General features: G+C 41.7%; 1 protein-coding gene across 7 annotated transcripts; it reads left to right on the forward strand.

The window, feature by feature from the left end:
* The first annotated feature begins 2,876 nt into the window (after nt 1-2,876).
* LOC142579551 (uncharacterized) lies at nt 2,877-35,097 on the forward strand. Of its 7 annotated transcripts, XR_012827403.1 has the most exons (5): nt 9,228-9,305; nt 10,645-10,779; nt 21,707-21,756; nt 26,007-26,173; nt 30,207-30,269. XR_012827403.1 is itself a non-coding variant. In XM_075689886.1 (3 exons), the coding sequence occupies exons 1-3, from the start codon at nt 9,284-9,286 to the stop codon at nt 30,689-30,691; spliced, it is 642 nt and encodes a 213-aa protein (XP_075546001.1). In that variant the 5' UTR covers nt 9,228-9,283; the 3' UTR covers nt 30,692-31,189. The 7 variants fall into 7 exon arrangements, 1 of the variants encoding a protein (XP_075546001.1); XR_012827401.1 differs by lacking the exons at nt 21,707-21,756; nt 26,007-26,173 and adding an exon at nt 33,472-35,097 and having other exon boundaries at nt 30,207-30,762; XR_012827400.1 differs by lacking the exons at nt 21,707-21,756; nt 26,007-26,173 and adding an exon at nt 33,488-35,097 and having other exon boundaries at nt 30,207-30,762.
* The last annotated feature ends 36,992 nt before the right edge of the window (nt 35,098-72,089 follow it).

Here is a 72,089-nt window from a genome sequence, read left to right on the forward strand (position 1 = left end):
TCATCACACACGCGCGTCACAAGCACAACTGCTCACAATGTATTTTGAACGTGGTGCTAGATCACTGGCTACTGTCAAAATACATTGCATAACATCAATTCCCACAATGCACAGGATTTGCATAACTTTTTTTTTTCCCAAACTGCCCGATTTTAGGACATTTTCACAGTGGCCATCATGTGTCATAAATTGTGCTTGTCAGTTTTTTTATTCTGCATTTGTCTGCCTTTATCTTCATTTCCTTGCTTCCCCTAAAATAAGTGTATTCATGTACTTTCAGTCACAGTGTTGAAGAAGTTGGAGTTCTTACGTTGGAGCATTTTTATTCCGATTTCTGTTCTGTTCTGTTCAGCATTACATGTATTTTGGTATTCTGCTTGTTTTATCAGACTTTTATTGTTTTTAACACTTGCTATGACAGCAAAATATTGTTCGATAACCAATTTACTTTTTGTATTACCTTTCGAGTGCTCAAGTTGCAATTGTGAGTTCTCTACCTATGCTGGTGCAAGAGACGGTCAATGTGGCAAAATTTTTCTAATCTTATTTTGTTGTTGTTTTGTGTTTCTTGTGTGGTGATTTCTTTTACTCTATGGTGGTTTGCTGCTCATCAAGAAGCATTTAATACCTGCCCATTTTCATTTTAACACATCTCGGATATTAATCTAGCGTTTATTCATTCTGGGCAGCATTTAATGTTTTGTTTTTGTTATGTAGGTTGTTAAGGTTGCCCTCTCAGTGGCAATTTAAAAGGTTGAAATTTGTAATTATGATAGAATAGGTGGCTCTTACTTCATAATCTTTTTTCGACCAGCTGCTATAAAAGAGGAAGCCGCTGCTACAAATTGCCAGTTTTTCCGCTACAATATAAGCTCGAAAACGCTTTTGGTCAGATCCACTATTCTATCTAGTTTGGCCCCTTCTCAAAGGTGCTGTTGCCTCTTTCTTCATAGTGCACTATTTATCTGTGTATTTGTTATACTTATCAACTTCTCTTATGCATGGCAAAACAAATAATGATGCATGAAAACGGTTTAGAGGAAGATCTGCAATAATGCTGCAGTAGCGTCTGACCACAGTGCATAGACATACTTGACCATTGAACATTGCTGTGTTTTCTAGATTTGATGCTCAAATGTGTACCATCTACTGCAGTACATCAGGGTGCAAATAATGCCCACTAATGTTTTACTTCACGGACTGTTATGCAGTAAATACCTGTGACCATAAATAAGCACCATAACGGCACGAAATATGTATTAATGTAGCATGCTCGATCAAAATTAGGCAGTCTCACTTCAAAACTGCACAATAGTACAAGCACGCTTCCTGTCACCTCGGGAACAGTATAGTGTTGCATGTTGTAGGAGAAAAGGATTCATTCTTGTATGATCCACGTAGAAGGGAGAGCTCATGTTTGTATATCTATGGTGCCAACGACTTTGTGATTAAGGGGCTTGAGCTTGTGCTCCACAGTGCTTGTATTGATATTGTACTGAGAACACCATTTGTGTCCATACTATTTAGATAATGTAAGCTGCACTTGGGTTGCTTTCATCACTGCTGCATAGGCTTTGCTGAAGGGCGTGAAACTTAATGAAACTGTCGACAGGGTCAGAGTGGATGACATTTTTTATAACGAGATACAAACGTTTGCTCTGCCAAATATGACAAAGAAAATCCTATTAAACTGACAGTAATATAATTTTTTTTCACTATGTTATATGTTTCTTCAAAATATTGAAGACTTCATAAAAACATTACTTGCCTGCAGCATGTACAAATGCTGCATTCTATATTCTCTCACGTTTGGATTTTTCTCAAATCAAAATTTTTTTCTTTGTGAAAACATGTGTCAGCTTTGCAAACTTTATCGTTGAGCACTCATAGACACCCCGCAACATGGGTTCTGAGAAGGGCCATCTGCAACACAACTGCTGAAATCCGCCCGCAACATTGCAGCCATATTAGACAAGCAAGGCCAAGTTGACATGATCTTTTTAGACATTGAAAAAAGTTTTGACCACATGTCCCATTCAAAGCTTTTAATTAAACAGACGCCTACACTAGAAAACACTTTACTCAGGTAGATTGAAGCTTACCTTTCCTTTCTAAAACAAAGGGTTACTGTTGATGGTGCTAGCTCTGATTCACAGTAAGTGGTGTCAGGCATCTCGCAGGGATCAGTGACAGCGCCACTTTTTTTCGTAATTTTCATTAAGGACATTGCACTAAGCATTCCAGGAAGCATAAGGTCATTTACAGATGACTGCATCTTGAAGGTGTATCGTGAATTTCATAGTCGCCGTAACAAGGACCTCTTAAATTTGGCATTATTAAAAATATGTTCCTGTTGCACAACAATGCGAATGAAAGTAAATTATGAAAAATCAATGGGCTTTGACTATAATGCGGAAATGGCATCCCCTTTAATCTGTCTACGCATGACCATAAACTCTCTTTTGTAATGTCTTTTAAGTATTTAGGTGTCATATTCAGCTCAGATTTTAAATAGAACAAACATGTCTCCTACGTTGGAAAGAAAGCCTTACTGCAATTGGGCTTCTTAAGAAGGTCTCTGAGAAGGTCCACACCAGAAATAAGGTTACTTTTATACAAAACACTTATTTACCACATCCTCGAATTAGTTCAGTGGTTTGAGATTCCTGTAGTCAAAGTAACGTTAGAAAACTTGAAAGCATCCAAAGAAAGGCAATTATGTTTGTATACAATTTGCATAGCTGTCACATCTTACTGTGCACTTATTTAAAACAGGCAAATATCGAGTTATTACAGACACGACAATGTAATAACAGAGTCAAATAAATGTTTTTTTTATTTACTATGGGAAGCTAGGCATTGACAAAGGTGCTTTTCATCAATCACACAGTGCTCCACACGCTCCCAGCATTCAAAGGAACTGAGGGAATACACTGGTAAAAAGAATGCATTCAAAAACTCATTCTTCCCGGGCACTGTTACAGAATGGAATTGTCTGCCCGCAAAAACAGTTGCGTGTATAGACGTGCAGTCATTCATATCCACACTTAGGGGGCAATCTTAACAGCGCTCATTTTATTTTTTTGTACTATTATCTCATTTCAGGCATTGGCCACTATTTTCAGCCACAACTGATGGTGATTTTTCTTGCAGTTCACTGTTATTGCTCAAATGTACGCACAGTTATTTTTATTACTATATTTTTTAATTGTGTGTTTTTCCGTTGTTTCAGATGTATAGGATCCACTGTTTTCTGTCCACATGATACACTCTTTCATGCCTTATTTTACATTAAGTGTATTGTTTTACATTATTTTTGTTTTCTCACTGTAATGTGTTTGGCGCTCTTTGGCCAGAGGTGGCCCTTGCACCATAAAAACCCATTAATCAGTCTCCTGCTTATGGCCCTATCAGGGCTAGCAGTACTTCTGAAATAAATGAATAAATAAATAAATAAATAAGTAAATAAATAAATAAATAAGTAAATAAACAAATTAATCAGATTATTGACCAAATGACAAAAGTTGGTCAGCCATGCTTTTATTTATTATCTTACCTGAAATCTTCCTCAAGACCACTTGAAAAAAATAAAGAAATAATCCTTGGCATTATTATTTATCTTCTCTTATTTCTTTTGCATTTTGTAATTGTAGTTGGGTTTTTATTGTTTCATTGTGCAGGACCAAGTCATTATTCCTCTCCAACAACTGATGAGGATGAGTAGTCACAGAAAGGACACCTCCACCACTGTGAGTTCTTTGACTACACAACTGAAAAATTGTTATGTCTGAAAGCACACAGAAGGGTCCACACAGGCAAGAATCCATTTAAGTGTCATTTGTACCCTTAGAGCTTCTCGCGAAGGTCTAAGCTCAAAGAACAGCTACACATTAAAATAAAGCGAAGGGGGGGGGGGGGGGTTATGAGGCAAAACCATGATCTAATTATGAGGCACATCATAGCAGAGGACTCGGATTAATTTTGACCATCTGGAGTTCTTTAACGTGAACCTAAATCTAAGTGCATGACCATTCTTGCATTTCGCCCCCATCAAAATGCAGCCGCCACGGCCGTGATTTGATTCCATGACCTCGTGCTTAGCAACACAGCACCATAACCACTAAGAAACCGCAGCAGGCCACATCAACAAAAGCAAGAACAAATTTCAGGGCACTTCATGCTTTCTGAGCTTCTTGCCAGAGTCTGTCTTAAAACTCTAATCTGGCTAAGATTACGCCATCCCATAGAATATGAACTAGTGAAGCTGGAATTCAGTAACTGCTTTCTTGCTCAGGACAACAAGGATTTCATATTTGGCTGCATTTACCGTTCTCCTTCATCATCAGTTAATGATTTCTGTACTAATCTTGATCATATCTTACACACTATATCACTAGAAAATAAGAATGTTGTTATGATGGGTGATATAAATATTAATTTACTAGATGAAACATCACCCATATGTATTCACTATACTAGTTTGTTCCATAGCTACGGATATGATTGTTTAATTGACGTCCCCACACGGGAAGTTTCTAACGGCACTGGTACACTTAGTGATCATGCTCTTTCTAATCTCCTTCATTCACCAGAGGCAAGAGTTTTGCACATCGACATTACTGATCATTATCCCCTGCTCTTACGCTTTAACTCCAACGTACGACCTTGCCCACTTACACATACTAAAGACGTTCTGGACAAAGTCGGCTTCATAACTGCTGTTGCTAATACAAATTGGTCTGAAATTAAATCACTAAACGACCCACAGAAAGCATTTTCCACATTTTTTTCACGTATTATATCATACCTACGGCAGTTCACCTGCAAAAAGAAATGTAAAAAAACTGTAGCATTTTCTCACAATCCATGGATCTCGCAGCAGTTATTAACAGCTTTACGTAAACGGGATAACTTATATAGGAAGACCAAAAGGCAACCGTTTAACATGAACTTACGTGCCCGATATAAAAACTTCTGTAACACTCTTACCTGTAAACTAAAATCAGCTAAGCGACTGTATTTCGAGCAAAAAATTTTACAGGCGGCTAATAACAGTAAAAAAAAAATGGGACATCGTCAACTCTTTCTTAAACAGGAACACACGACTAAACCACGTATCTAGAATTTTAAATAATGGAGTCGAGCTAAATTCCCCTGCAGATATGGCTGAGGCTTTTAGTAGTTTTTTCTTTCCTAACACTTTACCTTCCTCTACACAGACCATCAGCATGAACCGTCTTCCTCATTCATTCTTTTTATTTCCTACAACGCCGGAAGAAATAACTGCAGTTATAAATAATCTAAAAGTGACAAGCGCTGGAATTGATGAAATCCACCCTGCTAACATTAAATTAATTGTGCACTTAATTTCAGATATACTTTCATTTATTGTTAATTTATTTTTCAAGACTGGTTTATTTCCTTCTGAACTTAAGCGTGGCAAAGTCATCCCAGTTTTTAAGAAAGGCGATAGCTCATTAATAAATAATTACCGACCTATTTGCATTCTACCATTCTTTGGGAAAGTTATTGAGAAACTAATTGAAATACGGCTAACGAAATACCTTTCCAAATTTAATATTCTCTCTTCATGCCAGTTTGGTTTTCGCCACGGATATTCCACAGAGATGGCACTTATTCATCTTACTGATCAACTAAAAAAATTAATCGACGAAGGATTTCTCGCCGCTTCAGTTTTTATCGATTTAACGCAAGCATTTGATAGCATAAATCATAATATCCTTTTTTCGAAGCTCGAAGCTATTGGCATTTGTGGGCCTGCCCTCTCACTACTATAAAGCTACTTATATAACAGAGTTCAAGTTGTTTCCATTTCCAACGCTTATTCTAGACAGCGAATTACTAACGTTGGTGTGCCCCAGGGATCTATCCTGGGTCCACTTCTATTCTTGGTTTATATTAATGATTTACCTAACTGTCTCTCTTCCACAAAATGCATTCTGTACGCAGATGACACCACTATATTCACATTTCATAAAGATATCTCATCTCTCGTTAATAAGTTAAATGCTGACTTAGAAAATATCCTAAGGTGGTGTAATGTTAACATGTTATCTATTAATGCAACTAAGACTAAATTTGTTGTATTCTCTTCTCATCAGCGAAACATACCATCCATTCCACCTATCACTTTCGGTTCTCACCGCCTTCCTCCAAGTTCATGTTCATCTTTTCTTGGTATTCTACTTGATTGTAATTTGAAATATCACAATCACATTGCTAACATAAAAAAGAAAATAGCTTATGGTATACGCATCTTAATTAAAACACGCCCTTACTTCTCACGTGCCACATTACTCTCGCTTTACCACTCTTTTGTCCACTCTCACATTACTTATGGCATAATATGTTGGGGTAACACCTATAATACTCATACTGCATCTCTCCAGACAGTTCAGAACCGAGCCATAAGAATAATTACTTACAGCCCACGCTTTTCTAATGCCACTTCCCTACTACGCCAGAATAACATTCTTACCATATCTGGACTCACTAAATACAACCTAGGTATTTTTTTCTACAGATTTGTGAATAATGAGCTACCATCGATCCCATTTTCGCCTTCTAACCTGATGATTCATAGTACCACCAGATTTGCGTTGAATAATAATTTTCTTTTACCAAGAATCCGTACTAACTATGGTAAGCAGTCTGTAGAATTCTCTTCCATATCAATATGGAACACGCTTCCTTTCACAATAAAAAACTCAAGATCTTTATCACATTTTAAAAGAGAACTAAAAATGTATTTTTTATTGTTAGATTAACGACAAGGATTACTGTAGTCGGTCATTGTTCGCTTTTTTCTTCTCTTTTTTGTTTTTCTTTTTTTTTTCCTCTTTTTTTTTTTCCTTTGTTGTTGTAAATAAACTGCTGGTATTTTGTTCGCGCACAATTTTGCTGCTACCATGAGATATGCTAAACCTTGTTATTTTTTTGTAATCAATCATGTATTTTGTTCTGTAACCGTTCTTTTCCTGTTGCTTGTATACTTCCTTATTATATGCTGTTGTTGCCTTTAGATGTTAACTACAATAACCGTTCTTGTACAGGAGGTCCCGATACAGTCTTTGACTATGGGACCTCCTTCTGCATACTAAGTACTTGCAATTGTGACCCAACTTCTAATAATAAATTTTTTGATTCTTTGATTCTTTGATTCTTTGGACTGATATGAAACAATCATTGAATTTCTGGTCCTCAGTATGTTCTATGGTGCATGGTATCCTTGATATCACCATGATGCACCATGATATCTATGGTGCAGATATGATCTTTTTCTTGTAGGCTCATGTTTTTGTTGCATCTTGGTTTTTCTTTATTATATTCTGTTTGAGGAATTTAATTGTTTTCTTGCGCAAAGGTGTTTTGCAGCTATTGAGTATTTAACTTTGACTAAGAATTCGAATGAGTTCTGCAGTTTTGCATGCAAAAACCACAATTTGATTATGAGGTGCACCGTAGTGGCGTACTCCAGAATCATTTTGACCACAGGGGATCTTTAACGTGCCCCCAATGGACTGGACACAAGCGTTTTTGCATTTCGCCTCTTGACTAAGAATTCCATTCACATTGTGTTTCAGAGAGCTAAATAAATTACCATGTGAAATTAAGAATTCGATGTAATCTCGTCTGGTCAGGAAGTAATGGCATAATAGGCTTCCATGTGGAACAGCGCTTCCTGAAGAAGGCTTCCGTGTGGAAGCCGAAACGTTAAACATTTTTTGACAACCCCATTTTGGTCGGCGTTCTGTATTTTTTCCTATTATGAAATTACCGTGTTTACTGAATGTGCATTGTTAATTCTTCTTGATATGTTAATTCTTCACTAACAGCATGTAATCATCTTTTCATGTACTTTTTTTTTACATTTTGTTGCGTTGGATGTTCCATGAGAAGTTAAGTAATGGCACTTGGAAGTGCATTTATTTTTGCCATTGAATGCACTTGTTATTAGATATTCATCAACAATTCAAACTTTTTGTGGAGTGTTACGATTCGTGTTCTTATTTCATTTCTTCATTGGTTCAACTACAGTCATGCTGTTACCAGTGTGGGATATTTCTCCACTTATATCTGCATGAGGTTGTATTTTGACTGAGCTATGCGGTGACATATACACTGTACACATTGCTATTGTACAAGAGGCAAGAGTATGTGCCAGTTTTTGATGAGTGTTTCTGAATACTAAAATCACTTCTCAGCATGTGTCTTTACATTTATAAACTCCAAAAATTAGCTGTGCATTGCTCACTGTGGTTACACAGTGCAGTAATGTACCATCTTGGATAAAACTAAACATATGAGCGCATGAGTGCTATAATCTCAGTGGCCCATTTCAGTATTGCATGGAGTACTAGACAATGCCTCATACAATTTATTTTATGCTGTTCAATGGCTATTGTGTTGTATTCCTTTGTCTGGTAACAACAATGGTGTACTATGGCACATTGTTTTATTCTTAACGCTGGATCTGGCCGTGGAGTGCATTTATGGTGAGCATTGCATGTTCTGAGTTATGCTAGCTCTTGCACAGCGAGACAACATACTTGGCTTACCTTTTTGTGACATGTGCATCATATTATTCTTCACTGTTCATTATTGACATGTGTAGCTTTTTTTTCCCCTTCCTGCTTAGCATTAAAAGGACTCAAATGATGGAAGTGAATGAACAATGCTGTAGCAGCATCTGACGGCACTATGCATACATACAGTCGAACCCGTTTATAACAATATTCAAGTGCCAAGAAAATGACATTGTTATAACTGGTGATTGTTATAACCTGGTTGCGCAAAAAAAAGTGCAGAAGGGACAAACATTGACTTTTGTTAGGAAGAAGTACAGTCGAACCCACTTATGGCATTACAGGTTTTAACAATACTCAGATGTAACAATGAGAAGTGTTGGCACTGTGAACTTTGGTGTGTTCTATGGTAAAACAAGCCACTTACTAGAATGTTCCCATGCTGCATTATGGGCTATAGCAATAAAATCTGGTTACTGGGTGTCTCCCTCAAACAGAAAATTAATGTGAAATCAACAAAAAGAACAAAAAAGAGAAAAGTGAGCTGCTGCATTTGCATGCTCCACACCTGCCTTTGTGCCACACAACCCACATGGCACGCCTGCATCGAATTGCCAGCCTCGAGCATCTCTCGCCTGTTTCTCCTCCGCCTTTCCAATGCACGAGTCGACATTGGAGGGGTGGAAAGGAGACAGGAGAGGGGTTGCACAAGGCCAGCAATGCATTGAAGGCATGTCATGCGGGGTGCGCAGCACAAAGGTAGGTGTGGTGAAGCTGTGGGGCATTCCAGCAAATCCGGCGGCTTGCATCTTCTTTGTTTAAGGATATAGCATTTTTTTTTTCTTTCAGTGCACACACCTAGTAGGCAGACTTAATTGTTATGACCGATAACGAGGCATCGGGGCATTGTAGTGAGCAGTTTATTCACCATAGGACACATACAAAAACAGAGGGTACCTCGACTGCTCAATGTTATAGTTGACATATTGATAAAAGTGGTATTGTTATAAGTGGGTTTTGCTGTACTGATTATTCATCATTGCTGTGTTCTAGATGTGAAGCACAGATTCCTGCCATATACTTTGGAACCCATTTGCAAAATATTAGTTTAGACCAGGCATTACATCTGGGGCACATGTGTTGTGCAGAGAAAGTTATTTCACTGACTGTTTGCAGTAAATAGCGCAGAAGATGAATCAGCCTGAAACCACAAGATGCTTGTAAGAATGAAGCATGCTTGACCAAGAGCATCCGGTCTCCATTCATGGCCTACTTGTGCAAGTGTGCTTGTTGTCGCCTAAGGGACCGGATAGTGGTTCATCCCTTAGAAGAAAAGGGGGATTTCTTTCTTTTTATGGTCAGTGTAAAAGGGAGACCCCACATTTATAAGTTTGCATTGCTATCAACATTGTGATTGAGGAGGTTATGCTTGTCCAAGAAAGTGATTATTTTGGCATCCCAGTGGGAACACCAGATGCTTAGGACTTCTATTATTTTGATAGTGGCACATTCACTTATATAGCTTTCATCATATAAGCATTGGCTGCGACTTAGGGTGCAAAACTAAATGAGAAAGTTCACATTAACACAATGGGTAACATATGCGAATATTGTGTATGGTTGTGTGTGTATCAAGCTTGAAATTTGGGAAGTTGGAAAGAATGTATCCTAAATAGCTGAAAGTGACTTTAGTATTTTTTACGCACTGTGGTGTGCATATTGTTTTTATGTGAATGTTATTAAGCATATCACGAAAGCTTTTGCTGCACCATGACAGCTTAGCATGAAAACATAGTTGTTGTATTTGGCGGAAGAACTGACAGCACATGCTAGTGCCACAGTCCACCTCTCCCACTTTAATCAATATTACAACACAAAACTTTTTTTCACTGAAAGTATGTTTGGATTTCACAAATGTGGTCATTTAGTAATGACATAAGTATTGAGCAAATGAGGAAAGTCAACAAGCTGTGCTTTGTTTGATCTTTCGTGGGGTCATCGTCAAGACCTACTGGATGAACAAAAACTCATGATTAGCACTAGCATCTGTGCGTTTGGATTGTGGCATTTTGTGAGTGGTTTTCTTTTCATTGTGCAGGATCAAGTCATTCTTCCTCTCTAACAACTGCCGAGGATGACAAGTCGCAGCAAGGACTCTTCCACCACTGTGATTTCTGTGACTATGAAACTAAAAGACTGTTTGATCTGAAAAAACATAACAGGGTCCACACAGGTGAGCGTCCATTTCAATGCCATTTGTGCCCTCAGAGTTGCTCACAAAGGTCCAAGCTGAAGGAACACCTGCGCATCCACACAGGCGAGAAGCCATTTCAGTGCCCTTCATGCCCTCTGAGCTTCTCACAAAGGCACATCCTGAATGATCATTTGTGCATCCACTCAGGTGAACGGCAATATCGGTGCCCTTTGTGCCCTCTGACTTTTGTGAATAACAGCCACCTGAAGAGGCACACACGCACCCACACGGGTGAACGACCATACTGCTGCACAGTCTGCTTCAAGTCATTTGTGCAGTCTTTTGACTTAAACAGACACATAAAGAAACACCACCACCACACCAGTCAATAGGCCACCAATCATGTATGTGCGCATTATGTATTAGAGTCTAATTATGAATCTACCTTCCTGCATAATATGCTGCATGGCATTCTAGTGCATCAGGAAGCGAGTGTTGCACCGTGTTCTCATATGTTGAACTGCTAGGCAACTTCACAGGATGTTCCGTCATAGTCTAACAAGTTGTAGGGACATTTATTGTAGTGACATTGCTTGCATTACAGTAGCCATATTCTTATGGTATGCCTTCATGTGAAGGCACAGAAAAATTAGCGTCAGTTGTCTGTAAACTACACCTTCCATGCATTTGTGTGTTCAGTAAAATATTCATGATAAATTACAAATGTTAGGCCAGTGATCAATATTTGTTGTGCCCTCCAAGTATACTACTACCTAAGCGAATACTTCCAAGTTAAAAAGCCCCTCACCAGGTTTGGGCATTGCCAACAGACAAATTTGATGCATAGGTCATGCGATGACATTTATCCAGCTATGAAGCCGTTCCACGGCGTAAAAACATTTGAACACCCTTCTTCTTGAGGGATCCCCACCTCCTGCCCGAGAATCAAGGTCACATGTATAAACGCTTGTGCATAAAACACACTCGATATAGCATCACCAGTTACGGCATTGACTTGAGTAAACCATCAAATGCAGAATGCACTAAACCTATTTCTAGCATCACAAGCTCATGACACAGGCTTGCACTTTATTTATTCTTTAAATTTTTAGGTACGTAGTTCTCTGCTGTGTGACCACCATGAGTCATGGTCATGTGGCTTCCACTCACACCACAATAATGTGAATAGACAATTCACTGCTGTGGTAAAAAAGAGAGAAGTTAAAAAAGAACTTTAAAACTGCAATCAGTTTGTTCGAAACTCTTACAGCGATTACCACTATTGCTCGTGCGTATCAAACGAGCATGGTTGGTGCGAATCATGGCTCCGGTCCGGAGGAGTTCATTTAGCAGTTTTACTTCACATTTGATTGGGGTAACACTCTGTAAGCACAAAGTTGCCATTTATCGTTGCTACAACAGCCACCTTGGCAGTACATGCATGCTCCCTTGCATCGTCAATGCGATCCCCACATTAGGCCGACGTCGAAGAGCGATAACAGTGAGAGTCCGCAGCCACATCAGCCGGGGCAGCCCGTCCGTGACACCCTCGGCACTCCTTTTGTGCCAAGAATGAAGTAAAACGTTCACTTAGGCGGCATCGAGCACGAGGGGCTCAACAGTGCACACAACGTGTGGTACTGCGCGAGTCTCTACACTAGGTATTCGATTCGCAAATCGAATTGTTCAAATGTCCACGATTCGATTCGATTCTGTAATATTCAATATTCTCACTCCCCTAATGTTGAGCGCTGGCAACGATGCATGACATATATATGACAGTGCTGTTGGCGGATGTGGCAAATTAGAGCAGTAAAAATTGTACCATTGTCACCATTTGCCCTGCCCATCCTACATGTTGTGACCCTTGTGACAAACAGCAATGGCTGTGAAATATGGACACTGTAGTTTCACTAGCGACATGCTTTTTTGTATAATACTTCAATAATGACCTGCTCATTCGGACAGAAATTGAGACAGAAATTGTTCATTGAGTAAGTCATGGTTGTTTGATTTGTTTCTCAAAATAAAATCTATCATAAAAAGCCTGTGCACTTGAGGAGTCCCGTCGCAGGGACTGACAAGCAGTGAGCTGTCGTTTCAGTGCATGGAAGTCCAAGCTGCGTCTATATGCAGACATTTGCTGCATCTCTGTGTGGGCAGTGGCTCAATTGAGGCTCAACAAAATAGTGGCAATGGGCCTAGTGTTACACTGCTGCTTGCATCATGCCTCACTGCATAGCAGTTGTTCAAACTACTACAGCCATGTTCATTGCAAACTAATTTAGGGGGGACACAGCAGCAACAAGCTCTTGACAAAGTATAAACTCCACTTTAGTGATAAAATGTGGAACGTTCTGGAGTGTGCAAGACATAGTGGAAGATATTCAGCACTGTGTACGAATCACACACCTCAGCATTTTTTTTTTTTTGATAATGTCACTATACTCCTAATTGACCAATTAGAGCCCATTAAGCAACCTGTGGTGTCTCTTGCAGCCACTGCTGCTGCTCGTCTTTGTTAGAAAAAGTGACTTGCAGTGACCTGTGGCCAGTTAAACAGGGATTTTTGTATTTAGGGGTTGAGAAACTAGTAATTTGCTGAAACCTCACATTTTTCAAAAGGAGTTTCAGTTTCCTTTTAAGCAATATGGCTGCTCTCACAGAACAGCCTATTTCAACATCTTGTTGGGACCTTTTTCTCTGCACTCACCACTCCTTTGCTGCATACAATAATTTGAAAGTGAAAGATAACCAGCAGTCCTGTCTCATCTTTAAGTAATTTTGCCATCTACATATTGTCTCAACAAAAGACACCTTGAAACACTCAATTATCACTTCTGGCTTAACTATGTACTTGTCTTTCTTCCTCTCTTGAAACATAGGGTAATGTATACGATTGCGCCATGCCATAGTGTTCAACTTAGTGGCAATGGACTGATAGAACAATTGAAATTGGGGTACTCAGAACCAGTACCATGTGGCTCCTTGTCCATAGCAATGCTTATTACGTACTTAATTCCAGATAACACCTGTACTGTGGCTTCCACCCTATATTTATCTGTAAAATTGTATTGGCTTCTAACTCTGAAAGCTTATTGTGAGTACCTATTCTCCGCATTACTTAGGGCTAAGGTGAACTTCTTTACTGTGTCACTTTTTCTGCAGGTGCTTCTATGAATCTGCTGTTTAGCTTGAGGGTACATTTATCCATTTAGATATACCGTCATGCTACCTTGTCCTGTCACTTTTTTTTGCTGCTGATTCTATCAGTACATTGTGGTAGCATGTGGAACTTTATTGGGTCATATGAGTGGTGCTATGCAAAGTTTTATAAGGTATTGTATGTACAGCCTTGTCAAAGGAAGTGAAGCCAATAGGAGCACAAGTGCTCCTTTGTCTTTGAGGAATTATTAGTTTTGTAAAGCTGTGATCAAAGGAAGTGAAGCCAATAGGAACACAAATGTTCCTTCATCCTTGAGGAATCCTTAGTGCTGTAAAACTGTGAGGAGTAAATACTCTCTGATGCTTTGACTGATGCCAACACAGCACGAGGCCAACAAGACATTTTATGTTCCGCTGCTGTCAATAACATGGTGATTCTGTTTCTTTCAGCAAGGGCTGTGCATAAGGTATTTTGCCTTGTGGCTGGCATGAGGAGTTTATTCTCGGCCATGCTGTTGTTGTCCACTTTCTCTACCTGCATGTGTATCACCAATAGGTTAACAATGCTATATTCACACTTCCACTATGTAGCAGCATTTAGAATGTGCGATGGCCTTTGTTCGTTGCTGTGTCTTTGTGAATTTTTCTTCATCACTGACTGTGGTTTCAGTACTTTTTCTGGGCATTTGATAATATGTGATCTTTTATATTCATCTCATATTTTTATTGCCTGTTGCCTTTAAGATGTGTACTCTTTCTTGGTGCTTTGTTTCATATTACTCTGTCTGAACCATGTCACATTATTCTTGGATGTAAGCCTTTCTTTACAGTAATTGAAATAATTTGTGTTTAATTAGAATTCATCTCACAGTCTTTTTTTGGAGCATTACAAGATCAGTGTGCTTTGTGAATGCATTGTTAAACATTGTTTATATGTTGTTATTTTTTTACTTGCACCTATGGAAGTGATCTTTGCAATTGTCTGTTTATAAACTTAATTTTTCACTTTCTTACTTCCACTATCCTTAGCATTTTATGCTGTTGGATGCTCCAAGAGAATTTCAGTGCCGACATTAGGAAGTTTAATTTGTTATTGCAATTAAAAACACTTGCTATGGGAGATATTTGTCAGAAAGTTAAATTGTATGCCAGTTTTTAAGACCCATCTGCTTTTTTTATTCCTACATGTTCATGTAAGACATCGACAATTCTGAAGGCACTGGTGTTACATTTTTCTCTAGTGCATAGTTCATACAGATTCTTAAGAAGTTTGAAGATTTTTTAAATTGAAAATCACATCTGCAATGCCTTCAATGGGCTGGAATATTTATGGGTCCTTAAAAAAAAAATTATTAAATTTTATTTTAACAGTAACAGTTGTTGAATGAATGATCAGACTTGCAGAGGGTCACCAAAATTTCAAGAACCAGAAGTCCAGAAAACAATTAGATACTTTATTCTGCAAGTTGGTGGGAAAAATTGTCAGTGCATTATCATATGCACCTGCCCTAATGCATGACACATCAGAATGTATTTTGCCCAATGTCAAGATAAAAATACTTGCAGTTCATGGCAGCAAATTCATAGTCGATGGCAGCGTTTTAAGTGGCATGGCATGCTCACAGCTTGCATGTGATAGCTCTCAAACACTTTGTGGGCAGTCTCCTCGTTGCCAGAGGGGAAAAATTTACAACCGCCAATGATACTCGGCAATCATTCATGACACTCTCACTATTGAATGCATTAAATGTGATCACCAAAGGAACCCTTGGAATAATTAATATGCAGAGTTCTTTTGGAAGTGCAAGTTCAAGGTGGAGTTGTTTGAAAAGAGTTCAGTCAGCGTGGGCTTTTGAAGAACAACACATCATGAACTGAGCTTCTTTCTTTATCCTTAGTAAAGAGCAAACATGCATGAGAGAACTGTTCAATGTTGAGCTCATATTACTATAGAGAACTTGAAAAAGTGTGCTGTGTCTTTGCCACAGTCGAATATTTTGCCCGAATGCTAGCCTGAGAGGTTCATTGTTGATAACACCTTATTTATTTTCATAATATTGTGGACATAAGTCCAAGCATGAGAGAGTTACAACATTGCCAACTCTCCCATATCTTCAAATCTTTCATAAACTTTATGAATTTGGGGTCATTTTAAGACTGTTGCGCCAATTTTTACAAAAATTGCTGTTTGCAAAAACGTTTCCCTTGTCAGTTCCTGAATCTCCGGTTGGGAACTTTTCCATAATAAAGAAGTGCAAGATGGGTGCATGCTTCAATCAAGTACAGTAGCACCTCGTTAATATGATTCTATTAGTATGATTTCCCAGCACCAACGTTCACGATTGAGAACACAAAAATGACCTAATACAGTTACGGTTATTTTTTACTGGTTCATATGTTCCTTAAAAACGCAATCTTGTGGCACCAACGTTCAGTAGATCGCCAAACTGCGATTGTATGATACATCTTCCAGCTGCTATATCTTATGTAAACAGGAAAAGTCGCAAGGCACGTGTGATCGAGAATACTAAGTCACCCACTGCAACAGCTTCTCTACAATACTTGCCCACCCGTCTCATGTGAAAACGCTGGTGGGCAATAATCCCCGTATTCAGAAAGGCATCTTAACTTGAAGGCCATGCTCGACTTGATCTAAATGAAGCCTGTCGTGAACCGGGAAAGAAACACAGTAAGCGTGAAATGCATCTTAACTTGAAGCTTATGCTTGACTTGATTTAAATGACACCTGGTGTGAACATGCCCAAGACGCTCGCTGTGTTTTTTTCTGGGTTCACGACAGGTGTCATTTAGATAAAATCGAGCATGGTCTTCAAGTTAAGATGCATTTCTGAATACGGGGGTAATTTTCTTATTCCAGTATGAGCAAATCTCCACATGGGTCGTTGCACACCAAATTCACAGCTATCACACCCAATCCTATTGCAATAAACATGTTCACTTATATGTCTCGCAGCACATAGGCCATAGTGCCATCTGAAGCGTACTGTACACTTCTAGCAGGTAATACAGTGAAAGCTCGTTAATTCGAACTTCAATAATTTGAATTTATGAATAAGTCGAACTGTGCGATTTCATCTGGCCTAGCTCCACAGAAGTCTATGTATAAAGAAAGCCCGTTAATTCGAACGCAAGAAGGCTCCGCCACAGATAATTCGAACTATGCGCCACCGTGCCGGCGGCTTGGCGCCTGGCACACAGCTAGAGATACACGCCTACTGCGTACACACAAGGCTGCGTCACCTCCGGAACGGAGAGAACGGCGAGAGAAGGCAAAATCGGGAAAAATCTAACTGGCACGGGATCGGCCAGAAGGCAGCAGCTGCCTTCTCTTTGTTCTCCATGACCTCCGAGACTTCTTGCCCATCGTGAATCTCTGAGGCTTTGCAAATCTTGTGTAGGTGCTAATGTTGTGCGGCAAATGACGCGGCAACCACCAAAACACAGTGAATCAAGTGCGTCGCAGGTGCGCTTGCAATCAAGAACCGACGATTCGGGGCCTTCGCCACCTTCACATGTTCAGCGTCTTTGTCTCGGCAGTCTTCATCGGTTGTGCACGTCTCTTTTCAGCTTAGGAAGTACTGGCCGCCGCAATTCTTTTTGATGGCTATCGTTCGTTTCGGTAGACATCGGTGGTGTGGCCCAGTCGGACCCAGAGCTGCAACTTGAAATGGCGTGTGCCCGAGGCACGCGCCATCACTTTGTGATACACCAAATTTCTGACACGCCCTACTGCTTCCAAATCGCAGCATACTGTTGTTCTCCTTCACTTTCGTTAGTTTGAACTTTCGTTAATTCGAACTAAAGCGGCTTCCCCTTGCGGTTCGAATTAACAAGCTTTTACTGTAATCCGAATGCGCTGTGATTCCGTGCTGCATGTAGCACAAAGGGAACATCACATATCGCTCTGGCAGCATCATAGGCATCGTATTTCAGTGTTGCTCACCAGCTCGATTTCGTTTACATTTTCCAGTTTCACTCTCAAAACACTATGCAATAGGAAAACAACAGTGCGCGTCTCGGGTTGCTAGGTCCTACCAACTTGATGCCTGTCCGCGTCTTGTGCCACAACAATTCACGCTGAGTGGGCATGTTAAAGCTTTCCACCAAAATGTCCTGCTCGAAGAAGCTGCTGACCCAGGATGAATTTGAGGAGTACATACTTAAGCTCACCAAAACTGTAAAAAAATATTAACATTTCGGGGCCACTCGAGCCCCACCAGTTTGGATTGCATTTTCGTCTCATGCTGCAACAATTCACACAATGCTTCGCATTATGTAGATGTCAACTATAGTTGAGTCTGCCAATTTTTTAGTGACTTCTGGTTGTACGTTTTCGCGATTAGTAAGTTTTTTTCTCACTTTTTTTTTCTAAAATGTAAGAATGGAGGTTCTGCTGTATATACAGACAAGTTTCTGAACCAGGCAATATCTGCAACAGCAAAGTTCCGGAAAGACTCACTGTCACAAAAAGACAATGTTTATCTTGTCACTCTCAGCTGTTCTAAGATTGCTGCCACTGCTGGTGGTGGTGGTGGGGGCAGGTAGTGGTTGCTCTTGGCCATTGTCTCTTATTTGGTTTCTCCGTGTTCATCTGATTGGCCTAGTCGATCCTTAAGGATTGCTGTGCAATCGAGGTATGCTTTCAGTTTCTTGTGACACTAGGTCTTATGAATTCCAGCTATTATTTCTTGCATATTTTTAAACTGTTCTTGGAATTTTTCTGTTACTTCACGTCGAAGGGTGTGAAGACCTGCCACCAGTCATGGCACACTGCATTCTAGCGCACTGATTTGTCTGTCCTGCCGTTTGAATCTCTGCGCGAGCATCTTCACTCCGCATGTCCTCCTCCAAGCTAGCATCGCTGGTTGGCAACGTGTTTTGGCATGCTCCAGGAGCTGACACTACCATCGCTTGCATCGCATGTTGGTTCACTACTTGAGAGAGTGTTACTGTCGGTTGCACATCTGTCCGGGACGACTGACTTTTTGCAAAACATTCTCTAAGCTCTCCATTTTCTGCTGCGAGCTGCTGTATTAAGGCTTGTTTCATCTGTTTCTGAAATTGTTAGCTGCATTTGCTGTTGTCCTTGCAGTTGTGATTGCTGCTCGGGGTTTTGGTTGTTGCTATGTGTATCTGGTAGTGTGCATGGCAGGTGGTTGTTGAAAAGCTTTGCTGCCCAGCTCACCTGAGGTATTCTCGTTTTTGGGGCCTTCTGGCTGCTCACTGGTAATGGTGGCCAGGAGTCCTGACCTGGGCCCATTTTGGGTGTTGAGCATGACCACGATCTTGATGATAATCTGGGTCTCAATCGCTGCCTTCCCGGGGTGGGTGTCCACCACACCCTGGAGCTGGATCTTCAGTAGGCATACTGTCCACGAATTCAGCTCCTTTTCCTGGATCTATGAGCCAATGCACCCACCACGAACACTCCTTGCTTACCATCAAGTGCGGACCCCACACAGCTGCCACATGGGTGTACAGGTGTGCTCTGATCTTGGGCCCCATTTGCCATAGGCTTGGCGCACTGATTAGTCCAGGTTGGAGAAGATGTCCACGCAGTGCCTCATTAGGCCGCAAGTGTTAGATTTGTGCAGAACGTCTGTAGGGCTTGCATCGCATCTCTCCTACTATTAGACTTTTAGCGCGTCCGCTATACTGGCAAACCGGGGCAGTTTGGGCGGATTACCGGATGGTCGGGGGCATAAACGTGAGCGGCCGGAGCGATGCAGCCGCCTGGTGTTGTAGAGCTCAATCAGACAAACACAGAGCTAAAATTGCAGTAACCTACTTTATTCTGCTTCGCTGCTGGTGCAAACTTTCGGCAGCGGCGTAATTGTGTTCACAATTATGCCACTGTCGAAAACTCACACCTCAGCTAAGAAGAATATAGTAATTGGCTCTGTGTTTAGGTGGTTGAGCTTTGCACCACCAGCTGGCGCCACCAATCTGGCTGCTCAAGTTTACACCCCCGACCGTCCGGTAATCCGCCCAAACCGCCCCAGTTTGCCGGTATAGCGGACACGCTAAAAGTCTCTAGTATCCCGATGTGAAAAGATATTATTTTGCCTTTAAAAGTCGCAATTGCTGATTAAGATTTCCCCATGGTCCTTGCGTGTGGCCATCCAATGCTAAGATTAAGATGCTCATGAGTCTTTTTCTCAGTGATGCCGGTGGGAACCCCGAGAACAACTCCTTTGACTGAGTTAGAGGGTGCCGAAAAGTACATGGTGACCTCGTATCTTTCCGCGCCGAGTTGCAGGGATCTTTCGAAACTGCAGGGCTAAGTCTTTTTTTGTTGTGCTGGCGATGATGATGTTCTGTGACCAGTAGGAGCAGGTAATGACTATTTTTCCGATGACTTCTCCCTTGAGGCTGCATGCTGCAGCAAGCTCTTGCACAATTTGCATGACCGTGAACTTACATATGTTGAGCCCTTGTTGGGGTCGAAATATTATTTTCGAAGCGCTCTCAGGAAGAGGTGGGGTCAGTACTTGAGTGGTTCGAGTTTTGGCCTGGGTGGCAGCTTTGTTGAGTGCCAGCTTGGCAGCGTTACAGCATCTGCGGCATTGTGTTATGGAGCCATTCATTCAGACAATCACTCTCAGACAATGAAAGGTCTGACGGGTAGCCATATTCCATGCTTCCTTTTTTGTAGGTTTTATGGATAGAAGGTGCCCATTCAGGCTGCCCAGCCCCTCGGGGAAGCCAACTGCCATCACACCTCAGCATGGATTAAGTACAACCAAAAATGGCACAGGCCATACTCCTGGTTGGCCTAGCTGGGCAGCCGCTGCTTTTCAACTTTCAGAATGAATAATTACGTGAAAAAAACACTCACGGACTGGCGGGTGGTCTCTTCTCTAGCTGCGACGAATGATATAAATTCTGTGGGATATTGGAGTGAAAATCAGCAGAAATTTAACATTGAAATGGGAGCCTATGTGGAGAACTTCCATTCCTGTCGGCTTCGTTGGCTCCAACCAGATATGAAATTACCTAGTTATTGTAGAGATATTCCGAGAATATTCATTTTAGGTGTTGTCTTCAAAGGGAAATAGCATCAACCTAACCGCCCCTGTTGGTCACTGAAGTGCGCTCATGGGCTGTGAGTACTAACTATGTAGTTATGGAGTACCCCCTCTAAAGCAGCTGTGTGGCACTAAGTATATTGTTTCATCCTAAGAAATCATTAAGTGACTAAGATGTGCTCTAACACTTTGCAACAGCAACTGGTGAATGATATTGACCAGTAATTACTTACAGTTCATCAAAGACTTCTTTTAAATACTGGGGTTACTTGTACCAAGTGCCAGTCATTGGGGACACCATACCTTTGTCTAAAAATTTAGTAAAAATAATAACCGTGAATCAAGGTACTACTTCTGAAGATCTTTTAAGAAATGCCAAGGGAATGTTACCTGGCCCTGAGGCTTTGACCACGTCCTGCCGCAAAGGAAGCTCAATCACATTTTCAGCAGTTGCGCTGATTAAATTTGTACTGCCAAATATGAAAAATTTCATGTTTTCACTGCCACTACATACAACATTTTTACAATTCCAGATATTTTTGTTAGTGGCTGTAGCATTGTAAATTTTCTGGCACCTACATGACTTTTTTTTTTCAGTGTTGTGTGGTGCATGACATGAGGTGATCTTTTTGTGTTTCATGTATTCTTTTTCCCTCTAGGTTCTAGTACTGGTGCTAATTCTTGAAGCTTTCTTGTTATTATTTTGCTATTTTGTATTATATTTAGTACTCATATTGTACTGACGATTGCAGAACTGCCAAAGAAAATTGAGGAGCTAGAAGTAAAGATTAGCAACATGGCTGTAAGTAAACATGAACTTGTCTTTGGTAAGATGTTGCTGAGAATGATATTCTGGGATCGATATTGTACAGCTGAAGAAAGAGGTTGATTCTTTTGATTCAAGTGCTTTTCACTTGAATGGGCTTGTTGAAAAACTACATAGCCAAAATGCTATGCTAATCACTGAAAACAAGCAACTGAAATCCCAGAACCACTCATTGACTCGCAAGGTTGAGGAGCTTCAACAGCACTCTCACCTTAGCAATGTCAAGATCAAAGGCAATCCCTGTTCTCAAAGGGAGGACTGTGTTGCAATCATGAAAATAGTAGGGGAGAGAATTGGCTGTCTTGTATTGCCTGGCAAGCTCAACATTGTTCCTCGTGTACTCACCAGATCGAATGACAAGAAAAACATCATTGCCCGGTTCTGTTCTAGAGCTAACAAAGCTGACTTTGTTAGCAAAGCACATAAAGTCATACTCCGTTTTAGTGACATTGGATTCTCTGGCTGTTCCAGTGCTCTAGTTGTTGTTGCTGAGCATCAGTCTCCATGTAGCAAGGCTCATTTTTCCAAAGGACTTATGTTGAGGAAAGAAAAAAAAAAACTGAATGTTCCTTGTACTGACAACTACCAAATTAAAGCTAGGAAGAATCATAACAGCAAAATTTTGCACATTTGAAACAAATCTGACCTAATCAGAGTAGACTAAACCGTTTTGTGTCACCACTTATGAATCATGGCTTCTCTACTGAAACCCAATCAAGTGAATTCGTTCTTAAGCAAATTAAGTTCCATTATTCATTTCAGTGTGAGGAACGATCATAAACACTTCAATGAAATTGATCATTTCCTCACATGGCTAACTAGTTTGTTTTGCTATAACTGAAACTTGACTAACGTATAACAAAAATAATTTGTATTCCTTCTCTAACTTTAAATCAGAATACTGCAATAGATTAACCAACAGTCGTGCTTATGCAGCCATATATGTTTCTTCTAATCTTGCTTATCGAAGAAGACATTACCTATGCTTAATCATTACTAATTGCAGATCTGTTCAGATTGAATTCAATAAGAGGTTCCTTCCTCAAGGTGACAGGAATTTCATATTTGGCTACATTTAGTATTCTCCTTCATTCTCAGTCAATAAATTCTGTACTATTCCTGATCATATTTTACATACTGCATCACTAAAAAATAAAAAGGTTTATAGTGGATGATATAAACATTAATTTCACTGCAATTAACATAAACATCATTCATCTGTATTAACTATACTAATTTATTTTATTCCTACAGATATGATTGCTTAATTGACTTTCTCACACGCTAAGTCTCTAATGGCACAAGTACACTAATTGATAATGCTTTTTCTAACTTCCTTTTTGCCTCTGGTGAACAAAGCAAGTTAGGAAGTTAGAAACACTAGCTGACATCAGTGATCATTACCTCCTTCTCTTGCACATTCTATTAAGACCTTGCCCACCTTTACATACTATGTTCTGGACAACAATGGCTTCATAACTGCTGTTGATAATACAGACTTGTCTGAAATTAAATCACTAAACAATTCACAAAAAGCCATTTCCACATTTTTTTCTGAAGAGGAGGAGGATGTTATAATCTGTAGGCGGACCTAGTCATTGTTAGATACGGACCCTTTTCCTGGCATCACTCGAGTTCACCAGACCACACCGAGTCGCCGTCGCACCCAATTAAGGTGTGCAGTAGTGCGTCTAACATGTTCCCGGACCTGTCAGACAATTTGGCGACCCCCACCCAAGGCTCCGCATGTCCAGACAAGTGGGCGCCCCCCACCTTATGCGCCGCATGTGGAGCTATTGTCCCACTGCTTGACTCTTCCCGAAAGTGCAATGGGAGCCTGGCACGGTTCCAGGTAGTTGATCCTGGTCCCGAGCAAAGCTGCTTTGCAGCTCTGAAAGCTCGTTCGAAAACAACCCGTCTCCTCCAGCTGAGTGCTTTCAGACGGGGATGCAACACCAAGGCAATGCGGGCTGTAAGTCACCGTGAAGCCCTCGGAGCCACACCATCTGCCGATTGTGACGGCAGTTGCAGATCAGGAGGCAATACCAGTGGCAAGTCATCCCTCAAACAGTGGAGCCCTTGGAGCGACACCATTGGCCGAATGTGACGGCACTTGCACGGTCGCCTACCATTGGAGGAAAATGACGACACCTGAGCGGGCTCGACGATTGGCCGAAAAAGATGTGACCCCAAGACACTGAACGGGTTAAAAGCAAGAGACAGGGAGCAGAAAAAGCATGCCTTCATTCATTCAATTTCTTTCGTGCTTCTTGCCATGGGCCGCAGTGTCCAATTTGCTGCTGGCCATCAATGACTTTATTACTGTTAATTTCTTTGTGTTCTTACTGTAAATAATGTAAATAAACCTCCAGTTTCAGCTGAAAATCCTCCTCAATGTCGGCCAACTCCCGCACTCAACGGCAAGATCCAATACCATGCAAGGCATTTTAAAGCGAAAGATTTACTGGCTGCGAACTTGCGATTTCGTCGTGGCAGTGCTCCCAGGAGGCACATAACGTCACAATGCGCGCCTCGCCGCAGATATTTCTTTCTCTCTCGCACCCTAGTCACTACTGCGCATGCTCCACTAGTAGCGCCGAGCCACAGGTGTTCCGCCGCTGAGCGGTGCTGCGCCTTTCCACCGCTGCCGTTTGGTATGATGTCACACCGCGTTCCTTGTCGTTGCGCTCGCCTCCGCTCGCTTCACCAACTGGGTCGCATGCCTGACAACATGTCGGAGGATTGAAAAGGAGAGCTCTCCTGCGCCGCAACCACAGTTGAGGCAGCAGTATAGACGGCGACAGTTGTGATAAGCAGGAGGAGGTCTGGAATCGACATCGGAACGAGATGAAAAGGAAACAAATTGCCCAGGAAACAGATGAACAGCGCGCCGAATGACTGGCTAAACGCCACAACACAGCTAGACAACCAGACTAACGTGGGCTTGCAATCAAGATTAACCAAGGCTAACCATGCTATGCCTTAGCTTTCGCTACGTATATCCTGGCATAGCCGTGCTAAGCCACTGCCAATTTTTTTACACTAATCATTTCATACTTACGAAAGTTCCTCCAAAAAGAAATGTAAACAAACTGTGGCATTCTCTTGCAATCCGTGGACCTCGCAGTAGTTGGTAACATTGGGAAAACGGGATAAGTTATATAGTGACACGTGTGCTTTTTTATCTTTCTCCTGTGACAGCTGTCCACTGGCTAACAAATGTTAAACATTATCACTCAGTGCAATACGCACCTGCATGATTTAGAACTTACGTGAATGTTATCATTCATTCTATCTATTGTGTGTGTCCTCGCCGAACCTTGTACTGTCTGATTGTGTGCGCGGCACGACTTATGTAATAGTTTCTGGAAACAACGAGGGCACGATTACACTAGAACCTTCCACAAGTGATGTATAGAAGCCAACGCACCTGACCCGTTGATCAGATTTCGATGATCGCCAACTGTATTCGCTACTATCGTTGTGCTTCGAGTGTAACTTGCTTTTGTGGGCACAGGTTCGCACAACGAAAAATCACTTTCATCATTCACAGTTTTGCAACTGTTTTCTTCACCATCATTACTATGTGACAATAGGAGAACTAAAAAGCAGATGTTTAACATGAAGTTACATGCCCGATATAAAAGCTTCTGTAATACTCTGAACTGTCAGCTAAGTTGAGCTAAACAATTGTATTTCAAGCAAGGAACTTTAAAGGCCGGTAATAACACTAAAAAAAATGGGAGATTGTCAACTTCTTTTAAACAGGATCACATGACAAGACCGGGTGTCCAGAATTTTAAATGATAGAGTTGAGTACAATTCTGCTCCTGATATAGCTGAGGCTTTCAGTAGCTTTTTCTTTCTTTCGTAACGATTTGCCTTCTCCTACACAGATTATTAAGATGAACTGTCTGCCCCATTCATTCTTCCTATTTCCGACAATGCTGGAAGAAATATTTAATATTATGTATAGCTTAAAGGTGACGAGTGCTGAAATTGATTAAGTCCACCCTGATAACATTAGATTAATTAATTAATTTTTAATTAAATATGAATTTAGGTATAGAAAAGTCATCCCAGTTCTAAAAAAAGGTGACAGCTCATTATTACATGACTACCAATCTATATGCATTCTACAGGTCTTTGTGAAAATTGTTGAGAAACTAATTGAAATATGGCTAACAGAGTACCTTTCTAAATTTGTTATCCTCTCTTCATTCCAGTTTGGTTTTCATCACGGATATTCCACAGAGCTGGCCTTGATCCATCTTCATCATCATCAGCAGCAGTCTGTTTTATGTCCACTGCAGGACGAAGGCTTACTGACCAAATAAAAAAATTAATTGACAAAGGATTTCTTACGGGCTCAGCTTTTATTGGTCTAACACAGGTATTTGATAGCATAAATGATAATATCCTATTTGGCATTTGGCATTTGTGGTCCGGCCTTTTGCTACTAAAAAGCTACATATATTTAAGAGTTCAAGTTGTTTCTGTTTATAATTTTTACTGTCAACAGAAAACTGCTAACATTGGAGTGCCTCAAGGCTGCATCTCAGGGCATCTCTCGTTTTTGGTTTACCTGACTGTCTTACTTCCACAAAATTCATTCTGTACGCTGATGATCCTACTATATTTACCTTTCATAAAAGCATCTCATTTCTCGTTAATGAACTAAGTGCTGATTTAGAAAATGTACTAATGCAGTGTAATGCCAACATGTTGTATATTGATGTCATTAAGACTAAAGTTGTATTCTCTTCACATCAGCGAAACTTAGCATCTATTCCACCTATCATTTTTGTCCCCACCATCTTCCTCTAAGTTCGTATTCATCTTTCCTTGGCATTGTACTTGACTGTAATTGGAAATATCAGAATCGTATTGCCCACGTAAAAAATAAAGCAGCTTGTGGTATATACACCTTAATTAAAACATGCCCTTACTTTACACGAGCCACCGTTACACTCACTTTACCACTATTTTGTTCGCTCCCATATTACTTATGGTATAATAAGTAATGAAACACCTATAACACTGACATTGCATCTCTCCAGGTAGTTCAGTTCCAAGCCTTAAGGATTATTACTTGCAGTTCATGCTTCACTAATGTCAAATCCCTACTAGACGAGGATAACATCCTTACCCTTTCTGGACTCGCTGAATACAACTTAGGTATATTGTTCTACAGATTTGTGAATAATGAGCTACTACCGATAACATTTTCGCCATCTAACTTGGTGATTTATAGTACCACCAGATTCATGTTAAATAGCAATTTTCTTTTACCAAGAGTCCACACTAACCCTGGTAAACAGACTGTACAATTCACTTCCATACCCATATCAAACACACTACCACTCATTATGAAAAGTGCAAGATCCTTAGACCAATTTAAAAGATAACTAAAAATGCACTTTTTATGAGCAGACTAACGAAAAGGTTTATTGTATCCATTTTCTTTTCTTTTAATGAGTGCTCTTTAACTATGCGAATAAACTTTTTTTTTTTTTGTATCCATACAATTTTTCTGTTATGCTATGATTTGCCTTGCTACCATGAGATATGCTAAAGCCTTGTTATTCTTTGTTATCAATTCTGTATTTTCTTATGGTAATGTTCTCTTTTATTTCCTGTGTACTACCTTATTGATGTGCGGCTGCTCCTTTAAGATAACTATTCTAATTGTTTTTTAGAGGACGGCCTGATACAGTCTGACTATGAGCTCTCCTTCTGTGCAGTAAATACCTACCTCTAACATGACCAAACTCCTAATAATAAATTTTTATTTGAACGTTTTTGTCTCCTGGCACATAGGGGTTCCTTTGCAAGAATTGTGTACTTAACTTTGAATAATAATTCAGTTAGCACTGTTTCACAGTGCTAAATAAAGTGTTGTTTAGTGAATGTACACTATTTCTTGCCATTTTAATGCTTGCACTAGTAGCAATTTTCTTTTGGTATCGCTAACATATTATTGTGCTGGATGCTCCAAGAAAAGTTGAGCGATAGCACTTCAAAGCTGTTTCATAATTGGCATTGAATGCATCTGTAATGAGATATTCATAAGCAATTAAAATTTTGAGCAGACTATTATGATTGATGTTCTCATTGCGCTTCTCCATTGGTTCAACTACAGTACCAGCAGCCCTGCAGCCACTGGTGTGGCGTAGTTATTCTCGAATTATATTTGTTTCGGGTAGGTCATATTTTGACTGAGCCATGATATGATATATATATAGTGTACACAATGCCATTATTGTGCTAGTGGCTAGAGTTTGTGCTATTCCTGTTTTCTATCTGTCAGAACGATTCTTCCAGAATCGCATTTGTGCCAGTCTCTGATAGCAGAGTTCCTCAACACTAAGATCACTTCAGGGCATGTGTTTCTATGTTCAATAATTCCAACATTAAGCTGTTCCTTGTTTACTATGTTTATACTGTGCAATAATGCACCTGTTTGGGTAAACTAAACACGTGAACGGCACTACAATCTCGGCAGCCCATCTATATATTGCACGGAATATTAGACTGATACCGCTCACAATTTTTTTATGCTGTGCAATACTTGTCGTGTTTTATTCTTTTCTGTGGTAAGATCAATGGCATACAATGGCATGGCATGTTGTTTGTTCTATTCTCCACTCCGGACATGACCATGGAGTGCATTGATAGAGTGCATTGCTTGATCTGAGTTAAGCCAGATCTTGCATTACAGAATGACCTACCTGGTTTATCTTTTTGTAAAGTGTGCATCGCCTTATTTTTCAGTGTTTATTATTGATCTAAGTACTTGTTAAGTTAATTGATGTCTTTCGTGCTTAGTGGAACAAACAATGACACATTAAAACAGCTGAAGTGATGTAAATAAACAGGAGGAAATGCTGAAGTAGCATGTAGCCACACCATGCAGACATACTGATCATTGAGCACGGTGGTGTATTCTAGGCGTTATGTCTTAGGCACATATGTTGTGCACAGAAGCTTTATTTCTCTGATTGCTATGTATATTAAATAGCTCAGATAACAAATTATCAGCATAAAACCAGAAAATAATTGCAATAACAGTGTGGGCTCGATCGAGGGCACCTGGTCTCCATTCAAGGCACAAACATGCTTCTTGCCACCTCAAGTGGAGAGTCTTGTTTAAAAAAACGGGGACTTGCTTTTGTGTGGTCAGTGGAAAAAGGAGTTACCTTACGTTTGTAAGACTGCATTGTGAATAACTGTGCGATTGAAGAGGTTATGCTTGTTCAGGAGAGTGCTTATTTTTGCATTCCACTGGGAACAGTACATGCTCTACACTTCTACTATATTGATCATGGCACCTTCACATTATTGCTGTTGTTACTGGTGCATAGGCTGTTGTGAAGGGCACAAAACTCGGTAAGAATGTCGACATGGTCACAATGTGTAACATGTACCAAGCTAGTGTACAAATTTCGGTGCACCAAGTTTGACATTTAGACAGAAAATATCCTAAATTGCTGACAGCAAAAAATTCTTTTGAAGCTTTGTAGCTTGTGAATTGTTTTTATGTGATTATTGTCTTGGGTATCATGAAAACATCGCCATTTTATTTGGCTGAGGTGGATGCACACGCAAGTGCTACACTCCACATCCTCTGCTTTTAATAAATTTTACAATACTATACTGCTGCCTATACTGCTTTTTTTGTGCAAAAGTAGGGTCACACTTCTCAAAACATATAACTTTTGAGCAAATCAGAAAGGTTTACCAGCCCTTGACTTTCTTACAATTACTACAACAAACTCTGGTGCGATGGTTCAGTCACCATGGGAATGATGGGTTGTACATGAATTAGTCTGATATTTGTGCTTGGGGCTTCAGCCGTTCTTGTGGCTTCGTTTATTATGCTTTATCTGAGTCTAAGTTGAACTAAATTTCAGAGAAATATATACTTTTTTTTAGTGCAGGACGTAATAAGACTCTGCAAGCACGCATAATCGCTACTAAGTGCAGTGGTTCCACTTGTCCATGCATCCTTGGCATAATGGTTTCAATATCTGGCTTCTTTGCCAGAGGTCCTGAGCTCGAATCCTGCTGTTGGATAACTTTAACAACATTTATTTAATTATTTATAATGCAGTACTTTCTTAAAAATTATCACTTTGCAGTCTTGAAGCCATTTAAAGCCAGAAGGACAAAGTTTAGGCAAATCCATGTACTACCCATCATTTCCATGCTGGCTGAACTGGCCTGCTTGAATCTCCCATAAACACTAGCGCCACAGTTTCCTCTAGTAAATATATGAAACTGTGTGGTCCAGCTGTGCTATGTTTGATCATTTCTGAGATCACCCGCAAGGCTTATTGAATGAACAAAAGACTCATCATTAGCACAAACATCTTTGTTCTCTGATTGTGGTACTCCGTAAACGCAGTTTTGTTTTGTTTGTGCAGGATCAAGGCTTTCTATCTCTCCAACAACTGTCAAGGATGAGAAGTCGCAGCAGTCACGCCTCCACCGTTGTAACTTCTGTGACTATGAAACTGGAAGGCTCTTCCATCTGCAAGCACACATCAGGGTCCATACAGGGGAGCGTCCCTTTCAATGCCATTTGTGCCCTCAGAGCTTCACACTGAATGCCAATCTGAAGACACACCTACGCACCCATACAGGCGAGAGGCCATATCACTGCCCTTCATGCCTTCGGAGCTTCTCGCGAAAAGACACCCTCAATGACCACCTGCGCATCCACACAGGCGAGCGTCCATTTAAGTGCCCTGTATGCGGGGAGACCTTTGCCGCAAAGTTCACCCTCAAGACTCATTTGTACGTCCACTCAGGCAAGCGGCCATATCAGTGCCCTTCATGCTCTAAGACTTTTGTGAATAGCAGTGCGCTCAAGAGGCACTTGCGCACTCACACGGGCAAGCGACCATAGCGCTTCACCGATGGTTTCAAGTTCTTTCTGCCTTTGACTTGAACAGATGAAAACACACCACGATAACATCAGTGAGTAGGCCACCAGCCTTGTAGGTGTGCAGAGCACATTAGCTACATTCTAAAAACAGTTACACCCTTTGGGGTGTATATGTGCCACATAACAATAATCGTCATTTGTGTTACCCACATTTCCTTTCTTTAAGGCTGTGAGCCCGGTACTTCCAAGTCACGAACGACATGCGCATTATCAGTATGACAGAGCATTCTTGACAGGAAAGTAGCAAGCATAGTGTTTTCAAGAAAGGAAACGCAAGCAAGACAGATGACGATTGTTGTTGTGTGGCAGATATACACCCCGAAGAGTGCAACTGTCTTTAGAGTGTTGAGCCTGAATTATGAAATTATATATCTGCGCATTATAGCATTCTAGTGCCATATTCCTTATGTGTTGCTATGCATTCTTATATGTTGTCTTATATGTTGAACAGCCAAGTTACTTCGCAGGATGTTTCAGCATAACCTAACAAGTTACAAAGACATTTGTTGTAGCAACATTGCTATACATCACACTAACCACATTCATGTGGCATACCTTCATGTGAAGGCACAAGAAAGCTTGAAGTGAGCATCCAACATCAATGCCTTCAAAACACTTGTGTGCGCAGTAACATAGTCGTAGCAAATTCTGAATGTTAGCTTACTCATTGGGACTTGTTGGTACTCTCCAAATATACTGCTGCCTAAATGAACATTCTTGTGAGTTAAACTGCCCCTCACCGGGTCTGGGCATTACCAACAGACAAAGCAAGGTGCATAGGTTGTGCTATGAAAATTATGTCAACAAAATATGGAATCATTCCACGGCGTTAAAACAGCTAAAGCTTTATAGGAAAACCCATGCACCTTTCCTCTCAAGGGAGCCCCGCTTCTTGCCAGAGACTGAAGGCCACATGCCTCTGTGTAAAACACACTGTCCCCAACATCCCCAATTATGACATATGACTTCAGTAAAGCACCTAATGCAGAATGCACTATACCACCACTGGAAGTGTGTCATGGTGTGAAAAATGAAGAAGAATAAGGAGGAGAAAAAAAAAAAAGGCGGGGTTTCTGATGTATACATGACGCAATTTCTCTGCTTGGGTATCAAAGAAACCAGGGAAGGAACGTCACTTCAGGGTGCTAGTCAAGGTAAAGGGGATGTTTATGTTGGCAGTGAAGCTCTCCTCCTGGCAGCATGGTAACACAACAATTCAATTCCTCCTATCTGCTTTAATTAACAATGAACTAATTCAAAAAACTTTTGCAATAAGATGTTCTCTTGGTGGCACTTTACAAGTTCCAATGTATAGCCAAAATTTCTGATGGGGTCTCATGAGAGGTCCTTCAAGATGTTTACATACACACCAGAAAAGCTAACTGCATACTGCTTTTCTTAAGTGTTAATTCTCTCAGCATTTATAGGAAAGGCCTATGGACTGAGGTTCAACTAGTACTATGTATGTGCCTTGTTCTTCTGGAGCCAAACGGTGTTTCCATGTTGTCAAGAACTTAAGCAGTATGGCTGCAAGTAGAAGAACCTATTTAATCGTCTTGTCGCAGCACTTTATTCTGCATTCACCCTTTCTTTGCTGCACACAATAATTTGAAAGTCAGGAGCAAACCACTAATCCTGTCTCATGTTTACATCAGTTCATGATTTAAAAAACTTCTCAGTAAAAGCACTCATTTGTTGCTTCAGCTTGGCTATATTTGTGTGTTTTTTATTTGTCTGTTTCACCATGCCATAGGATTTAACCTAGTAAAGATGGACTGATATGAAAACATTGACTGAAATTGTGGTTCTCTGCATATATACCATGTGGCACTTTGTTTATTGCAATGCTTGTTGCACACTTATATTTCGAATATCACCCATATAATTGCTTCCGTCCAATATTTATTGATACTATTGTATTTTTTTTTTAACTCGAAAGGCTTTTTGTAGGCACCTATTTCCTGCGCTGCTTTAAGGCTAAGGTGAACTTCTTTACTGTATCACGTTCGCCATAGAGTTTCATACAATAATTACTAGAGGAAACTCTGGCGCACAATCGTTCAGCCATCATGGAAATGATGGGAAGTACATAGATTTGTCTAATCCTCGTACTTGCGGATTCAGACATTCTTGTGGCTTTAATTATTACACTTTATCTGTCTTCCTTGTCCTAAATTTCAAAGTGATCTATACTCTTCAAAGTTCAGAAGACACTGCAAACATGCACAAGCGCTACTAATTGCAATGGTCCAGCTTGTCGAGGTGGCCAAATCAAAAACGCGGCAAGCGTCTCAAGGCTTGCCCACAATAAATTCATAAGGGCATTATATGTCGCTTATCAATGCATGGGTTCGTGGCATAATGGTTTCAATATCGGGCTTCTCTGCTAGAGGCTCTGTGTTCGAATCCTGCCATCTGACAATTTTAATGATGTTTGTTTAATTATTCATTATGGAGCACCTTGTTGAAAATGGCAAATTTACAAAGTTGCAGAGTCGTTTGAAGCCAGAAGGACGAAGTTTAGGCAAATCCATGTACTTCCCATAATTCCCATGCTGGCTGAACCACCCCCATTGCAGCTCCCATAAGCACTAACGTCAGCATTTCCTCTAGTAATTACTGTAATAAACTCTGTGACATTACTGCAGGTGCTTCTTTAAAATACACTGTTCTTCAGCTTGAGGGTACATTAACCCATTTAGATATATTGTCATGCTATCTTGTGATTTTGTTTTATTAAGCATGAAATGCTTTTAGCTACCATTGCTGGCGACCTTCAAGAGACCTTGAGCCAAAATCCAGAGCTGTTATCCAGGCACTCAAGATGAGGACGGAGCGAGAATGAAACGAGAACATCCGGGCATCGTTGCAAGAACAAAACATGATCATTCGGGTAACCAGTCAAGACTTAAGAAAATGCAGTCTTGTGCAGGACCACATTGTATATGCTAGTTACTGCCCAAACAAGTTACAAAAAAAATATATTGCCTCCGATTTCTTCCTGTTTGTTCACAATAGCACTCAAGCTGTAACTTCTATTACGCTGAAGTTTAATTTGTCATTTCTAATAGAGACGTTAAAAAGGCAGATACGTGGCACCACACTCTTGATTGTGATCTTTTGGTGCTGAGACAGAGTTGCCTGTGCTCTTTTCAGCATCAGCGGTCCGTGAGTTTTGCGGCGCTGGTTTGGCGCTGTCTTAAAAGATGGAGCCATGCTGTGTGACCAAGCCGGCAGCGTTCGGCGAACCATGGGTAGTTGTTTGGCCGAGGCGCGACTTGCAATGAGGTTCAGTTCAAAACAGATTCATTTTGGCTCAGTAAGCTCTCAGGCCTGCGTCACATCATGGCTGCACTTGCTTCTGCATCATTCTTCATATCAATGAGGTTGCTGTCACAAATGCTTGCAGGAATGCAGCACAATGAAAGAAAAGGTAGGAAGCGTTTTCTGAAACCAATCGCTTAGTGAGTTATACACCAGAGAAGAAGACTGCTCAACTGTGCCGACAGTGACAGGATTATGCAGCCGTCCATCACCACGCACTGTGGCCACCTACCTAAGGCTGCACATTTTCAGCCAACTACTTCGACGTGACAAGAAGAAAAAGTAGCGACAAACGCTGAGTGTGTTGCACTGTTGGAAGAAGAAAAACGGTTGTAACGAGGCTGTTTGCTGTCACTTTCTGTGACAGGAAACAGTTGCATCCATATGGACCACATGACAGGAAACAATTGCGTTCATATGGACCGAGTGACAGGAAACGATTGCATCCATATGGACCAGTGCAAAGTGTGGCGTGGAGTGCTGTGGTGGGGTGTGCCATTGAGAACATGTACTACACCTATTTTAAGATTGTGGCTAGTATCCTCTCCAACCAATCTGCTTTGCCGGTAGCCATTTCATGCTTACATTTACTCTCTATTACGGGAGTGGAATATGGAAAGACATTGTGGTATCGTGTGGACCTTTATTGAGTCATGCTGTACAAAGTTTTGTAAGGTATCTTATGTACAACCTTTGGTGAAAGAAGTGAAGCCAATAAAAGCACAAATGATGCATTGTCATTGAAGAGCTCTCTATGCTAGAAAGCCGTGAAGCTCTGAAGAGTCAGTACTGGGGTTCATGTATGTCTCTGATGCTTTGAGTGACACCAATGCGGCAGGGGACAAACAAAACATTTTTTATTCACTTGCCATCAATAACATAGCAACTCTGCTTCTTTTGACAACAGCTGTGCATTTAGTATTTTAGTGACCTGCGTGAAACAATTTACAAGGGTAAAGTCTTCTTTCACTGTTTTTATTCATTATGTGATAAAAGTTCTTGTAAATAATTCAAGAAATAAATACCAAACTTTCTCTGCTAAATTCCTCATCGAAACCTGTTTCTGTGCATGTCACTCACATATAAAAAATTTTTAATCTCAGGTTTGGTCCATTTTGGCTTTAGACAAGTCAAAACTTACTGTTCGATTGAGCCTTTTCCTTCCAAGTCTCCTTTTCATGGTAAAAAAGAATTTTTTGCCATTCATGATATAATTATTGTGCTAACAAAGCTTAGTTAAACTTTTTTTGTACCTGTATAAATAAAATTATCTGCTTAATATATAAAATCTATTTAATAAAATTGTGTGTCGCAACAAACATTTTTTTTTTTTTTATTTAGAAGTAGAAAACATCATCGAAGTCTTGCTCTAGAACTGTGTAAATTCAAGTAGTGCAGTCAGACGGCCCGCTGTGGGAAGATGACTACATCAAGGCTTACATTAATATTGGACACCGAGCCAAACAAGGACCTTTTGTAGGCACTTTCCTTGTTAGAATGAGAATACAACCAAGCCACGTCATTCCTTTGCGTAGAACATCTACTGGCACAATAATTTTTTAAATATACAGGAGGGGTGAGAGGTGTGCTTTTTGTGCCACTAAGATGAAAACTTGGATGGAAATACTGTGATGGTGCACTTGCTTTATAGCCTAGAAAAACAAATGCAGACTAGCTACTCAAGAATGCCGTACAGAATTGCTAATCTTTCGGCTCACATGCTCTCTAGCACTAAGTTGACACAACAGCAAATTCGGTTGCGCATACCAACTGAGACATCCATGGGCAGACTATGCAAAAAATCCAAGATGCTTTCACAGAGGTTCCCTACTGAAAAAAAAAAAAGATATTGAATGCTGTCCTGAGGTCGAGCTCAAGCCGTAAAAATGAACTTGATTGGTATGTTTTGACACTCATGCAGGGACGTCCTAAGGATGTCCTAACATTCTCGTGTACATCCCGAGGATTTCTTTAGGAGTTTATGGTGGTGTTCTGGATGGATCATTGTGAATAGGAGCATTATCAGGGTTGTCCTCCCTGTTGTTTTTCAACCATAGAAGGTCTGATCTAGTGTCCCATGATAAATGATGCATGTAGCAACAAATGATGGAGATGCAGCACACCACCATGATCAAATAATTCACACAAATTGGATGAAATAATATCTCACCAGAATGTCTGTACTCACAAAGTTACACCAACATAAAATTCACATAATTTACATTAACGAACTCAATTTTGTTAGGTAAATTTGAACCATTTGCTTTTTTTCTGCTTTTTATGCCTGGGAAAGAAGAAGCGGAAAACTTTTTCCCAAGATTCTGTTTTTATTAGTTTTTTTTCTCCAAGCCCTCACATTTTAACAGTGCCACTCAGCTCCAGGTGGCAGATGGATTCCAGAAAACAGTGCACCTCATAATGGGATGTAGCACAGAATCTCTGGCCATTGCAGCCTCAAGCACACCGGCTGACAACACATCAGGGTTAGCATTCTCAAGCACGAAGGCTTCCTGTATTCTTGGTTCACCAAGGGAAGTGATCCAGAGAGGCACATACTCAGATTGTCAGAATTACTCAAACTGGCTCCCAGCCAGTAAGTCAACCTGTAGTTTTACCTGCTAAATATTAACTCCCAACACAACACACTTGGTGAGCTTTGTGCAATAATTAAGCATTCGTGTTCAAGCTGACCCAAAAATGGTTTGTAATATGTGAATATTTCAGACTGGGGAAACTTCATTATGCCAAACACCACAGCCAAGGCTTCTTTGTCCAACCGACTCTAGTTCTCAGCTTCCGTTAAGTGTCCTGATGCAAATCACACAAGCTTTCCTACCCGAGATTTAAGTCAGTGTGCCAGAACTACTCCTATGCCATAAGGAGATGCATCACAGCGAAGCTACTATTGCGCCCAACTCGTTTAGGAAGATATTGTCTCTAATCGACTTCAACTAGACCTCGACTAGGCATAGACTAGAACTAGACATTCAGCTAGACCAGTCGCTCTCTATCCTCTGTCGCTCTCTATCCTTCTGTCTTTCTTATTTCTACTAAGTGCTGAAACTGTGGTCATATCACAAGGATGTCTGAAGAAGTTAGCACTCTCTTGCTTTCCTGAAACCTAGCTTGTTTCTGTAGTCCTCAGTGCCACGGTGCCTTTCTTTAATAGCTGGTGCAAGAGTTGTAGTACAGAAAACAAACTTGGCAACAACGTTCTATAGAAATTGAGCAGTCCCAGAAAACTCTGTAGCTCACATACAGTTTGTGGCTTCGGGGCCTTGAATTGCTCCACTCATTCAAGCACTGAGTGCACAATCCTCTAATCAATGACATAGCCCAGGTATTCCGCCCTATGTGCTCCAAAAACGCATTTCTTCATTTTAAACTTCAAACCTATGTCACTCAGTCAGTTCAATACCTTCTCTAAATTGTGGCGGTAATCTTCATCTCATAGCCCAGTTATCATATCGTCAAAATAGACAACCACTCAATGACAACCTTGCAGCAGGTTTTTCATTAGGGCTGGAAAATTGCCAGTGCTGGGCACCACCCCAAATGACAGATGACTGTACTTGAAGAGCCCTTGGGAAGTTTTAATTGTCGCATGCTTTTTTTATGCATCATCAAGCTCTACCTGTTGATAAGTGTCTCGAAGGTATAGCTTCGAGAACAGAGCACCTACCCCCAATTTTGCCCAAATGTCATCCATGTATGGTACTAGGTATGTCTCAATGTCTGCCACCTTGTTCACTGTCAGCTTGAAGTTACCACCTAGTCAGATGTTCACATCCTTTATGAACACCGGCACTAGGAGTGCTGCCCATTCTAACATCCGCACCGGGTTCGAAGTGCCTTCACGTTGGAGTCTGAATTTCCTGATCTTGAAGGTGCCAAAGGACAAGAGGTACTGTCCTACGCTGAAAAAATCTCACCTGCACGAGCCTCAGGCACTCTTATCTTGGCCTTGACACCATGCCGTGTACCTAGTCCATCAGAAAACAATTCGGGAAGCTTGATTTCCCAGTCGTCACTCTTGTCTGTGCAATGCGCATTCAAGGGGCCATGCAATGCGGTGTACCAAAAGCTCTTGCCCAGTTTCTTCCAAGCAGGGCACGAGAACTGTTTCTAAGGACAAATAATGGCAGCTTGGCCTGCCTTCTTCTGAACAGAGTGAGTACAGTTACCTTACTATCGACAACTCACTATCGGCGGCTGAAGTATCCCTTCAACTGAATTTATGAGGTACCTTCGAATGGCAACATTAAAAAATCCCTCAAGAATTCTGCTCTGTCCATGTCAGAGTACAAGGCACTAGTGCCAGCTAGCCTTGCATCAGCACACATGCGTGAATGCACGGCTCCCATAACCTTTTATGGTCTTTTTTTACTGATGGACCCATTCAGCAATCCCAGCTCCGCAGCTGCATGGCTGTTATTGTCCAGCGATTCAGTTTCACCGTCAGTACCATCCTCCAGCATTTCATTCATTGCCGACACAGTGCGTCAAGCCTGTGTTCTAGACAGATGCGCACTAGGCCTACGGATCAAACTGGCCACCTTCCCCAGGTCATCTGCTGGCACTGCAAGTACATATCACCTATCTGGAGCATCCAGATTTCTTGCCACCTACCATGCAACTAGGTGCCTCTTTACTATGCAGCCTTTTTTTTTCACACTAAAACAACTGTTACGCATTACGTATTCACTGCATTACCCACCACAGCAATGCCACGAGCCTAGAGCATCTACCTCTCATGGCAGCTGGTGCATATCCACCGGTGATGCATGGCTGGTCAGCTGTCGTGCCCTTGGTGGTGGTGGTGGCCTTCATGCCAGTGATGATTTCCATGGCCCGCTCCAAGGGAAGGCCTTCCTCTTCCGGTAAATGCCTCCTCATTGCATCATCTCAAATACTGTGGATGAGCCACTCTCTCAGATCCAGTTCTTCTCCAAACGTGCATGGTTCCACCAATTTCTGCAGTTCAGCGACGAAGTCCTTTGCTGCTTCACACTCTCTTTGCACCCTACAGTATAACCGGTAGCACAGAACAATTGCAAAAGTCTTTAGTACATAGTATGTCGTCAGCAGTGGTAGGCTTTCTCTAAGCATGATGTCACCAGGTCTCTTGGAGGCCAGTAGCCCCCATAGTAACAAGCATGTTGGCCATCCACAGGGACTTTGGAAAACTTGTCGTTTCTTGTCATCGGAAATGCTGTTGGCAATGAAGTATTATTCCAGGACTTCGACGTATTCCTCCCACTCTTGGGATTCACCAGAGAACGCTTCTAACTTCACGATTACAGCTTTTAGCCTGAGCTGCCGACAAAATTAGAACAAAATAACTTAACAAAACAAAGGTACTCCAGGTACCTTTATTGGCAATTGTTACTGGTTAATAAATATGTTTGTTAGAAAGTGGCCAGCCTCCTTGGCTGGCCAGAACTGGACTCTTGACATCACACCTGTGCTGCTTGATACAGGTGGGTCAACCATACACATCCTGGTTGCTCTGCAGATGCAGCACCGCCTATGATCACCACGCACTGTTTCTACAATTGCTTCCTTTTGTTTTTAAGAGTCAATTGCTTTAGATCGATAGTGAGTTAATCTATTTAGATATTCTGCCCTACTATCATGTTCTCTCTTTTCTTTCTTGCAGGGCAATGTTTATCGGTTTAAAGTGTGCACAGTTATGTTAGCTATGGAGTGTACAGCATTAGTCAAAAGAAACAAGGGCAGTGGTAGCATAGTTCGCAGGGGCTTCTGCAGTCTACAGGGGTTCAGAGTGTTTCAATACCACGGACCCAAGCACTTGTTGTTGGACCCTCTCATGCTTAGCTGGTCTCGACTGAGCATTGTTCGAGGAAAAGGGAATCATAGTGGTCAAGTCAATGTGTAGTGTTTGGACCTTAAAAGAAGCAACTTGCCACTTGAACTTCTTGCAGATGGCACCTCTGGGCTAACCCTACCAGGGCAGAACTGCATGCAGTCGCCTTTTCTTGTCATCCTCTTCATACTTGTTTTTATTAAGGCAAAGCTTTCTCTGCCTCTTTCCTCCAATTTTTGGGTGCTTGCTGCTGTCTTGCATGATGGGTGAGTACCGGACATATTGCAAACGAAATTCACATGTAGTGTAAATTTAAGGCGAATTGTGGCAGCAGGTAATGTGCATAAGGGGGGGATGTCGGCTCCAGCAAGTAAAAAGAAAAAACAAAAACAAGATGACCGGTCACAACGAATAAAGCAAAACAAGGGTTAAGCACAACATACACCAGAAGGAACAAAAAAGATCACTTATGGTCAAACTAAATATAAAAATATTTAAAAATTTAAATACTAAAGTGAAATTATGTGAAAAGAAAAACACAGCTGATTTCTGGGAAACAATCGAGCATCCATAATACAATATCATCGAGGTGTCCATGACGAGGAGCAGACATGATAGAGTCACAGTTCGTTCACCGCAAGCAGAGCAACTCCACCATCTGTGGAGTGTGTGCAGTACCCATAGTCTTCCGAGGGTTAAACTGACTTCACCTCAGTTTAATGTGAAAGGTGGCCACCAAAAGTTAGTGCATGCCGAAATCAGCTGTGTAGCTAGTTTGAGAGGAATCATATCGCCCTCTGGATATCCTCGAGGCAACTAAAACAGCATATACTGATAAATTTAGTGGCAGAGTTTCTTTCCTTCCTCCATGGGCTACATGTCCAGGCTATGTCTTTATTTCTTTTAGTGCGAAGCGTTCTCTGCGAACTTCAGGCACTTTGTGTATTTGTCTAGCCTCCTATGCTGTGGGGCTGGCGGTGCCTTCCAACTTGAGCCGCTGGGTATATGCCGATGTTCACATTGCTGGCATAGTCGTGGCATTGTCATTTGAGCTCCGCCATCCAACTCTTGCCTCTGATTCTCACATACTAGATGCACAGAGCCAGGTGGCATGCGTAAGAAGATCCGGGCATGTTAGCTGTGAAATACTGGTTGGTGGTTGCCTCCGTACTAACAGCGATTCAAAAGCAAGTTTTTTGCCCCCTGCACTCCAACTGGTTCCTGACGCTCACAAAGAACCTCTTGGAAGACCACGACTACATTGCAAAGTGCGTCAACTCGGACATTGTGTTCCTCAGAGCTTTACTTGAGCAGCTGGAGGATGGTGTACTACTGGGGTACTACTGGACGCAGAGGAAGGGGAACATGTTCCCAATGATCGAGCAGCTAGGCAACCCCATGTTGTTTCTGACCCTCAGCATTTCCGTACTCCACAATGAGTGTTTGCTCGAAGTCATCGAGAGAGTGAAACAGTCGGTCAAGGTGCATCGCTGCAGGGTTGATGCTGTAGCCAGCTACGAGCAAAATGCTTCGCATAACTTCGATTCCCACAGCACGTGGGATCTGCTTAAATCTTTTTTGGTGCCAATTTGCTGATTTGCTGGTTTAGTATTGCTGGTTTATGAGTCTGTAAACGAAATAATTGCATGTTTGCAGGAGAGCCATGCAGGTAAGCATCTCACACTAATGCTCTAAGTGATAGGAAATGTAACAGAAATCAGTTTTCCCAGCATTTGTAACTCGAAATTACGTGCACAAAAGTGCGAGTAACAAAGTGCACATGTGTGGGCATGAAAAAGTGAACTGAAAAATCAGTCTTGCCAGAAGCCGAAGGGTGGCAGCACAATAAGAATTCTTTCTATAAGCCACGAAATATTTCAGCATCTCTCGAGCGGCACTTGGCTGCGCTTCGTTTTAAAAAGGCGCATTGTTCAAATGTTCAGTCTCTGCTGTACATGTATGGCCGTGACCACTTGGGATTTGTTTCCGTCACCCTACCAGTTCGGCAGTGACCCTCAAAGGGTTAACCTTGTTAAAATTGCATCATGCCATGGGATTCAGGCTTATGAAGCTAGACTGATTCACAAGCATCAAAGGGAATGCTGATTTCCAGAATCAACATCATATGCCAGCTTGTTCATAACAATACGTACTTCACACTGCATCCTCGTTGTCATAGCCTATCATTTATCCATCTACCTGTGTGACCAATGTAGGATCGTCCACACCTGAGAGGAATGCAGTATATCACACCTGCGATGCAATCAATTAATTTGCTCTTATGCTCCTTTTTGCATGCGGTACCTGTGATTCTTCCTGGCCTTGTGTTTCTACACAGGCTCACCAATTTATTAGGTGCCGAAAAAACAATGTTGATGCCGCTCCTTCCAGCAATCTTTTTTAATCTGTGGAAGAACCTATGTATGTAGGGGATGACAGCAAGCTTTCTTGTGTTTGTTTATGTCAGTGCTTGTGGCATCCACCTGCTCCGAACTGCTTTCCTGTGCCTTCTTAAACAGTCCTTCTGCAACTGACACAAGCATGTGGCTCAGGTAACCAGCACCGCTTAAATGTGAGGGTTGCCGTCCGAAGCTATCGGGCATTAGGTGCTGGCATGACTTCTTCAGTGCTTCACTGAAACACATCTTCGCGATTCCCCTCTCACTGTATTTCGTCATTCGATGCTTTATTTCGTCATTCGATGCTTTATTTCGTCATTCCCTTAGATGGCTGCTATTGGCCAATAACTGAAATCAAGCTGCGGTCGGCTACATGGCAGAGATACCACGGCCATCACAGGGTGCCACCACAAGTCCACTGGCTAACCACACTGCGGCTCAATGAGGACAATTGTGTTTGACTTGTGTTTAGCGCGTCGTGGGGTGCCTTCATTTTATTTTCATTGTCATACCATTAGGTTTCTGTTTGATGTCCTTGCCTTACATATAGTACATTCAAGTTAGCAAATTGTACTGTGTTTTTCACATCACACTGTTAATTTATTAGTTGTCAACAAGCAAATGTTACAGTGCTTTTCTTTCATGACATTTACGCACATGTAATTCTTCAGTCATGCTATTAATACTAAAACCTGTAATTCTTCCATGTTAACAATTTGTTGAAACTGATGTAATTTGTGTTTTATTACGTTTACTTTGTAAAGGAGGTCCCATTGCACTCTGACTTCGGGCCTCCTTCTGTACATTAACATCTTGTAATCTTTCTGATCATCTCAATAAAAACTGATTCTGATTCTGAAAGGCGGAAGCCACGATGTCTTCGTTAACATCCAAAATCACATTTGAACTGCACACAACAGTGACATTTAGAAGGCGGAGTGTTGTGGGCACGCCCCACAGTGCCCGTAGCCCTCCCAGTGCAAGGTATTGAAGAAGGAATGGGAGAACAGCAGAGGCCGTGTTTGATTTCCATTAACTCCACTTCTGCTGAACTAATTTAAGTACATTTTGCAGCAATGTATTTCTAAATAGCCTATTTTCACTTCAAATGCCTTTCTCTGCTGCGATAAAAAGCGGTTCAGGGCCCCTTTAAATGATCATCATCATCATCAGCCTGGTTACGCCCACTGCAGGGCAAAGGCCTCTCCCATACTTCTCCAACAACCCCGGTCATGTACTAATTGTGGCCATGCCGTCCCTGCAAACTTCTTAATCTCATCCGCCCACCTAACTTTCTGCCGCCCCCTGCTACGCTTCCCTTCCCTTGGGATCCAGTCCGTAACCCTTAATGACCATCGGTTATCTTCCCTCCTCATTACATGTCCTGCCCATGCCCATTTCTTTTTCTTGATTTCAACTAAGATGTCATTAACTCGCGTTTGTTCCCTCACCCAATCTGCTCTTTTCTTATCCCTTAATGTTACACCTATCATTCTTCTTTCCATAGCTCGTTGTGTCGTCCTCAATTTGAGTAGCACCCTTTTCGTAAGCCTCCAGGTTTCTGCCCCCTAGGTGAGTACTGGTAAGACACAGCTATTATATACTTTTCTCTTGAGGGATAACGGCAACCTGCTGTTCATGATTTGGGACTGCCTGCCAAACGCACTCCAGCCTATTCTTATTCTTCTGATTATTTCCGTCTCATGATCCGGATCCGCCGTCACTACCTGCCCTAATTTAAGTAGATGTATTCCCTTACGACTTCCAGTGCCTCGCTGCCTATTGTAAATTGCTGTTCTCTCCCGAGACTGTTAAGCATTACTTTAGTTTTCTGCATATTAATCTTTAGACCCACTCTTCTGCTTTGCCTCTCCAGGTCAGTGAGCATGCATTGCAATTGGTCCCCTGAGTTACTAAGCAAGGCAATATCATCAGCGAATCGCAAGTTACTAAGGTATTCTCCATTAACTTTTACCCCCAATTCTTCCCAATCCAGGTCTCTGAATACCTCCTGTAAACACGCTGTGAATAGCATTGGAGATATCGTATCTCCCTGCCTGACACCTTTCTTTATTGGGATTTTGTTGCTTGCTTTATGGAGGACTACGGTGGCTGTGGAGCCGCTATAGATATCTTCCAGTATTTTTACATATGGCTCATCTACACCCTGATTCCGTAATGCCTCCATGACTGCTGAGGTTTCGACTGAATCAAACGCTTTCTCGTAATCAATGAAAGCTATATATAAGGGTTGGTTATATTCTGCACATTTCTCTATCACTTGATTGATAGTGTGAATATGGTCTATTGTTGAGTAGCCTTTACGGAATCCTGCCTGGTCCTTTGGTTGACAGAAATCTAAGGTGTTCCTGATTCTATTTGCAATTACCTTAGTAAATACTTTGTAGGCAACGGACAGTAAGCTGATCGGTCTATAATTTTTCAAGTCTTTGGCGTCCCCTTTCTTATGGATTAGGATTATGTTAGCGTTCTTCCAAGATTCCGGTACGCTCGAGGTCATGAGGCATTGCGTATACAGGGTGGCCAGTCTCTCTAGAACAATCTGTCCACCATCCTTCAACAAATCTGCTGTTACCTGATCCTCCCCAGCTGCCTTCCCCCTTTGCATATCTCCTAAGGCTTTCTTTACTTCTTCCGGCGTTACCTTCGGGATTTCGAATTCCTCTAGACTATTTTCTCTTCCATTATCGTCGTAGGTGCCACTGGTACTGTATAAATCTCTATAGAACTCCTCAGCCACTTGAACTATCTCATCCATATTAGTAATGATATTGCCGGCTTTGTCTCTTAACGCATACATCTGATTCTTGCCAATTTCTAGTTTCTTCTTCACTGTTTTAGGCTTGCTCCGCTCCTGAGAGCATGTTCAATTCTATCCATATTATACTTGCTTATGTCAGCTGTCTTACGCTTGTTGATTAACTTCGAAAGTTCTGCCAGTTCTATTCTAGCTGTAGGGTTAGATGCTTTCATACATTGGCGTTTCTTGATCAGATCTTTCGTCTCCTGCGATAGTTTACTGGTATCCTGCCTAACGGAGTTACCACCGACTTCCATTGCACACTCCTTAATGATGCCCACAAGATTGTCGTTCATTGCTTCAACACTAAGGTCCTCTTCCTGAGTTAAAGCTGAATACCTGTTCTGTAGCTTGATCTGGAATTCCTCTATTTTCCCTCTTACCGCTAACTCATTGATCGGCTTCTTATGTACCAGTTTCTTCCGTTCCCTCCTCAGGTCTAGGCTAATTCGAGTTCTTACCATCCTGTGGTCACTGCAGCGCACCTTGCCGAGCACGTCCACATCTTGTATGATGCCAGGGTTAGCGCAGAGTATGAAGTCTATTTCAGTTCTAGTCTCGCCGTTTGGGCTCCTCCACGTCCACTTTCGGCTATCCCGCTTGCAGAAGAAGGTATTCATTATCCTCATATTATTCTGTTCCGCAAACTCTACTAATAACTCTCCCCTACTATTCCTAGTGCCTATTCCACATTCCCCCACTGCCTTGTCTCCAGCCTGCTTCTTGCCTACCTTGGCATTAAAATCGCCCATTAGTATAGTGTATTTAGTTTTCACTCTACCCACCGCCGATTCCACGTCTTCATAGAAGCTTTCGACTTCCTGGTCATCATGACTGGATGTAGGGGCGTAGACCTGTACAATCTTCATTTTGTACCTCTTATTAAGTTTCACAACAAGACCTGCCACCCTCTCGTTAATGCTATAGAATTCCTGTATGTTACCAGCTATATTCTTATTAACCAGGAATCCGACTCCTAGTTCTCTTTTATCCGCTAAGCCCCGGTAGCACAGGACGTGCCCGCTATTTAGCACTGTATATGCTTCTTTTGGCCTCCTAACTTCACTGTTATATTACTTCACTATTATATCCCATTTACTGCCCTGTAATTCCTCCAATAGCACTGCTAGACTCGCCTCACTTGATAACGTTCTAGCGTTAAACGTTGCTAGGTTCATATTCCAATGGCGGCCTGTCCAGTGTCAATGGCGGTGTCCGGTGTAAACGATGTCACCTCACAAATCTCCTGCCATGCAAATTTTTGAAATCCTTCAAGTAAAGAGATAGTTATCACATTGTTCGCTTGGCACGAGGCGGACACTCAGGCTGTGCCTCACGCCACGGTGCCCCTGGAGGTATGTCACCCACACGGACCGATCGGAGCACATGGTTGTCAGCAGCCAGAGGGTTTGTCGCGACATCTCGTGGTGGCCGCGGTATCTACAGTGAACTAGAAGCAATATTTTCTAGTGCACTGTATACACTATGCAGCACACCAGTGCAATCTCCGAGGCCATGTGCAGCAGATGCAGCCAAGCTGCGGTTGTATCTACACAGGAAGTGCAAACGTGAAACACTTTTTTGGTGATTTTGAGATAGCGGACATGTACAAGTCGAACCCACTTATAACGACACCGGTTTTAACAATATATTGGTTATAACGATGAGAATTACGCAACTGCATCGTCAACTTCTGTATGTTTTCTATGGTGAAACCCGCTTACTGCAATGTCCCTATGCCGCATTATAAGTTAAAACGATGAAATCTTACTACTGGGTGTCCGTGCCGAAAGCTAATGTAATGCGGAATCCTTGAAAAGAAAAAAAAATTCGAGCCGTTGCACGCCACCGTGCGGGATATCCCGCCGTTGCTTCTTTATTCTGTGTCCCGCCTTTTCCGCTTCGCCAGCCTCGCGCGCCTCTCTCCCGCCTCCCTTCCATCCCTCCGAACATGAATGGGCTGCGCCCATAGCTTTACGCCGCGCCACCCTGCCAAACACGAATGGACCGTGCCCGCGCCAACTTCGCTGGCAGATATGGCCGATAGTGCTTGGTGTCTGGCTATGCGGCCTATGTGTGGTGCGGCCATGGTGCGGCGGCTGCTGCTCTTGCTAGCTGCTTATGCTGCGCGGTCATATGGCGCAGTTCTGCCAGCGGATTAGACCACTCGTGCTCGTCTTTGTTGGTTGCGTCGAAGTCGTTCCTGGCCACATGGTTTCTCAGCCTCGTTCAACACGCCGCCGATCATCGGCAATGCGCGACGTTGACGGTGGAAAGGAAGCGCGCTGCTATAGATTTGGAAATGAAGTGCTTTTAACCGATGAGGCGATCGTCGCGAACGTGCTTGCATCGGATAGCGACGACGGCAGAATGACGCTGAATACCACTGAAGAACCACTCGCACATGTTATTTTCAGTGTTTTTGGAAAGGCCTCAAAAATGTGTTTTTGCTTGTTCATTAGAGAGCTTTAGCTTGTCCGGTATTCGGGTAAATTCAGACGGAGTAGGCGTTAAGGGGAAGAGGCGGAGGTGTAAACGTGAGCAGCCTGCATGGTGCAGCCAAATAGTGGCGCAGAGCTCGGACAGACAAAAACAGCTAATATTGCAGTAACCATGTGTATTCTACTTCGCTGCTGGTATAAATTTTCAGGAGTGGCGCAATCATGTTGCTGCCAAAAATTTACACCCGCAGCAAAGTAGAATACGCTTGGTTATTGCAATATTATCTGTTTTTGTCTAGGCTCTGTGCCACCAGGTGGCTGCACTATGCAGGCAGCACTCATTTACGCCTATGCCCCAACGGCCAGTCCGCCTACGTTTAGCCGAATGCCCGACAAGGCAAAACTTTCCATAGAAAGTGCACAAAACATTTACTCGCTGAATGCTGGAGTACATAAGCACCAGCAACTATGATCATCCAAATGTCACCCTGTAGTCAGTACATCAACTGCTGCTCGGTGCTCTCACTTTCTATCATTACTGCATCTTCCTATCTGCCCGATGTGGCATGTTCCATAGAACAGTGGTGTCGTGTGTGCGACACCTGTCATGCATACGACAAAGCATGTCTAGTGCTTTTTAGTACAGGCTAGGCTGCTTTTGTTCCCATTTTTCATGGGTACAAAAAAAATACTACGGGCGAAGGAATATAATGGGCGCTCTACACTTGGCTTCCATCTTTTTCAGGCAGTGGGAGAACTTGTTTACTTAGGGCACAGCCACAAGCCTTATATTAGGGCGGCCGGGCGCAACTTGTCATGCATGCCCTTCATTCTTGACCTCTTGCAAGAGGCCGCCTGCCACAGATTCATGAAATTCTCCTGAGTGGCCTGCTCTCTTAAGGCAGTTCAGCTGGTGTTTGCTGATTCTGTTCAGTTAGGGTGCCTCATATATACAATGCTCCGATGTGTAGATCCAAGGAGTTGTCGAGTTGACGCTCCTTCTGTCTCTTTCCTCTTTCTTTTCGCAACCTTTTGCATCACTAACATCTACAGCCATAGTCTCATGACTTTGTGAGTGCAGCTTTCAGGCACAGTAATTCCTCTCTTAATCCAATTCTTCTTTCAAATGAGCGAAATTATATTTCAAGATTTCTTTGTGGAGGCCACTCACATGAGCAGACATATGAGAACACAGCACTGTTACACTACTGAGTAGGTCACTGGCTATGTAGGTATACTTCATATATTAAGGGGATTCTAAATGTGGCAGCTACATACGTTTGTGGTGTGCTGCATGGTGGTCTGGTGCATCAAGAAGCATGTGTCACCATATCCTCTAATATAAGGAACTGCTAAATGACTCCAAAGGTCACTTCAGTATAATTTAGGATAAGTTACAGGGACATTTGGTCTTATAAGATTTCAATATATTGCTGTAACCATCTTTACAATTTCTTCATGGGAAGTACAACAAGGCACAGCCATAAACTATTCATGCAAAAGACTCGCATATGCAGTAAAATGTTCCGTCGCTATAAATTTGGAATGTTAGGTCTGTCACTGGAACATGTCGATATCCTCCAAATGCCTGTTTAAGCATTCTTCTGAACTTATTAATGTTTACGGTGCTCAAGAAAGAAAAACTTATTGCATAATGTTTTTGTAACCTGGTAATGTCCTCACTTAATGGATAATCCATTTTATTGAAGTACTAGATTATGTGAATTCTTTGTCAAGTTTGAGTTAAAGAGTATGTCTAAGCAGTTATAAACATAAACAGGGTGTTTGCACTCGCAGAAGAAGCCAGTTCATTGCCTTGTTGGCATCTTTTTCTTCTGCCTTGACAACTCCTTTGCAGCACACATTGATTGTAAAGAGAAGAATGGCCACCAATCCTTTCTTAGGTTTACATCATTTTCTCATTTAACCATTTCAATTTCACTGATGTATTGGTACACTTTCACATTTCTGTCCCACCATGTCACTGATGTACCTATACCTTCTCCACTTTCTCCAATCATATGTGCACTGTAACGCGATGTTGGCAAGTTCCAAGGTGGTTCCGTCATCTGCTGTATATTTCTAGTAGCATAATTTCTCCTTTGCCTGGGTTTGTTCAGTCTGGCATTTTGTTAGCGGCTGCAGAATGCGTTTTTTCGTAGACGTGGTTCCGCCACGCGCATCCCTGCAGATAAGAGGAATGGCTCCCTGACTTTGTGCACCGCTATGGCGGCGATTTTCTATTCAGACATTCATGATGTGTACAAAGCCACCACTCTTGCTTGTTTCTGCCCTCTGTCATATGATTACAAAGTTCCTTTATGTCTTTGGCTACCTGCACTATGGCACGCCTCCTTTAGCAGTGAGGGTGCCCCTTTCGTCGATGTGCTTTCTCCAGGATGGCTCTGTTGTATCTCTTGCATCTGTTGCTCTGTTTGCTTTGTCTGGTCGAGTTTGAATAAATGGAAGTGGTCTTTTCTAAACTCCTTCCTTTCTAACTAAAGTGGCGCCTGTCCTGACTCTCAATATAAGCCAAGCACGGACTCGAAAGATGACAGCTTGTCGTTCCAGGAAGAGGCGATTTCCACCACGTTGTATTCGGACCTTGACCTGGCCATGAAAATGTACCCAGAATGATGGTGTTGTTGAGTCTGATGGGCATTTTATTTTTGTCAGATAGGAGTCTGAGCACTATATTAAGTGAACATTTGCCATTATTGTGTTATTTTGCCCGTTTTGTGTAAACAAAAATAACCTGTGTTTGTTTTATAACATCTGAGGAAAAAACATGCTACAGGTTTGTCACCTAAAAATAACTGAATGGGTTAAAATGCTCTTCTAGCACTTCAGATTTATTCCAGATTTGGTTTTTGTATCTGTCTTGAAATGGGATAATATGGAATAGATTGCACCTCACTGTAGGATACGGGCTGGGTAAGCTAGACGTATTAATATATGAATTAAAATTCCATTCCGCAGTACCTTCTATGGTGCATGATGGGATGTTATCTTCTGTTAGGTCCGCGCTTTGTTTCCTGTAGGTTCCAGTGCTTCTGTTCCTTATGGAGCTATTTTTCTTGATTATATATTGTTTGAGCTTTTTTATTGTCTTCTAGCTCATAAATGTTCCTTTACAGCTTAACCTTGATTAAGAACTCAATGCACACAGTGTCTCTGAATACTAAGTAAATTGCGGTTTTTGAAATCTGCATTGTTAATTCTTGTTGATATGTTAATGCATGCACTAATGGCATATGATCATCTTTTGGTGTCATTAACATGTTATTGTGTTGGATGCTAAAAGCCAAGTTTAGGGATGAAGCTTAAAATCCTATTTATTTTTGCTGTATAATGCACTGTTGTGAAATATTCATCAGGAATTCAAATTTTGAGCCTAGTGTTATGAGATATGTTCTTATTTCATTCTGCTTGACTCATATTTATACCTTGCAACAATGCACATGATTGGATAAAATTAAACATGTGAGCACATAAGTACTTGTAAGCTTAGTGGCTCGTTTAGGTTTTGGATGGAGTACTAGACGATTAATTACATAATTTATTTTTATGCTCTGCAACATTTGTTGTATTCTTTTGTGTGGTGAGAGCAATGGTGTACTATGGCCCATTGTTAGTTGTATTGTCTACAATGAAGATGTTCATGGAGCACATTTCTTGTTCCAACTTAAGCTAGCTATTGCATTGTGAAATGACATGCTTTGTTTACTTTGCTGCGAAGTTTATGTCATCTTATTCTTGATAATGTGCAAGCTTGGGCGAGTTGGTGATTCAATATGGACATGTTTGCACAGCACAAAAGACGAGGACTTGAAGGAAGAATACAACACAGGTGCTACACAGGCTTGTTCACTATCGATCTATGTTTTTGTTTATGGGTTATTGATGTCTTGCATGCTTGGTAAACAAAGAGTGACTAATTAAAACAACTCAGACGATGAAAGTAAACAACAGGAAATGCTGAAGCAGAATCTGACCATACTATGCAGGCACACTGATCATTGAGCACTGCTGGGTGTTCTAGGCATTATGTATGTAGTAAATAGCTTAGGTGACGAATTACAGGCATAAAACCACAAAAAACATGTAAAAACTTAGCATGCTCTACCAAGAACATCTGGTCTCAATTCAACACATTGAGCAAGTGTGCTTCTTGTAGCCTCAGAAACTGTATAGTAATGCATTTGTTTGAAAAGGAAGAAGAAAAGAGGGAAGGGGGAGACTTGTGTCTGTCTGGTTAGTGCAGAGGGGTGACCTTTTTGACCAATTATGTGGTTTAGGAGATTGTACTCGTCCAGGAGAGTGGTTATTTCGGCATTCCACTGAGAACTCCAGACGGTTTGTTGTTCTACTGTTTTGACAATGGCACGTTCAATTATATTGCACTTGTTACTGGTGTGGATAGGTGCTGGTGAAGATGGTGTAGAAATGTCTGTGCACCATGTCTGACATATAGAAAGAAAATACCCTAAATAGCTGACAGCGACAAATTTTTCTGCAATAAGGGAAGGTATATGGGCTTATTGGTATGGCATCTTTGTTGCAGTGCAGACAGAATAACAGGGACAAAGGTACGTTGTACAGCACACAGTGCTATGCTTTGTCTGATGTACCTTTCCATGTCCCTGTCGGTCTGCCTGCACTGTAGTATGTGTATTGTTTTTATTTGATTGTTGTCAATGATATTGTGAAAGCATTTTGTTCACTATAATGATTTATCGTGAAAGATTTAAAAATAGCATGAAATATTTTGTTTGACTGAAGCAAAGGCACATGCAAACAGTGCACTCTACGTTCTCTCACTTCAAAAAATTTTAACGGTGCAACCCCTCCCCCTTTTTTTACGAAGATATATTCACATTTCACAAACCTGGTCCTTAAGCAATCACACATAAGAATATTGAGCAAATCAGAAAGGTCAACCAGATCAACCTAAAGAACTACTGGATGAACAAAAGGCTCATGATTAGCGCTAGCGTTGTCTTGTTCTGATTTTTGCCTTTCCTAAGTGTAGTTTTTCTTTGTGCAGGATCAGGGAGTTCTACCTCACCAACAACTACCGAGTATGACAAGTCGCAGCAGAGATGCCGTCTCCGATGTGATTTCTGTGACTATGAAACTGGAGAACTGTTATGTCTGAAAGCACATGTCAGGCTCCACACAACTGCGGGTCCACTTCTATGCCACTTGTGCCCTCAGAGTTTCTCGCGACGAGACACACTCAGGAAACACCTACGCATCCACACAGGCGAGAAACCATTTCACTGCACTTCATGCCCTCAGAGCTTCTCGCGAAAAGAATATCTGAAGGAGCATCTACGCGTCCACACAGGCGAGCGGCCATTTCAGTGCCCTTCATGCCCTGTGAGATTCTCACATAGGTCCACTCTGAAGAATCACCTACACATGCACACGGGTGAGAGGCCATTTCAATGCAATTTGTGCCCTCAGAACTTCTTACAAAGGAGTAGCCTGAATGATCATTTGCGCATTCACTCAGGTGAGCGGCCATATCAGTGCTCCTTGTGCTCTCAGACTTTTGTGATTAGCCGCCACCTGAAAAAGCACTTGCGCACTCACACGGGCAAATGATGATACCAGTGCACCATCTGCTCCAAGTCCTTTGTGTGGGCCAGTCGCTTGAGAGAACATATGGAAACACACAACCACAATGCCATGGAGTAGGTCATCAGCCGCATCGGTGTACTTCTTCTAATAAATGCAGTAGGAATTGGCAATATGCTAGTACTTGTGCAATGTGCTGTCTCGCATTCTGGTCATCAGGAAGTAAGTAACCGTCTTTGCAATTGTGTGGCACTTACCTAGTATGCTTCTTACTTTAACTATCCTTGGCGTTATGTTGGATGCTCCAACAGAATTTCAGGGATGCCAGTTGGAAGTTTTATTTATTATTGCTATTGAATACATGCACTATAACACCTATTCATGAGCTTGAGCAGAAACAGCTAAATATAACAGGGCGTGAAAAACAGACAGACCGCAGCGCTATTGTCTACATTGGATCATATGTCCGAATCATACTTCCCTAGGACATATCTAAAAAGCCTGTGGATCATTCTTCCATGGGCTCGTCCATGGGCTCGTCCCATGCACACGAATTGACATTCATAGAAACGTTCCATGAATGTCATATTGGGATATTAGGGCGTCCAAGAGATGTTTAAATATAGATTATTCTCGTTGCATAATTCCGAGTACATCCTAAGCACATTTATTTCGGGATGTAGGATGCTTCTGAGACTTTTTGTGTTAGCAAGCGTCCAAAATATGTTTGTGGGATATTTGCCTGTGGATTTAAAACATCCACAGTACATCGACATCAATTATAAGTTAACATAATAGGGACGTTCCTCAGAATGTTCCCCAGCAGTGCAGCAGGCATGCTGCATTTACCCATATACCACAAACAAATTAAGCTTGGCCTGGTCTTGTTTTGACTTGTGGGGCAGGATGAAAAGTAACTGCATGGCTCTTGAAGATCCATCCCAATGCTTCAATAAGGCGACCAAAAATATTTTTCATGCAAAAGTTGGAAGTACCGGGAGAGAGGCCAGGAATGCAGCCCACTGCATCTCAAAGCATCTAAAGAAGGCTGCAGTTCAGCTAAGCACTGAGCACATAATTCCCTGCTACAGTAAGCTAATGCATCACATAGAGCTTGATAAAAATGCATCATATCAAAACACATAATGCAGTCTGCCAATTCTTTGACACGTCCGTGTGAGCGTTGACTGGCCGGCAGGTCAGCGCCTTCTAACAGTGTGAAGCGACAAGATTGTCAAGAGTAGTGCATGCGCACCAAGTTCACTGGAAGCAAAAGTTTCGTCTGCTAGGCTCTTTCCATCAGCACGACACAGCCCTTGGCACAATTAATTCGACGCAAGCTCCCCGTCTTATGGAGATAACAGCTTCCAGTGAACTTGGTGTGCATGTGGTACTCTTGCTGATTTTGTCACTTCGCATGGTTAGAAGGCGCTGGCCAGTCGCCATTCGCACGGTACTGGTGAAGAATCTTTTGAATGTATAAGCTACAATCAATCTGAACATGTAAGCTATACTTTTTTTGTGCTAACACAAACGAAGCTGCAGAACTAAGTTCTGCAGGCTGCTGAATCATTTGACAATCTCTTTAGAAATAGAACATTTATTTAAATAAAACAGCTACAGGAAGATTTCAAGTTCAACTTTTAAATGCACTCGACAGTTTTCAGTAAAGCATATTAATCAAAACAAATGAAACTAAATAATTTCATCATACTACTAGCTCGGCCATTAGAAGTTATGGCACACCATGGCCAGTAAAAGAGTGAAGGAATTCAACTCTTTACAAATGCACTTTGGCTAGCAAGAAAAGTTGAGAACTCGCGGTGAGGCCACTACGGAAGTTGTCATGAGACTTGCTGCGAGCTCACTTCCGTAACTGCAGGCACATCAATGCAAGATTTGCTGAAAAGTTCAGATATGTTGGCCACTATAAGTTACCAGAGCCTTTCCGTAGGCCATATTTAGTAGTTACATATACTAACACGAGTTATGCTAAAGATGTCGCAACTACATTAGGCATTAACGAAAGTACTTGAGACTATTTCAGTGGTCATAGAAGCAAACAGTTGCTCAATGATCACATATTTATAGAGTAAATGCACTCTGCATCCGTAACATATTCTTGTAAAAGTCACCAGAGCAAACAATGACACTTTCGAGTAGTGACAAGACCATTTCAGTTGAGGTAATATATTGCACATGCACCTTGGCCATCTAAGGAAATTTAAAAGCCCTCTGTAAAGGTGAGATGTACAAGGAAAGTTAGTAGGAGGCCTATACTGCAGGCTTGCTCACTTCAACAGTCGCAGGACCATAAATGCAAAATTTGCTGAAAAGTTCACAGATGTCTTAGCCATCAAGGAAGCTACTTCAGATTTTCTGCAGGCTTGCTTCAGTGGTCGTACACACTAAAAGCACTAAATATAGATACATTGGGCAAGAGTGACAGTACTAAAGGATCACTTAAGCAGTTGAAGACACGAACATTACTGGAGAGCTTGCAGGTACAAAAACAGTTACTAGACACTTGCTTCAGCATAAAAACAAACCGAGTTCACAGGTCCTAGAAGTTACAAGATACTTGTTGTACTTGAGTGGTCACAGACACAAGTTCACCGTAAGTGATCCCAGGCTCAAAGGCCTCTAAGGAAGTAAGCAGAAGCTGAATGCAACCTTTCTTTCGGGGTCGCAGTAAAATGTTGCTGAAGCCGTCACAGGTACCTTTGCGACTACACAATTGACTAAAGGCTTGCAGCATGCTCGCTTCAGCGGTCACTGACACAAAAATGCATTGTATGAGTTCACCTGTACCAAAAGTTACCAGAGGATTTGTGTGGGCTTGCTTCAGCGGTCACACGCAAACACAAGTTCACCCTAAACATTCATGGGTATCAGATGGCCTCCATGGAAGTTACCAGAAGAAGAGTGTGGCTGTTCATCCATGGCAGCAGGTACAGATACTTCTGAAAAGATCACAGATATCTTGACGACTAAGCAATTTACTAAGGCTCTCTGCAGGCTGGCTTAGTGGTCGCAGATAATTACATTGCAGTTCACAGGTACTAAGAAATTTAGTGGGACATTTCTGTGGACTTGCTTTAACAGTTGCAGAGACAAAAATTAACCCAGAGTTCACAGGTACATAGGCCCATAAGGAAGTTCCCTTGTGTGGTGCAGCCTTTCATCCACAGTTGCAGATACGGAACAGAAGAGATCACGGGTACGTTGGCGACTGCACAATTTACTAGTCATCCTGCAGGATCGTTCCAGTGGTCGCAGACATGAAAATGCACTGTTTAGATCAGAGGTACTAAGAAAGTTAGCAGGCGGTTTCTCTGGGCTTGCTTTGGTACTGATCAGCAACAAAGAATGATGTCGGGCCAAAAGTGACACCAGGCTCATGGCAAGCACACAGCGTGGCTGTAAAGTGTGCAAGAAAAATGTATTAGAAATATGTACAAAGATTACTATGCACCCTGTGGATGCTAACAACCTACACTTTTAACAGCAGTCTGCTAGTTGTGACAGTAACTTTGCATCCTTGTGGCTTTATACAAACTTGATGAGCTAACAGTCACCAGAAAAGAAGTTGTAATAATTTCAATTCTGTGCAAAAATAAAAGGAATTTTCCTATTCTCTACATCAGCATAGTTTTGTCAAACGAGCTGATAACAGTAAAGAATGGCACCGCTTCGCCCGAAAAGCGAAGCAGTGATTGTGACACCAAATTACCAAACAGCTATTAGTAAGTATTGCTGTATGTGTTATTGCCAGTGTAAACTATAGTAAACCTTTGCTTCCCTGTTAAATTAATAAACTTGGTGTTGTGCGTAAAGCCAAACATGAACACGTCTCACTCAAGGTAAACTCGCTGTAGGAACACTGGCGTGATGAAGCAAGGCAGCAGCGACAAGCAATCGTTTCTTGCTGCTTCCAGCTACAGTGCTTTTCCAGAGCTAAGCTTACATGACCTTTGACACTCTAGCTGCACGGGAACAGCGCTCACGAAGCCACAACCCACTGCGGCACACTTCCCTATCAGCGGAATTTCTTCAGGAGTGTCCCTACAATTTCTGTCGCAATAATAAAAAGATCAGACGAATGTCGAGTATATAGCTTCACTAAGAATACAATGACAATATGGGGATGCAACAGTCTCATAATCTTGTCCAGCACGTCGTGCACACATGTCGGAACATACGGTGACCCAAATGATAGCATATGTGAGAGGAAAAAAAACTGAAGCAGCATGGTTGATCAACCGCCCTGTGTGGGAAGTGCTGTCATTGAAATACAAATGCCTACAACAGTTCTGTTGTTCAGCCCTTCCACGATTTTACGATTACTCTTGCAATCATGGTTATGCAAAAAAAACTCAAATGGCAGACAAAGCTTAAGAGATATGGTCAGTCATCGAAGTCGCATGACAGAAATTTAACTAACAGTCAACAAAGACAAACATTTCCCATGAATAAAAATATGATGACGTGCAAAGGAGCAATAGCCTAATAAGTAACACAAACGTTTCAATCGATACGACCAGCTGGGAGATAAGATTGATATCATCATACATGTACTAGCATGCACCCGACAATGTGCAAATAAGCAGCAGTTTCACAAGAAGTCGCCCAAAAGTTTAGTTATTTCCAGAATCGCAAGTGTACAGCATTGTTTGGCATTATACCGGCCTAAAAGAAACGCGTGGAAATTCAGTAGCAGGGCAGGCCAACCATCACATGCAGCAAGTGCTTCAATCATGATACAAATGCCTGCAAAAGCTTAGTTATTCCAACCTTGCGTTGTTTTGCGATTGCTCTCGCAATCACGGTTACGCAAGGAAAACTCAAACGGCTGACGAAGCTTAAGCAACATGGTTAATCAGTCAGGGCGGGCATGTGACACAAATTTAGCAGTCAACAAAGACAAACATTCCCCATTACTAACACTAAACAACACAACCTCATGCAAACGAGCAATAGCCTAAATTGCGTAAATGTTTCTATCGTTACAGGGAGCTGAGACCTAAGCTTGATCTTAGTACCATCATACTAGCATGCATCCGACCACCTGCAAATATGCAGCAGCCTAAAAGTCACCCAAAGGTTTCGTTATTTCAAGAAGCGTGCATGGCACTGTTTGGCACAAATATACCAGCCGTAAAGACAAGCATGGTAAAGTTCAGTGGTGCGGCTGGCAAATTTGCCATCACATGCAGCAAGTTCACCAATCACAATACAAATGCCAACAAAAGTTCTGTTATTCCACACGTATGCGGTTTTACGATTATTTTGGCAATCGTGGTTATGCAGACAAAATGCCAACAGCACATGTACAAAAGTTTAAGTGACACACAAAAAGATGGGCCCACTGTACTAGAAATATACTTCAATAAAACTTGGTGCTGGGCTAGTTGGTGAGGCATTCTTTAAAACTGATGGTAGCGCTAAAAAGAACGGACACACGATGAAAAGACGACACGACGATGAGGAAATGCTGAAGGAGAAAACACACAAAAAGATGGGCCCACTGTACTAGAAATATACTTCAATAAAACTTGGTGCTGGGCTAGTTGGTGATGCATTCTTAAAAAACTGATGGTAGCGCTAAAAAGGACGGACACATGATGAAAAGGCGACACGACGACCAGGAAACGCTCTTTTCATCGTGTGTCCGTCCTTTTTAGCGCTACCATCAGTTTTAAAGAATGCATCACCAAATAGCCCAGCACCAAGTTTTATTGAAGTATATTTCTAGTACAGTGGGCCCATCTTTTTGTGTGTTTTCTCCTTCAGCGTTTCCTCGTCGTCGTGTCGTCTTTTCATCATGTGTCCGTCCTTTTTAGCGCTACCATCAGTTTTAAGTGACACGTTTATTAGAGCACTGCACGGGCCCGATTTCTCGCCCTGGGCCCGGCCCAGGCATACATGACCGAGCCCCGCCCGGGCCGAGCCCAGGTATTCATTACTATGCTTATCCAGGGCCCGTGTGTGCATGACTAGGCCTGGCCTGTAAGTAAAATATATATATATACAGTCGACTCTCTTTACAACAGACCCTGCTAATCGGACAGAAAATATCCGTTTTATCCGAAGTCTGTAATATCTGAAACTTTCGTCACCATGTCTGACAACTTTATTGCAAACAATGAGTGACGAACATCTAAAGTAAATGGTCGCAGTTTCGCCTGAAAGGCAAAGCATGAATTGCGATAGCAATATAAGCAAGATAAGTGTGACAGTGGCAGCAGGTGAATTGAACTTCGTGCTGTCTCTCGCTTCAACGCAAACTAAGCGTCGAAACCACAGCACATGCGAAGCTACCACCACTGGGCGCACTTTGCCCACATTGCAGATCGCTTTGAAGATGAGGTCTGCGCGGGTGCACACTTTGTTCACATCACAGATTGCTTTCAAGCTACGGCGCCCGCACGGCTGCACCGTTAACAGCAGCCACCAGAGTAGAGCCCCCTCTTTCACTTGCCTCTACCCCTCTCCTCCATGACTCGCAAGCGAAAGACAGTGCGCTTCTGCCGCACTTTCCTCCTTCCCTCACGTGCAATGTATTGAGCCGTGATCGTCGGCTAACTCTCACAAGTCAGTTGCCAGCCCGTGTCGACACTGCAAAAGTCCATTTTATATGCCCGGTTTTGACAAAAATATCCGCTAATTTCATCCACTGTAGCCAATAGTCCGTTGTAGCGCGGTCTGTTAAAAGCGAACTTCATTGCATTAATAAAATAGGTAGAACAAACTAAGGCTGAAATATGGTCCATTATATCCAAAAGTCTGTAGTACGTGGGTCCGTTGTAACGAGCGTAAGCTGTATATAGATTTTTTTACTAGCTGGTTGTGCAGTATGTGTCTACCTTACCTTCTCAGGGCATAATCAGCTGCAGCCTGTATGCCGTAAGGCTGACGGTGCCTTCCAACTTCAATCACTAGGGTATATGCTTAAGTTAGTGTTGCTGGTGTGGACGCTGCATCGTCATCATTCGAGCTCCGTCATCCGACTCTTGCCTCTGATTCTCGCATACTAGTTGCACTGAGCCCGGTGGCACGTGTAAGAATATCGGGGCATGTCAGCTGTGGAACACCAGGTGGTGGTTGCCTGCGTACTAACAGCTATTCAAAGGCAAGTTCTTTGCCCCCTGCACTCCAACTGACTCCTGACGTTCACAAAGAAGCTCTTAGAAGACCACAGCTTCATTCAAAAGTGGGCCAACTTGGAAATTGTGTTCCTCAGAGTTTTACTTGAGCAGCTGGAGGATGGTGTACTACTGGGGTACTACTGGACACAGAAGAAGGGAAGCATGTTCCCAAAATCGAGCAGCTAGGCAAGCCCATGTTGTTTCTGACCTTCAGCATGTCCATACTCCACAATGAGTGCTTGCTCGAAGTCATCGAGAGAGTGAAAGAGCCGGTCAAGGTGCACCGCTGGAAGGTTGATGTTGTAGCCAGCTACCAGCAAAATGCTTCGCATAACTTCGATCCCCACGGCACATGGGATCTGCTTAAATCTTTTTTGGTGCCAATTTGTTGATTTGCTGGTTTATGAGTCTGTAAACAAAATAATTGTATGTATACAGGAGAGCCATGCAAGTGAGCATCTCACAGTGACGCTCTGAGGGATAGGAAATGTGACAGAAATCAGTTTTTACAACATTCGTACCTCGAAATTACATGCACAAAAATGCTAATAAAAAAGTGCGCATGTGCGGGCAGGAAAAAGTGAACTCAAAGATCAGTCTTGCCAGAAGCCGAAGGGTGGCAGCACAATGAGAATTATTTCTATAAGTCACGAAATGTTTCAGCACATCTGGAGTGGAACTTGGCTGCGCTTCGTTTTAAAAAGGAGCATTTTTTTAAATGTTCAGTCTCTGCTGTACATGTATGGCCGTGACCACTTGGGATTTGTTTCCGTCACCCTACCAGTTCGGCAGTGACCCTCAAAGGGTTAACCTTGTTGAAATTGCATCATGCCATGGGATTCAGGCTTATGAAGCTAGACTGATGCAAGAGCATCAAAGGGAATGCTGATTTCCAGAATCAACATCATATGGCACCTTGTTCATAACAATACGTACTTCACCCTGCATCCTCAGAAAAACATTCGTACCAATGCTGTCATCGCAGTTTTTACCAGTAGAATTGTGATGGTTCGACAAGTTGCAGCTTATTTCACGGGCTTATTCTCTGCACTGAATTCAAGCTTACATGTGCCTTGAGCATGGTTCCTGTCACTCTTTCTGCAGATGCATCTCTGAATCTGCTGTCTGTCAGCTTATGACTACCAAGGCTGTGTATGTAGTACAGTCAACTCTTATGAGTCGGACCTTGGCTAATTGACTTTTCAATCAATTTGATTGCATAGGAAAGCCCTGGCGAGAAACCATGCATTGTAATGGAAGTAAGACTTGTTTAGTTCAACTATGGAGGCATTCCACTTATGGTAATTGAACCTGTACCGGCGCACCTGCATGTGTGCAGCAATTACTAAAAGCTTGAAAACACAAGAAACTAATGAGACAGCACTGTTGCATTTCTATATGTGAAGTGTGTTTGTTTCTATCTTTTAGTGGCCAATGGTCCTTCCACCCAGAATCTGTCTTCACTTGTTTGGCGTCATTGCACACCCCCTTATTTAGCAGTCTGCTTTATCTGTTCAGCATGGTGCCACCTGGGCTGTGCCATGTGAGCTAGGCAGAAATCTCCAAACTGAATTCGTGCAATTCAAACAGTTAATGCTGCAAATGAGATCTCTGCATTCGTGACAATACATGTCATAAATTGGTCTGTGCCACTGATGAAAGCAACTGCTTGCATATCTTAAAGTATCGCAAAATTTTAATTGGGGGGGGGGATAGTATTTCATTTAGAGGGGCCTGAAACACTTTTCCAACTAATAGAATGGCCTCGCTATTAAAGTATGCTATCTCAGGAAATCTCCTGCTGCACGAATTTTTCAAATCCTTCAAGTGCAGTTAGAGGTAGTTATTGCATTGTTCTATCGGCGCAAGATGGGCTCTCCGGCTGCCTACATTACCATGCCTACAGGTACTTCACCCACACAGACCGATTGGAGCATGTGATTGTCAGCAGCCAAAGAGTTGTCATGGCACCCCATGGTGGCAATGGTATCTACCCTACACAGTACACCAGTGCGATGTCTAAGGCCATTCGCAACAGATGCAGCTAAGCACAACTGTCGTATGTAGACTGGAAGTGCAAAGATGGAATGCTTTTTTGGTCTTTTTGAGATGGCAGACATATATATTATTTATTTAACTCAATATTAGCAATAGTAGTATTACCTACTGAGAATGTTCTCGTGATCACGAAATCCACAAATACCGGTTGGTTGGCTGCTTGCGACATAGCTGCTGATGACATTGCAAAGAAAGAGAGCAAGTCATTTTTACAGTTTTTGTTTACACAAGATTTTGATTTTCCTGCTGCCTGCAGTGAAATAATCTTTTGCTCAATGTTGCTATCTAAAAGGAGAAGCAGCTGCTACATATTGCTATTTCACCTGCTACAAAATATGCTCCAGAATGCTTTTAGTCAGTCCCATCACTCTATCTAGTTAGCCCCTTTGCAAACTTACCAAGATTTCTTTCTTCATCGTGTACTATTTATCCAATGATTTGTTAAGCATATCAGCTTGTCCTATGCATGGTAAAACAAAAACATAGCACTTTAAAATTGGTTGAATTAATAAAACTGCACAAAAACAATCCTTCAGCAGCATCCAACCACATTCTGCAGGCGTACCGACCATTGAGCATAGCTGTGTTTTCTTGATTTGAAGCATGGATGCACACTATCTGTTGTAGTAAATGAGCTTGTAACAGGTGTCACGTCAGGGTGCATATGGTGTACGGAGTCTGGAGTACATAACTGAAACAAAATATAAGCACCATAAAAACATGATATACCTAAGATAATGTATGATGCTTGGTCAAAAGCATGCAGTCTGAATTCAAAACTGCACAATAGTGCAAGCGTACCTCCCATCGCCTCGGAAACTGTGATGTTGCATTTGTTATAAGAAAAACAATGTGCACTTCAATAGCCAATGCAAAGGGGACACCTTGAGTGTATGTCAGTGGCGCCAACAACTTTGTTTGTGATTCCAGGGCTTATATTTGTTCTGCAGATTGCTTGTCTTGGCATTGCACTGTGAACACCAAATGTTTTATGCACCAACTATTTTGTTACGGGCACCTTCACCTGTATTACTGTCATTACTGCTATATAGGCTATGGTCAAGGGTATGAAACTGAATGAAAATGTTGGCATGATCATAATGGGTAACACTTGTTGAGGTGGCATACAAGTGTATGCTGGACCAAATTCGACATTTAAAAAGAATAATTCAATATAGCTGACAGTAACGTAAGCATTTTTTCTTGTTACAATGTTATATGTGTATCCAAAATATAAAAGGCTTCACCGAAATATTAATTGGCTTCCATGCATGCAAGCACTATAGGGCTCTGTATCCAAAGTATGGAAGACTTCACCAAAACATTAAATGGCTTCCATGCGTGTAAGCGCTGTGGCCAACCTTCACTCAGTTTAGGATTTCTCACACACAAAAAAAGTTTACATTTCTTGGTAAAAAATATGTGCAGGTTTTACAAACCTTGTCATTGAGTAATTGCATATCAGATCACATTTAGCAAATCAAAATAGTCTGGCAGCCACGCTGTCGTTGATCTTACCTGAAATCAGCATCTAGACCTCCTGACAAAAAATAAAAATCTCATAGTTGGCTCATATCTATGGTTTTTTATTTATTTGACATCTTGTAATTGAAGTTTTGCTTTCTTTGTGCAGCATCAAGACATTCCAACTGCCCAGCAATTGCCGAGGGTGAAATATCTCATCTTGGATGCCTTCATCGATGTCATCTCTGCAACTGTAAAATTGCAAGATTGTTTGATCTGAAAGTACACAGCAGGGTCCACACATGCGAATGTCCACTTGACTACCATTTGTCTCCTAGAGCGTCAAGCGAATGTTCATGTTGAAGCAACACTTGTGTATGCGATGAGAAGCCACTCAATGTCCTTCATGTCCTCTGAGCCTCTCACAAAGATCCACCCTGAAGAGTCACCTGCACATCCACGCAGGGAGGTGTCCATTTCAATGTCCCTCGTGCCCTCGGGCCTTTACACGTGATAGTCACCTTGAGAGGCAACAGCGCTGTGATATGGGCAAGCGACCATACCGCTGCACCGACAGTACTTGTCCTTTATGCAGTTAACTCAGAAATACGGGCTTCTTGCTCATGCGAACTTTCCTGCATTCTGGCAGCACAAAAGAAGGACTAGACAAGGGACACAGACAAACAGGCAAGGCATTGACTTCAAGTCATGATTTATTGCAATACGGCACGGATGAGCTGGCACATAAAACAACTGAGAGAGGGAAAGGTAGGGAGAAAAGTTTTGTCGAAGCAAACTAGTTATACATTTTTCTGTACATGCTACGCACCTCAATTAGGATGTTTTAATTATTTTGATGATATCACTGAGGGTGCGCTCACACATGCATTCTTTTTATTGCTTTTAGAACAGCGTAGAAAATTTCCGTTGTTGCTTGGTCATCGAACGTGCACAAAACGTACTCGCAGAATGCTGGAGTACATAGGCATCAGCAGCGATGATCATCCAAGTATCACCCTGTTGTCAGCACATCAACAGTTGCTCGGTGCTCTGACTGTCTATCATTAGTGCATCTTCACGTCTGCCCAATGTAGCATCTTCCACAAAAGAGTGGTATCGTGCATGAAACCTGTCCTGCGTGTGACAAAGCATGTCTTGTGCTTTTTAGCGCAGGCTAGGCTGCCTTTGTTCCCATTTTTCATGGGTACAAAAAAAATACAACGGGCCAAGGAATACAGTGGGCGCTCTACACTTGGCTTCCATCTTTTTCAGGCAGTGGGAGAACTTGTGTACTTAGGGCACAGCCACAAGCCTTGTATTAGGGCGGCCAGGTGCAACCTGTCATGCATGCCCGTCATTCTTGACCTCCTTCAAGAGGCTGCCTGCCACAGATTCACGAAATTCTTCTGAGTGGCCTGCTCTCTTAAGGCAGTTCAGCTGGTGTTGCAGACTCTGTTCAGTTAGGGTGCCTCATGTATACAATGCTTCAATGTGTAGATCCAAAGAGTTGCCAAGTTGACGCTCCTTCTGTCTCCTTCCTCTTTCTTTTCCTAACCTTTTGCACATCTACATCTACAGCCATGGTATCATGACTTTGTCAGTGCTGCTTTCAGGCTGTTAACAGTAATTCCTCTCTTCATGCAATTACTGCTTCAAATGAGCGAAATTATATTTCAAAATTTCTTTTTGCAGGCCACTCACATGAGCAGACATATGAAAACACAGCACTGTTACACTACTGAGTAGGTCACTGGCTATGTAGGAACACTTCATATATTAAGGGGATTCTAAATGTGGCAGCTACATACGTTTGTGGTGTGCTGCATGGCAATCTGGTGCATCAAGAAACATGTGTCACCATATCCTCTAATATAATGAACTGCTAAATGACTCCAAAGGGTGCTTCAGTATAATTTAGGATAAGTTACAGGGACATATGGTCTTATAAAATTTCAATATATTGCTGTAACCATCTCTACCATTTCTTCATAAGAAGTACAACAAGGCACAGCCATAAACTATTCATGCAAAAGACTTGCATATGCAGTAAAATGTTCCGTCGCTATAAATTCGGAATGTTAGGTCTCTCACTGGAACATGACGGCATCCTCCAAATGCCTGTTTAAGCATTCTTCTGAATTTATTAATGTTTACAGTGCTCAAGAAAGAAAAACTTACTGCATGTTGTTTTTGTAACCTGGTAATGTCCTCACTTAATGGATAATCCATTTTATTGAGGTACTAGATTATGTGAATTCTTTGTCATGTTTGAATTAAAGACTATGTCTAAGCATTTATGAACGTAAACAGGGTGTTCGCATTCGCAGAGGAAGCCAGTTCAGTGTATTGCTGGCATCTTTTTCTTCTGCCTTGACAGTTTCTTTGCAGCACATATTGATGGTAAAGAGAAGAATGCCCACTAATCCTATCTTATGTTTACATCATTTTCTCATTTAACCATTTCAATTTCACTGATGTATTGGTACACTTTCATGTTTCTGTCCCACCATGTCACTGATGTACCTATACCTCTCCGCTTTCTCCAATCATATGTGCACTGTAACACAATGTTGGCGAGCTCCAAAGTGGTTCCGCCATATCTGTCGTATATTTCTAGAAGCATATTTTCTCCTCTGCCTGGATTTGTTCTGTCGGGGATTTTGTTAGAGCGGGTGCAGAATGCGCCCCTTCGTAGACCTGGTTGCGCCGTGCGGATCCCCGCAGATGAGAGGAATAGATACCTGACTTTCTGCATCGCTGTGGTGGCGATTTTTTATTCAGATATTCATGATGTGTACAGAACCGCCACTCTTGCTTGTTTCTCCTCTCTGTCATATACTTACAAAGTTCTTTTATGTCTTCGGCTACCTGCATTATGGCACACCTCCTTTAGCAATATGGAATAGATTGCACCTTGCTGTAGGACACGGACGGTAAGCTAGACTGGTATGAATATATGAATTGAAATTCCATTCCTCAGTACATTCTATGGTGCATGATGGGATGTTATCTTCTTCTGTTAGGTCCGCGCTTTGTTCTCTCTAGGTTCCAGTGCTTCTGTTCCTTATGGAGCTATTTTTCTTGATTATATATTGTTTGAGCTTTTTTATTGTCTTCTAGCTCATAAATGTTCCTTTACAGCTTAACCTTGATTAAGAACTCAATGCACACAGTGTCTCTGAATACTAAGTAAATTGCGGTTTTTGAAATCTGCATTGTTAATTCTTGTTGATATGTTAATGCATGCACTAATGGCATATGATCATCTTTTGGTGTCATTAACATGTTATTGTGTTGGATGCTAAAAGCCAAGTTTAGGGATGAAGCTTAAAATCCTATTTATTTTTGCTGTATAATGCACTGTTGTGAAATATTCATCAGGAATTCAAATTTTGAGCCTAGTATTATGAGATATGTTCTTATTTCATTCTGCTTGACTCATATTTATACCTTGCAACAATGCACATGATTGGATAAAATTAAACATGTGAGCACATAAGTACTTGTAAGCTTAGTGGCTCGTTTAGGTTTTGGATGGAGTACTAGACGATTAATTACATAATTTATTTTTATGCTCTGCAACATTTGTTGTATTCTTTTGTGTGGTAAGAGCAATGGTGTGCTATGGCCCATTGTTAGTTGTATTGTCTACAATGGAGATGTTCATGGGGTGCATTTCTTGTTCCAACTTAAGGTAGCTATTGCATTGTGAAATGACATACTTTGTTTACTTTGTTGTGAAGTTTATGTCATTTTTTCTTGATAATGTACAAGCTTGGGCGAGTTGGTGATTCAATATCGACATGTTTGCACAGCACAAAAGACGAGGACTTGAAGGAAGAATACAACACAGGTGCTGCACAGGCTTGTTCACTATCGATCTATGTTTTTGTTTATGGGTTATTGATGTCTTGCATGCTTGGTAAACAAAGTGACTAATTAAAACAACTCATACGATGAAAATAAACAACAGGAAAGGCTGAAGCAGAATCCGACCATACTATGCAGGCACACTGATCATTGAGCACTGCTGGGTGTTCTAGGCATTATGTATGTAGTAAATAGCTTAGGTGACGAATTACAAGCATAAAACCACGAAAAACATGTAAAGACTTAGCGTGCTCGACCAAGGTCATCTGGTCCCAATTCAGCAGATTGTGCAAGTGTGCTTCTTGTAGCCTCAGAAACTGTATGGTAATGCATTTGTTTGAAAAGGAAGAAAAAAAGAGGGGAGGAGGAAACTTGTGTTTGTATGCTTAGTGCAGAGAGGTGACCTTTTGAATAATTATGTGGTTGAGGAGATTGTACTTGTCCAGGAGAGTGGTTATTTTGGCATTCCACTGAAAACACCAGAGCGTTTGTTGTTCTACTGTTTTGACAATGGCACCTTCAATTATATTGCACTTGTTACTGGTGTAGATAGGTGCTGGTGAAGATGCTGTAGAATCGTCTGTGCAGCATGTCTGACACTTAGAAAAAAAATACCCTAAATAGCTGACAGTGACATAAATTTTTCAGCAATAAGGGACGGTATATGGGCTTATTGGTATGGCATCTTCTTTGTTGCAGTGCAGACAGATTGACAGGGACAAAGGTAGATTGGACAGCACACAGTCCTATGCTCGGTCTAATGTGCCTTTCCATGTCCCTGTCGGTCTGCCTGCACTGTAGTATGTGTATTGTTTTTATTCGATTGTTGTCAATGATATTGTGAAAGCACTTTGTTCACTATAATGATTTATCGTGAAAGCTTTAAATATAGCAAGAAATATTTTGTTTGACTGACGCAAAGGCACATGCAAACACTGCACTCTACCTCCTCTCACTTCAATAAATTTTAATGGTGCAACCTCTCCCCTTTATTTATGAAGATATATTCACATTTCACAAACCTGATCCTTAAGCAATCACACATATAAGAATATTGAGCAAATCAGAAAGGTCAACCAGATCAACCTAAAGAACTACTGGATGAACAAAAGGCTCATGATTAGCGCTAGCGTTGTCTTGTTCCGATTTTTGCCTTTCCTAAGTGTAGTTTGGTTTCTTTGTGCAGGATCAGGGAGTTCTACCTCACCAACAACTACCGAGCATGACAAGTCGCAGCAGAGATGCCGTCTCCGATGTGACTTCTGTGACTATGAAACTGGAGAACTGTTATGTCTGAAAGCACATGTCAGGCTCCACACAACTGCGGGTCCACTTCTGTGCCACTTGTGCCCTCAGAGTTTCTCATGACGAGACACACTCAAGAAACACCTACGCATCCACACAGGCGAGAAACCATTTCACTGCACTTCATGCCCTCAGAGCTTCTCACGAAAGGAATCCCTTAAGGAACACCTACGCATACACACAGGCGAGCGGCCATTTAAGTGCCCTTCATGCCCTCTGAGATTCTCACGCAAGTTCACTCTGAAGAAGCACCTGCGTATGCACACAGGTGAGAGGCCATTTCAATGCCATTTGTAACATCAGAACTTCTCAAAAAGGGGTAGCCTGAATGATCATTTGTGCATTCACTAAGGTGAGCAGCCATATCAGCGCTCCTTGTGCTTTCAGACTTTTCTGACTAACCACCAACTCGAGAGGCACTTGGACAGTCACACGGGCAAGTTATCATACCACTGCCACTCTAAGTCCTTTGTGTGTGCCAGTCACTTGAGCGAACATATGGAAACACAGCAACACGATGCCATGGAGTTGGTCATCAGCTATGTTGGTGTATTTCCTGTAGTAAATGTAGTTGGATGACAAGTATTCATTACCTTTAGTGGAAACAGCTAAAAATAACGGCGTGTGATGAAGGTGATTTTGTCTCTCCCTTGCTCATGTCCTGTTATTTCGTGGTTTCCACTGACATCATTAACCAACCAGCCCAAATGCGCACGCTCCTGCAATTCATCAGCGATTTCATTTGCGAGCCAATTGTTTAGATTCCTGTGCTGTTTTCATTCCTACATTGATTCGCAGGCAATTCTGCAGCCACTGGTGTTACATCTTTCTCTAAGATAGAGATGCTTGAAACGCTTGAAAACCCTTCAATCTGAAAACCACATTTTCAAGGCCTTGTTTGTCCTTGAATTTTTATGGGTTTTTAAAATTCTTTAATTTCTATTTTAAGAACATGTTTGCCAATTGAATATGCAGTTTGGAGGGAGTCACAAAAATTTCAAGAAGTATGAGTGCGAAAAAAAAGGTGGTTACCTTTGTTATGCAGTAGGCTGGGAAAGCTTTCATTGTGTTACCAAGAACATCCAACCTGGCGCACGACACACCTGAATGATGATTGTGTTAAGGGGTATGTCATGCTCTCAATTCACATGTGACAACTCAAACACTTTGGGAACAGCCATCCAGAGTGACAGAAGTTTGTAATAGCAGACTGTACTCACAAATTATCCGTGATCATCTCGCCATTTAATACAATAAATTTGACCATTAAACCGACCCTAGGGATACTGAGTGCACAGAGCTTTCTCGGAAATCAAAATATACGATTGAGTTTTAAAGGTGTTCACTCAGCACGGACTTGTTCTTCTTTGCCCTATCGAAGAACAAGACATCTTGTGCTGAGTTTTTGTTGAAGCTTAGTCACGAGCAGGATAGCATTGAAGGAGCATTCAGTTTTAAGCTGTAGATTGCTGTAGAGAATTTAAAGTGTGTGTTTGCCACTGTTAAGTATTTTATACTCCTGTGTGCATGAAATGTTAATTTCTGTGTTCATAATGACATTTTATATAGGTAATCACTTGGTAGAACATGGTCCCTGAAGATTTAGAGACCGGTGCTTAAACTTCCTTGAAAGGTGTTACATATGTGTCCTCCAAGCCAGCATGAACCCTGGAGTAATATCTTTATGAAGTTCCATTTTGGCTGAAGCATTAAGAGGTGTCTATACTGCACAAAACATTACTTTTGCACTAGCTATAGTAATTTTCCAGAACTGTTTTTCAATCGTCAGAAAAGCTCCCAAATTACAGTTGTGCGGTTGTATGATAGCAAACTCCCTGAAAAGCTGTATCAGTTGACAGCATGTTTTTATGTTCATAAATTTTTAAAACTAGCTGTATGTTGCTTGCAATGCATGTACAAAGGCAGTAATAAACCTGTTTGTGCGAAATTGAGTGTGTAAACACTTAAGCACTGTATGCTCTGTGACTCGAACATGGCAAAGAGAAATAAACTGTCCCAAGCAACCACGAATATCTGTGGGACGTCCGCCACAAGCCCGACTGTCCATTCCTATCAATATTTACCACAGCCATCATAGGACGTCCAAGAAATTCCCATATCCCATTTGGATGTCCCGAGGACATGCTGTTTTGAACATCCCCTGGCTGTGCATAAATGGGCATGTCCAGGACATCAGTTAGGACATGGATCAATGTCCTAATATGAAAAGAAAATATTGTTAGAATTAGTAAAGGTTCGTAGTTTAATTTACATCATTATGTTTCTGCACTCTATTAAACACATAATCCAAGTTATTTTTAAACACAGTTATAAACAAAGTGAGTAGCTGACACATCCTTGCAACTTAGAACAACAGTTATGCAGATTTTAATATTTGGGCAGACCTTTTATAGCATGAAGCATAACTTATCTCAAAGGCTGTGCTTTCACTTAATGCATGGACGATTACAGAACCAAAAAATACATCATAGACATCATGTAGCCATACAATCTCTAAGGCTACAGTGTATTCTAGTACACTGTACTAATGCTTTTGCTATTTTGAATCCAACGGAAGTTATTTCGGGAGCCGAAAACACGCCATAGACATTTGGTTTTGGATGCCACTTATTCCTAAAACAAATAGTTATTTCACTGTCTAATTTTATATATGTTCCAACGAAGCTACTGATTTTTGCGTTGTGTCAAAAGCCTTCACAAAGCATGCTATTCGATGACAGTGTCCTGCAGTGATCCAAACCAAGTTATAGCCATCGTTTTAATGGCGGTGACGCGCCAGTACAGTGGCAATTTGTATGCCTTCTTCACAGCCTGCTTAAAGTCGTCTGCTCAGCTATTGAAGTATGACAGCCACATCGGTCTCTATTTGAGCCATTGGAGTATTGGAATGTATTTTGTTCACTGGTGTCAACAATCCCTAAAGTGAGGGAAAGGCTGTATCTTACGCCGGTAGCCAGCAGTCAACTTCCTGAGAAATCTAAAGTCCAGAATGGTGCTGTGGTGTACGTACAGTCACAATAAAAAATACGCGGCCCACGGCTTCGGGCACAGGGGCTGCTGCAGAGCCACACTGCGGCGCTGCTATCTCTATCATGTGC

The sequence above is a fragment of the Dermacentor variabilis genome, chromosome 4, assembly GCF_050947875.1.
Source record: "Dermacentor variabilis isolate Ectoservices chromosome 4, ASM5094787v1, whole genome shotgun sequence".
NCBI lineage: Eukaryota > Metazoa > Arthropoda > Arachnida > Ixodida > Ixodidae > Dermacentor > Dermacentor variabilis.

Excerpts from the sequence above, each read along its gene's own strand:
- LOC142579551 (XM_075689886.1), top strand. The coding sequence starts at position 9,284 with ATGCGGGGTGCGCAGCACAAAG. Across the intron at positions 9,306-10,644 it reads GCGGGGTGCGCAGCACAAAG|GATCAAGTCATTCTTCCTCT; the intron begins GTAGGTGTGGTG and ends TTCATTGTGCAG. Across the intron at positions 10,780-30,206 it reads ACATAACAGGGTCCACACAG|GATCAAGGCTTTCTATCTCT; the intron begins GTGAGCGTCCAT and ends TTGTTTGTGCAG.